The 62,203-nt window shown below is 44.7% G+C and overlaps 1 protein-coding gene across 1 annotated transcript; it reads right to left on the bottom strand.

The window, feature by feature from the left end:
* Positions 1-34,131: 34,131 nt before the first annotated feature.
* On the bottom strand, positions 34,132-61,903 carry dnajb6b (DnaJ heat shock protein family (Hsp40) member B6b; the record flags this gene model as incomplete). Its single annotated transcript, XM_080549124.1, is given in 11 exon segments — positions 34,132-34,232; positions 35,233-35,385; positions 46,933-47,003; positions 47,127-47,183; positions 47,185-47,284; positions 48,131-48,289; positions 51,183-51,290; positions 51,690-51,761; positions 52,518-52,627; positions 55,242-55,371; positions 61,674-61,903. Coding segments are annotated over 10 exon segments (996 nt in total). The 5' UTR covers positions 55,307-55,371; positions 61,674-61,903.
* Positions 61,904-62,203: the final 300 nt, after the last annotated feature.

Here is a 62,203-nt window from a genome sequence, read left to right as displayed (position 1 = left end):
TCAGCTTAGAAATGACTGTATGGAAACCATAATTACACATGTTTAATTGCTTATCATCTGAAGGATACAAGTTTATTAGAAAATGTATTTATGGTAATTACTTCCTGATGTACCTAGTGTGTTACAAGACCATTTGATATCCTGTCATCTCCCATTTGGGAGGATTAATATATTCTGAAATAACTTAATGTTACAGAATTAAATATTGCCTTTTATGATGATGATTGGTTTAACTCCAATAAGTGATTTTTTATATTACCGTTTCAAAATTACTGTGTGGGTTTCTTCTAGTATGAGATATCTGATTCAACTATGCTTAAAGGCTGTTAGAAATCCGCCACCTTTTGAAAAAAATGGACTAGCAGTGTCAGACATTAGCTGCTGTGTTTCTGCATGTGCGCCTGATTTGAAGAGGCAGCCACCAGAGACAGAGAGATGGAAATAGGTGAGTCCACTCCCCTAGAACACCCCTAGCCAATTGTAAACAAACCAAGTGTTGCACCGACACTCCATTTTAGACATCTCTTTTAAGGATCTTATTCCGTGATTGCTACCAATTACACATTGTCAACATAAGTCAGGACAGGAAGTAAAGACAGCACAACCAGCACACTAATGCACATACCACGTTGCAAGGTTCCTGGTTCGATTCCAACCCTCAACATATTTTGCATGTTATCGCTCCTCTCTCTCTCACCCATCCTTCCTCTCAATCTCTATTGTCTCTATCCCAATAAAGCAGAAATGCCCTAAGCATATATTTAAAAAGATAGCATAACCATTTACAGAAAAATCCAGGGAAAAATGGAAAAAGCTATATTAAATGAGAAAATCTTTATAGAAATTAGACGAGATTAACATTGTCCTCAAATGCAAGAGTGGCCAAACCAGCTGCTTTAAAACCAAATAATCTAGTGATAATACTTACGGCGCCCTCAGATGATCCGAGGATCTGCAGCCCTGAACATTGAGTGGACCTTTTCAGTCTCAGACATTTTCATTTGCACTTTCAGAAGGTTGTTCTAACCCACGCTTTTAGGATCTCACACACTCCTCCATCTCTCAGCAGCATTGAGTCTACTACTTTTTTGTAATCACTTCTAGCTCTCAATCCCTTGGTATGTTTGTTTATTCATGAACTCATTTGTGGCCAGTCTTAGCAAATGCAATACATGGCCAATCAATAGATCCTCTGTGTATATCCAAGCCCAGCTACAGTATTGCTCTTGACTTCATTCGATCTTAGTTTGGTTCAGTGAGTGTTTGGAGTTGGTGAGAAATGTTATAAATAATTTCGGTTGTGGGGCCCAAGGGTAAAATACCCCTTCAGATATGATCAAGAAGTCCAGAAAAATAATTGATTCTATGTATTAAACCAGGTTCTGTTGAATTATGAGGCGGAACATTGAATTCCCAAATAGTTGGTGGAATCAGATTGGTGTAGAAGTTAGCTGTAATAATTGCTGTGAGAGCCTGCCCACCTACTTACCCAGCAGCTCAAGCCACTTTCTTATGAGGCTATGAATCACAGAGATGGTTGGTTGCTCTGAGACACCGACACCTGCTAATCAATAGACGTGGGATAATAGCACTACAGACCCACTAACATGCTATTATCCTATGGAGAGTGCTGGGAAATCCCTAGTGTTAGTAATTCTCTGGGATGCTTTCCAGGATTCTCCAAAGAGAAGTGGCTGTTTTTCTTAGCTGGTGTTGTTAAGGGTGAATGGGGACCAGATTGCTGAGGCATCCTCTCATGTCTGTCCAAAGCCTTGATACCTTTGATGTCCTCACCAAACACCCAAGCTTTTAAACTTGGAGCTGCTGGCCAGTATCGCCACCATCGTCTTTCTTCTTCTGTCTGCCTATAGAAATGCTGATCCTGAGTAAACTGCTCCAACTTAAATAGCGTACTATACTGTATACTGCAATCTGGGGTGGAATATGGATGATTCAGGAGTTTCAGCGACCTGAAGGTCAACGTAAAAACATAGGAAGTTAGGATAAAGCCTAGTTTAATCCTGGCCCTCAGTGCAACAAGTATAGACAAACATAGATGTCCAGGATGTAAAAGGTCCTAGGCATGTACTATCAGGGATTGTTGTTGTGATGAGTCCAACACAGAGCTTTAGGATTAAGGCATTAAATGTAAGGTCAGATGTTTGATTTTCCATAGAATGTTGTCTGAAGCAGTAAAATGACAGTTTGAGAGGTTTTTGGAAAGGTTATTGCACGTTTAGCAGTAACAAAAAAACAAAAACAAAAACAACAAAAAAGAGTGTGATTAGTTTGTGAGCAGTCCCACATCTAGTGGAGTAAAACATGGTAGGCCTTCAATCAGAAAGGAGATCTCTGCTCATTATCACCTCCCTCCTCGCAGGTTGTTAACGGGCAAACAGCCACGACACTGACATTTTACACCGCTTCATCCCAGTCCCATCATGCATCTGGGGACACTCCTGGCATTTTGCTTCAGTGTTTTCATCAGCGTCGGCCGCGTGAGTGACCAGCACGACCCCAATATTGCTCACTGTCACTCATCATAAGTGAGTTTATCAACACACATCTAATCGCTGCACTCCGCGGGGACCTTAACCATTTGCATACTAAGATTGCTTTCTTCTACTTGACGGAGAAGGCACCTCCTTTGCATAATTATTAATGATAAGGAGACTGCTAACAAATGTGTCACAGGATATTGGCATTGGGTAAAAAACTTGATTAAAAAAAATCCATTTGGAGAGACATAGGGTGGGAAAGAGAAAGCTAATGGTAAGGTATGAGCCAAGGGAGGATGGGTCAAACATGCAGTTTCTGCTTTAGGAGGGATTGAGGAATATGTCGTGGCTAGGGATCGACAGACATAGAATTTAAAAGAACAGGACTGTTCTTTTTTTTTTTTGGGGGGGGGGGGGGGGGGGTGTAGAATGCAAAGGGATACAGTAAATGTACAAGTGTTGATGAAATCTCTATGTCAGACTGTGACATTTTCCAACATGAGACACTAAAATATGAGGCCCATATTGCCTGTCATCTGTTAAAGGTACGGTAATTAAGACTTTTATACTTTCTCACCATTAGTGGCTGGTATTAACAGTATATGAGAGAACTGTTCCATATGAACAGTTTAAGTATTTACCATTTTATATGGAACAGCTGTAGACTTTTCATAAAAAAAAAAAAATGAAAAAAAAAGATTATTCAATCAGAACGTCATTCATTTGAAGGACGAGATATGTTCCTCCTTGCTTAAATACAGGCCTGTATTTAACATGCACAATCCAATAACATCATATTAAAAATGCCTACAGCCATTGTTAAGTCACACTGCACATTTTCACCAAGATGGATGACCTTTTGTACATTTTAATGAGAGTTTTCAAAAACAAACCACACTGTACCATGAGGAACAATAACTGCTGCAAGCAAATCTCAGTGGTTAAATGTTTTGTTTTGCAGCACCCATGTTTTTTGTATTTGTTATGATCACATTAAATATTCATGGTCAGTATTGTTCATATCAAAATATCAACCTAAAACGAACTACCATTAACACTGTGTTGACAGTATGGATATTGATTATGTATCAGTATTGATATGTAATCAGGGGTTTTGGCATGAGGCAGTATGCCATAATGTGTACCAAAGGTTACTCTGGAAGAGTGAACTTAAAAAAGTGAACATCCTGGCACAACACTGTATGGATGAAGTCTGAAATCAAATCAGGGTTGAATCCCTTCCTTCATTGAAGCATTCTACTCCAGGAGTACTCTTCCAGGAGTCAAGACCATACAGCAGGGTGCAAAATTGTGGGCAACCCCAGTCAAAATGCCTTTTACAATTAATATCTAAATAATTAATATCTAAAAAGAAGCAAACCTAACCTCTAAATGGTACAAAGTTAAACACAACACATTAAGTAAGATTCATTTTAATTAGTTTCAAAATAATAAAACAGGGGAAAAGGCCATGTGCAAAAGTTTGGGAACCCTGTCAGCTACTACTTTGTAACTCCTCCTCGGGCAACTATAACAGCTTGCAAACGCTTCCAGTAGCCAGCTAAGAGTCTTTCAATTTTTGTTTTGGGAATTTTTCCCCATTATTCCTGGCAGAACACCTCTAGCTCAGAAATATTCTTCAGCCTTCTTGTAAGCACAGCATGTTTGAGATATCTGCACAGATTTTCAATAAAATGTAAGTCTGGGGAATGTGATGGCCATTCCCAAACCTTCATCTGTCTTTTCTGGAGGTACTTCATGGTTGGTTTGGAGGTATTCTTCAGGTCATCGTCTTGCTGGAATATCCAACCTCTCTTCAACTTACATTTCTGGACTGACCTTCAAATATTAGCCTCTAGAATGTCTTGATATTTGGTGGAATCCATTCTTCCCTCCACTCGCACAATATTGCCTGTGCCCCCAGCTGCTACACAACCCCAAAACATAATAGATCCACCTCCACGTGTAACAGTTGGCAAGGTGTTCTTCTCTACAAATGCTTCACCCTTTTTTCTCCAAACATACCTTCTTTGGTTGTGGCCATCAGTCCAAAGCACATTCCAATAGGTTTAAGGTTTCTCAGGGTTTTCTTTTCATACTTCAGACTCTTAATTGTATGTTGAGGTCATAGGAAAGGCTTCTTTCTGGCAACTCTGCCATGTAGGTCTTTGTTGTTTAAGGTACGCTGTATTGCTGTCCTGTGAACAACTAGACCGGTGTCTGCTACTCTTTTTTTGCATCTTTTTTGCAGTGATGCAGAGCATTTCTCACCAGATCTACCATTCTATCTACCATTCTATCTGAACCATTCTATCTGAACATTTTCTTGCCTTGACTTCAATTGTGTTATATATTTTCCATGTTCTGATGATGTTTCTGACAGTGGAATGGGTAGTTAAACGTGAAACGTTGCAATAGTTTTTTGTAGCCTTCTCCTTGATGTTGAAAGTGAACTATCTTGATTCTAACATCATTGGACAACTGTTTAGAGGAACCTATGGTTTTTAACACCAGACACAACAGCCACCGCAGTCGGAGACTTTAGAAGGCATGGAGTTACTTCAGAATATATAGTTCAACCCTGGAATTATATTCACCTGACTCATTGAAGCCCTAACGAGTAAATCACCTTGGTCTGGGCCTTAGTAATCATCTTCTCAAAAGGTAACAAAGAATAATCCAAAAGGGTTCCCAAACTTTTGCACAGGGCCCTTTTCCTTTTTTATCATTTAAAAACTCAGAAAAATGTAAATGAAAACAAACCTTGCTTTGAAATTGCTTTGCAGAAATGTGTCTTGTTTAACTTTGTAGCATTTAGTGTTTGCTTTCAATTACTTGGAGATTAATTTAAACAGACATTTAAACCAGGGGTGCCCACATTTTTGCACCCCACTGTATATCTCTGGCTTGTCTGCGCATGTCACTTAACTAAGAATAATCCCAGAGGTTAGTTGGGGTCACAGTGAGTCCCCCATGCCTCTCCTGAACAAATAACTGATCATGACCTTTGACACCCCCTTTTGCATTAGAATTGACATCAGTATTCCGCAGTCACCGCCATGGCAACTCCAGGACTATGCGGAATGCCAGCCTCCCATTCCAAACTTGGATTTTTTAATGAACCCCACTGGAGGAGGGGGGATGATGCAGTGGCAGCGGGGAGGAGGGGGAGGGGGGGAGGGGGGGAGGGGGGAGGAGGAGGAGGGGGGGTGGAGGCAGGCTTTGGGCTCATCTGCATCACAGATTAGGGTGCTCAGAGAAAAATCAACCATCCATGATTCATTACATGTTTCCTGCTGAGCCTCAGAGATGGCAACGATCCTAGCAACAGGATCATAGCAACAGCAACAACGCTCTGCTGCTGCAGCCTATGGGAACTTTGATGACTGATCAAAATGTAGCCAATGGGGAGAGGGGGACATAAGGAAAAGACATGATACATTTCCTCTTGTAACGACTGGCAAGATGGCCATAGACTGTGTCTTAAACCTGTCTGCTGACTAATGTGAAGGACAGCAGATTATGGAACAGTAACATTAGATTATAGGCATGTCCTCATTCTCCTCAAAGAACCAGGTCAATCCATTCAGCCAATAACATGTAATACAGTGCTTCAATATGAATATCATATAGGCTACCATTATCTCAATCTCAAATACCTGTTCTGACACTCTGTTAATACCGTATTTCCATTCAAAAGTCAATTTGTTTAAGATACAGTATTCACATGGTTTAATTCAGTCAGACACTCCTATCACCAATGACTGCGTGAGCAATCTAATTGTAGATAACCTTCATCTCTTAATTTAGAATAGACTGTCTGCACTAGAGCCAAAGTCAGATGATGTCTGCTGACATGAATGCAATGTCATTATCTCCACTTTTGAGCAATTGTCCTGTGTCCACTCCAATGTTGACTAAAGTATGGGTCCCCAACCTTTCAATAGCATCTCTGTCCAACCAGAAAATAAAGAACCACAGAACCATGATAGGACCTGATAACCAGCTAAGACTCAGCTTTGTTACTGTTATTGTTGTTGTGTATAATTGCTGAGCTGACTGTAGAAGTGGCTGTGTAGAAAACCCAGATTGTCTTGGTTGATCCCTCTAGTACAGTGGTCTTCAACCGGGGGTCCGCGACCCCTAGGGGGTCCGCAGAGGTACTGCAGGGGGTCCGCCAATTTCTGTCATAATAATTGATAATAAACTTTCACCAAAATAATCAGTGAGAATTAAAATATATAACAAAAATGATATTGAGTAAGGTACAAGCATTAATAGGCAATAATAAGCTACTTTTGACAAAAACAATTTACAAAATAAATGATGCCCATGATTCTAGAGTCTAACATAACGTCAGCTGGAGAAAAAAAAACACACCTGTCTAGCAAGCTAGGTGTTGGCTAAAACGCTGCAGTTCGGTCTTCATTGCGAAATTAACGTTAATTAATAACTAGCATAACGTTACTAATTTAGTTACTAGTTTGATAATAACAAACCCGCCTCTTTGCTTCTCTATGCGCCGCTATAGGAGAGGAACACAACGCGCTCCTTTACCATTCCGAGGTCAGATGGCTTTCCCGTGGATCAGTATTGGCGCGTGTCTTTGAATTACGCACAGCTATCCACGAGATTCTGGTTGGCCAAAACCGCGCGGAGCTGGCTGCGCATTTCAATGCGCCCTCGCCTGATGTGAAATGTGCAATTGTTGATCACTTGGAGGCACTCGAAAGTCAATTTGAGAAGTACTTTTCTGAGACTGAGTCTTGGAGAAAGCACAAGACTGTCAAGACATGGATACGGTTATCATTCAAAGACAATGCATCCGACGGCTCAAACCTGACAGCCGCTGAGGAAGATCAGCTGATCGACCTAACCACAGACAGTACACACAAGAATGTGTACGAGTCACAGCCTCTCACCCAGTTCTGGATCCATTGCCAGAAATACTTCCCCCAACTGACAGCAAAGGCCATGGTGAGCCTCTTGCCTTTTTTAACAACTTATCTTTGTGAAAGAGGATTCTCCTCCCTCACCTACCTGAAGAGCAAGTACCGTTCAAGACTGCAGCCTGAGGATGACATGATGCTCTGCCTGACAACCTCCACCCAGGAGGTAGGCATACCTTGCTTCCTGAAGCTAAAAGTTTCATTGTTGAAAAATAATAATAATAATAATAGAAAATATAAGCCTCATCAAGAACAACAACAACAACAACAAAAACAATAATAATAATAATAATAATAATAATAACCAATCATAATTATGCATGAACGTTTTATCAATCATAAACACATATAGGCTAATAACCCAGTATATAAATAGGTTAATATGGTGAAATAAAAGGTGAATGAAGTAAATATAAAAGTTATTATAGGCGTATATATATATAACATGTGGGGGTCCCTGTTCTGTTTGTCTCTCATCCAAGGGGTCCTTGGGTTGAAAAAGGTTGAAGACCCCTGCTCTAGTGGACAGAGACAGAACTGCAGGCTTTCCCTCAGACTCAGAGAAATCCCCTTCAACTCCCCCCACTGAGCATTATTAAACACTGCTAATGCAATTACACACATCACTGCATACACAGTCAGGAATCAGAGGTCTGAGGGAAGTAGATGCACACACAGTCAGGAATCACAGGTCTGAGGGAAGTAGATGCATACACAGTTAGGAATCAGAGGTCTGAGGGAAGTAGATGCATACACAGTCAGGAATCAGAGGTCTGAGGGAAGTAGATGCATACACAGTCAGGAATCAGAGGTCTGAGGGAAGTAGATGCATACACAGTCAGGAATCAGAGGTCTGAGGGAAGTAGATGCACACAGTCAGGAATCAGAGGTCTGAGGAAGTAGATGCACACAGTCAGGAATCAGAGGTCTGAGGAAGTAGATGCATACACAGTCAGGAATCAGAGGTCTGAGGGAAGTAGATGCATACACAGTCAGGAATCAGAGGTCTGAGGGAAGTAGATGCATACACAGTCAGGAATCAGAGGTCTGAGGAAGTAGATGCATACACAGTCAGGAATCAGACGTCTGAGGAAGTAGATGCACACACAGTCAGGAATCAGAGGTCTGAGGGAAGTAGATGCATACACAGTCAGGAATCAGAGGTCTGAGGAAAGTAGATGCATACACAGTCAGGAATCAGAGGTCTGAGGAAGTAGATGCACACAGTCAGGAATCAGAGGTCTGAGGAAGTAGATGCATATGTAACGGAGTAGAAAGGGCAAGTTCAATTATAACTAAAATAGGTATAAACTGCGCCTTCTAAGGGTTTAATGACGTGGTATATCCGGGGTGTGTCCGTGACCCGGATGCTGTGTCCGTGACCCGGATGCTGTGTAAATATAGCTGGACAGTGCATTTGCACGGGACGTAACGTGATCTCCCTCAGTGCATTCTTAACCACTGAGACGGTAAGGTCATGTTTTCTGCAGGGTCTGAGATCGCATATAATTTAAGAGATTATTAATGTACCTATGTTTTATTTGAATGTTTGATGATTAAGATAGCTGTTTTGAGTTTCCCCATGTATTGTATTTTACTTGGAACATATCATAGCATTGGTAAAATGAGTTTTCTGCTGTTAGCATTGATGACGCTAATGTGACTGTTCGTGTGTAATATCATTTTAGAAATTAGACCAATGACCCTGCACGTTCCGTTGATGAAGCAGAAATTGATGCACTGTTGTTCTGCAGGTAATATTATTATTGTTGTGTTATTATATGTCTGTTGTTCTGTTAGTAGACTGTATTGTATGAGGTTGGGTTTTCCACCTCGCTAGTTTGCACCACGCTCGCGGCTTACCTAGCAGTCAGGTGGCGGCCATGTTTGCACGTGGTGCGCATGCGTATCCCAAGTGCGCTGTGTTTTTCCATGCATTTGGATGTTCATGATTTCTTGTTGTTATTGTCAAATGGAGACCACTATACGATCACACAAGTGAAGATGTATGTAGTTTACACATTTTGTATTTTTGTTTTATATTATTGTTATAATTTGTGTAGTGTGAGTGACTACTATTATGTCTGAGTGCATTCTTAACCACTGAGACGAAATTAGACCAATGACCCTGCACGTTCCGTTGATGAAGCAGAAATTGATGCACTGTTGTTCTGCAGAATAAATGAACGTGAACCATCCAGCTGAGAGTGATTCATTCAAAGATACACCCCGTCACATTGGTGCCGTGACCTGTGGACCTGAAGTCAACTCTTCACCTTGACCCGGGACCACTCTACTGGATCACTCTGCTGGACCGCCCCTGCGTGCTGTCTGGTGGGCGGCGTATGGTTTCACTCAGTTCATTCGGTGATGTTATGCACAAATGGATTGTTGAATTAATGAATGTGATCAGTGATTTATTTTAGTTTTATTGCTGTTTTGGTGACATTTTTCTTTACTGGTCTTTTATCTGATTAGTCTGTATAGTACTGTTTTCTTGAATTGTAATTCAACATGAGCCACAGACCAGGATGTTTCAGTACGCCACTAAGCAGTAGCATTGGGAGGGGTAGAGCGATCCTCCTCAGTGGAGGTAGGGGGATTCCAGTGTTGAGTTATGATAGTCCTGTTCAGGGGGGTGATGTTCATGTTGTGGGTAGTCAGGATGCTGCTGGGGCCCTTTCAGTTAGTGGGGACACAGTTCCTTCTCAGAGCCACGACATTGATCATGCACTGAGCACACGGGTCAGTGATGCCCCATCCCCAATCTCAATCTCTGCTTTCCAGTTACCTAATGTAGTGAGCCAGATGAGTGACATAATTAGAGATGTTGGTCTACAGCTGGCAGATAGCATACTTGCACGCCTTGACTCAACGCTACCTCCTCTTAGCACTGCGCATGCACAGACCACGCCCACTGATACATACACCCAGAGTCTAGACCTGTCCCAAGTCCAGTTGGTACCTCACAGGAGGGTGAAGGAGCCTCCAACGTTCAGAGGGGATGATAAGGACGCAGTGAATGTGCGTGAGTGGGAAGACATAATGAGGAGTTATGTGAAGAAGGCGAACATCAGAGCAGATCAGCAGGCGGAAGAAATATTCACCCATCTCAGGGGCAGGGCTAAGGATGTAGTGAAGTATGGGACGAGGAGCAGTGGCATTAATGTCGCTGAAAACCCAGAGGCCATCTATGGTCTTCTACGTAAGCATTTTGCTGCTGTTCCCTGTTCACCTATCCCCCTAGCCGACTTCTACACCACGCTGCCGAAGAGTGGTGAGGAAGCGTATGACTACTGGCTACGCCTCAATCAAGCTGCAGATGTTGCCACTGATCGCCTCAAAGAACAAGGTAAAACACTTGAGTGCCCTCTCCTGGAGGTGACACGTATGTTCATCAGGAACTGTCCATCCAAAGAGCTTGCCATGACTTTCAGATCAAAGACGATCGATAAGTGGACTGCTGTAGAGGTCCAAGATGTACTTGACGAGTTCCACACTCAGGTGTGCTCGAACGGTGTTGCCGCAGCCGTGAGTAAAAGGCCCAGTGAGGGTGTGCTAGTGAACAGAGTTGAGATGTCAGGCACTGATATGTGTTCACCTGAAAAGCAGGATACTTGCCCAGACAAGGGGGCAGAGGCCTTTGAACGTATCATCTCAATGCTAGAGAAAGTCCTAGTGGAGAAGTCTGCTCCTGCTAAGGACATGTCAAACAAGCAGTATAGACCCAGCCCCCCCAGGATTGAGGGTCTGAATAACCTGCCGTGTGCTGTGTGTGGCGACGCTAGACACTCTGCTTGGACTCACTGCCGTGACCAGAGGCTCTGCTTCCAGTGCCATTCGCCTGGACACCCCAGATCGAAGTGTCCGATGCAGGGACGTGCCCAGTCGGCGCAGCAGGGAAACTTATAGATCTGCATTCAAGGGAGGACTGTGCAGATCCTGTTGATATCTCCCCAAATGATGAAATGGCTGATTGTGAGTCAACGTACAAGTCATTCATCTCCAGAGCGCCTTCGAACAAGACAGTAGTATTTCAAGGTCTACACAGAGTCCAAAGGTCTGATAGTTTATTCTACACCACTGTCTCCGCTGCAGATGTCTCTCTTAGAGCGATGATAGACAGTGGTTCTATGGCATGCACGCTTAGCGAGGCTGCGGAGGCGCGTCTCTTGCAGCGTAACCCTGATCTGAGAGGATGCCCCGCTGATGATGTCATTATCATAGGATGTGGTGGTCACCGAGTTGTACCTAAGGCAATATACAATGTCGATGTGGTGGTGTATGACTGCAAGATGGTCATCCCAATGCTTGTGGTGCCTGGACAGACCGATGACATGATACTAGGCAGTAATGCCATCAAGAAAATCCTAGAGTTGATGAGGAAGACTGACAGCTATTGGCGGCTGATATCTGAACATGGTGGTGGCAGTGATGGGGACTGTCATCACTTCTTCTCTCTCCTTTCCAATACAGAGAGATGGAGGGGTGAGACAGTGCCTGAGAAGGTTGGCACACTGAAGCTACAACAGTGTGTGGTGCTACAGCCAAATAGTGAGCATCTTGTATGGGGCAGACTCCCTGTGTCGGCACCTATATCAGAGGGCAGTACGGTGGTTGTGGAACCAACTCAGTCCAGATGCAGACCGAATAAAGTTCTGGTTGGCAGAGTTGTTACGCCGATGTGGGGCGACCGATGGCTGCCTATGAAGGTTGTGAATCCCACCGGTGAGCCGGTAGTGCTGAAGCGAAACACCAAATTGGCGGACGTGTTCCCCTGCATTGCCGCTGAAGATCTGTCCCCGCCCGACCACATTCAGTCTTCCCCACAATCCGTGACTGGTGAGTCTGTAGCAAGGCCCAAAGAAGACATCAGAAAGGCACTGGAGGAACTTGGTCTACGCGACCTAGACTTGGACGCGTGTGAAGTCTCTGACCTGTGGAGAGAGAAGCTTTGTCAGCTTGTTGTGAAATACGAGTCAATCTTTTCACGCCACAAGTTGGACTGTGGTGAGGCGTCTGACTTCGTGCACAAGATACATCTGGTGGACGAGAGGCCATTTCGCCTGCCCTACCGCAGAGTGCCACCGAACCACTACGAGAAGCTGAGGTCTGCCATCAACGACATGGAGGAGAAGGGCATAATTCGTAAGTCCAACAGCGAATATGCCTCGCCCTTGGTTCTTGTGTGGAAGAAGGATGGAGGATTGCGCATCTGTACGGACTTCAGATGGCTTAATGCGAGGACAACGAAAGACGCACATCCGCTGCCTCATCAGGCTGACGCGCTGGCTGCACTAGGTGGTAATGCCTACTTCTCCACAATGGACCTTACCTCTGGTTTCTACAACGTGCCTTTACATGAGGACCACAAGAAATACACTGCGTTCTCCTCTCCCTTTGGCCTGCATGAATATAACCGGATGCCTCAAGGGTTGTCCAACAGCCCGGCTACATTCATGCGGATGATGCTCTCGATCTTTGGGGATCAGAATTTCACCAGTCTATTGTGCTACCTAGACGATGTTATGGTCTTCGCCACTACAGAACAGCTGGCACTCGAGCGTCTAGAGATGGTTTTCTCTCGTTTGAAGTACAACAATCTCAAATTGGCTCCAAAGAAGTGCTATCTTCTGCGGAAATCAGTACGGTTTCTCGGCCATATCATCAATGAGTCAGGAGTGCAGACGGACCCTGGAAAGGTTGAAGCCATTAGCCAAGTACAGGTATCCGATCTGATGGACAGTGATGGGGTGTCTCCTTCACAGAAGAAGATTAGGTCCTTCTTGGGCATGATGCTTTACTATCAGCACTTCATTGAAGATTGTTCCTCTAAGGCCAGACCCCTATTCAAGCTTCTCTCTGGACAGAACGCTGGAGAAAAGGCACGCAGAGGGAGAAAACCAGTGAAGAAATGTCACAATCTTGTAAAGCTCAAACCAGCTGACTGGACGCCCGAGTGTAGGGATGCTTTCGAGACATTGAAGCGCGATCTCCTGCATTCTGTAACCCTGGCCCATCCTGATTTCGCAAAGCCATTTATCCTAGCAGTGGATGCTTCATTCGATGGGATTGGCGCCGTCATCTCTCAGCTCCAGCCTGGTGATAAAGTTGCAAGACCAGTTGCCTTCGCTAGTAGGACGCTGTCACATGCTCAGTTGAACTATCCAGCTCACCGACTTGAGTTCCTGGCATTGAAGTGGGCTGTATGCGAGAAGTTTTCCCACTGGCTGAAGGGAGTGCATTTCACAGCGTGGTCGGATAACAACCCCTTGACCTACATCCTAACGAAGCCCAAGTTAGATGCATGCGAACAGAGGTGGGTGGCCAAACTTGCTGCATATGATTTCGATCTGAATTATATCCCAGGGCCTAGGAACATAGTCGCTGATGCGCTGAGCCGTGAGCCATTTGTTAAGTCCTGTGTGAGCCATCGCCTGGTGAGGGAGCCTTACCTGTCCTTGCTGGATCAGGTGAATGGAGTAGTGGCTGGTACGGTGCAGGACGCTTTCCGGCTGACTACCAACTGTCAAGGTGTTCAGCACACTGATGTCGACACAGATGAGGTCCTGAGTCCTGAGTCTTCTGGAGGTGCCATTAGTGCTGAGGAGGTGTCTGCTGTCATGGACGTCCATCGTACTGGGGGTGTTTCTCAGCTGCCCTACATTAATCCGGAGTATTTGCAATTGCCCGAGGAAGACCCTTCCATCGCCATCCCACAGAGTCAATTACACAATCTCCAGCAACAAGATGCTGTAGTGAGCAGGGTTCTCTTTTATATGCAGCGACATAGGAAACCAAATGCACACGAGAGAACAGCTGAGTCTAGCTGTGTGCTCAGGCTGTTGAAACACTGGAAGAAGTTGAGAGTGCGTAGTGGACTCCTCTACCGTGTGAAGAGAGACCGCATCAGGGACAAGAGGATCTTTCAGTTCGTCACTCCAGAAGCTCTGAAGCGACAAGTCTTGCATGGAGTCCACGATGCTGCTGGCCACCAGGGTCGCTCAAGATCATCCTCTCTGGCCAGTGAACGATTCTTCTGGACAGGCATGCAGAGGGATGTTGAGAATCACGTGAAGCACTGTCAGAGATGTATTTTGGGGAAGACTCCTGAACCACACGCCCGAGCACCTCTTGAGAGCATCCGCACTTCAGCTCCTATGGACTTAGTGTGCATCGATTTTTGGACCGCAGAGCAGAGCGACAAGAAGACCATTGATGTTCTTGTTGTTACGGACCATTTTTCTAAAGTAGCTCTTGCCTTCCCCTGTCGGAACCAGACTGCGAAACAAGTTGCCCGCTGTCTATGGGACAAGTTTTTTTGCATATATGGGTTCCCCAAAAGAATCCATTCGGATCAGGGAGCTAACTTTGAGAGTCGGCTTCTAAAAGATCTACTAGAGATGGCAGGTGTGCATAAGTCCCATACGACTCCATACCACCCCATGGGCAACGGCGTCACAGAGAGGTTCAACAGGACCCTCGGGGGCATGATAAGGGCCCTCCCTCCACTGAGCAAGTCCAGGTGGCCACAGATGCTCCAGACACTGACCTTCTGCTACAACTCCACTGTGCATGAGACCACGGGCTTCGCGCCATTCTACCTGATGTTCGGACGGGTCCCACGGCTGCCCGTGGATGTCATGTTTCATCATGTGCTGGAGGATGATGCCGTTGTCAGTCGTCATGAGTTTGTGCAACATCTGAGGAGAGATCTTTCTGAAGCAGCACAGATCGCTCAAAGGAATGCCATCAGGGAACAAGATCGTCACGCCAAACTGTACAACCGGAAGGTCAGAGGACTGCCGTTGGGTGTTGGTGACAAAGTGCTACTTGCCAATCGAGGTGAGAGAGGGAAGAGGAAGATCGCAGACCGGTGGGAATCAACTCCTTTCGATGTGGTGTCTGTGAGATCGGACATCAACGTGTACAGGATCAGAGATGTTGTCACGAATAGAGAGAAGGTTGTACACAGGAACATGCTGCTTCCGGTTGACTTCTTGACAGTTCCGGAACAAGATGGGAACCCGGCATCCCTAGAGGAGTCGCAGTCTATAGCTTCCTGTGCCAGTGTTCAGGGCTCTGTCACCTCTGATGTTGAAGAGGCCTCTCGGTTGCGCACCAGGGACTGGGTCTTGGAGTCGCCTGAGCACGCGGGGGCAGAGAGCATCCATGAGGAAGAAGTCAACGGAGGGACTATGCCCGTGCCGAGTGCCTCGAAGGAAGACCGACCAGATGAGTTGCTGGATAGTGTTCCTGATGACTCTGTACCTGACTGCCACACTGATTATCCCCCTGACACAGTATGTGACACAGTACACTCACCTGAAGCTAGATGTGATGCCCATGGTGACCTTCCAATTCTAGTTGAGGTTGAGCCGGAGCAGGTAGTTTGCACACGTTCACAGAGTGCTCAAGTTCCATCAGTTGTCACGAGATGTGGGAGGAGTGTTAGGAACCCAAATAGGCTTATTTGTGAGATGTCAGGGCAGATGCTTAAAGGGAGTACTGAGCCTTTCATAAGTTCTGCATTTAGTTTCATTGCGGCGTCTATGTAGGGGCGTAGTGCATCCTGTTTTTTTTTCTTTATTTATTTTGCTTCCGGTCTGAGTCGTGACCTAGAGTCATGAGTTCCTCTTGTAAGGGCAAAGTTATGTACAACTGTGGGATGTAGATGGCATCTCTTTCTCCTCTGTGATAAGTACGGGTTTTGGTACCAATCTGTCCTTACACACTTCTTATGGAAGAATTTATAATGTTGAGTTTTGGTACATCAGTGCTCGAGATCCACGTTGTTTTTTTGTTTTGTCATTTGTTTGTTTTTTCGCTCCTGTTTTTTTTTTACTGTCCTCCGGTTTTCATGCTGTTGCCCCATTTTAGTATAATTTAAGGGGGGTGTATGTAACGGAGTAGAAAGGTCAAGTTCAATTATAACTAAAATAGGTATAAACTGCGCCTTCTAAGGGTTTAATGACGTGGTATATCCGGGGTGTGTCCGTGACCCGGATGCTGTGTCCGTGACCCGGATGCTGTGTAAATATAGCTGGACAGTGCATTTGCACGGGACGTAACGTGATCTCCCTCAGTGCATTCTTAACCACTGAGACGGTAAGGTCATGTTTTCTGCAGGGTCTGAGATCGCATATAATTTAAGAGATTATTAATGTACCTATGTTTTATTTGAATGTTTGATGATTAAGATAGCTGTTTTGAGTTTCCCCATGTATTGTATTTTACTTGGAACATATCATAGCATTGGTAAAATGAGTTTTCTGCTGTTAGCATTGATGACGCTAATGTGACTGTTCGTGTGTAATATCATTTTAGAAATTAGACCAATGACCTGCACGTTCCGTTGATGAAGCAGAAATTGATGCACTGTTGTTCTGCAGGTAATATTATTATTGTTGTGTTATTATATGTCTGTTGTTCTGTTAGTAGACTGTATTGTATGAGGTTGGGTTTTCCACCTCGCTAGTTTGCACCACGCTCGCGGCTTACCTAGCAGTCAGGTGGCGGCCATGTTTGCACGTGGTGCGCATGCGTATCCCAAGTGCGCTGTGTTTTTCCATGCATTTGGATGTTCATGATTTCTTGTTGTTATTGTCAAATGGAGACCACTATACGATCACACAAGTGAAGATGTATGTAGTTTACACATTTTGTATTTTTGTTTTATATTATTGTTATAATTTGTGTAGTGTGAGTGACTACTATATGTCTGAGTGCATTCTTAACCACTGAGACGAAATTAGACCAATGACCCTGCACGTTCCGTTGATGAAGCAGAAATTGATGCACTGTTGTTCTGCAGAATAAATGAACGTGAACCATCCAGCTGAGAGTGATTCATTCAAAGATACACCCCGTCACACATACACAGTCAGGAATCAGAGGTCTGAGGAAGTAGATGCACACACAGTCAGGAATCAGAGGTCTGAGGAATCCCAAGGGCATCAAAGTTTTAAGAGGAAGGAGATGACATCAGTTGATAAGAAATAGTGTTCCTAGTTAATAGTTAGTGAGTTAAATGTCAAATGTGAGACCGTTTTTCATGATAACCATGAGCACCACCTCTTCCAGCACTATTTGTATTCTTATTTCTCATGCACATTTCCAAAAAAGATGAGTTCACTTTAAGTTGGGTGTGCCCATGTCTTCTTATTTACACATATCTATTACACAGTGAGAATGAATGTGAACTAGCTGTGTTTTCATACACATGTGTCTGATACCATTCCTCATTCCAGTCAAGGCATTAGATGAGCCAATCCACCAAGTTCTACTTTACCTCTACCTCCACCAGCCTTCACTGGTGTGACCATGTCCTCCTATTTACACATATCTATTAGCAGGTGAGAATGAATGTGAGCCCATGTCCCTTCACACCAGTAAGAGGAGCCCATGTCCCTTCACACCAGTAAGAGGAGCCCATGTCCCTTCACACCAGTAAGAGGAGCCCATGTCCCTTCACACCAGTAAGAGGAGCCCATGTCCCTTCACACCAGTAAGAGGGGTCACGGTCCTTCTGCTGACTGATTATCTTCTCCTGCTACTGAGAATCTGCTGAGTTCAGTCTCCCACCCACATTCATCCCCAGTCCCCACACAACAAAGCTATCAACAGCCATTTACAAGAGTGCAGAGGCAGGTAGCTGTTGGTTAACTGTAAGTCTGGTCATTAGTGTATCTCCTCACTGGAGACGTGTGTAGCCTGATTACTCCATTAAGTTGTTTCATAAATCATGTCTCTTCGTATTGAGCCAACTCAGAGCAACAGAGAGTGCTGAGTCACGCTGACGCTCTTAACCCAAAAGCAAAGCATTCAACTGCATAGGTTGCATGAGCAACCCCCTCACAAGGTGCCTTTTTTAGATTTTATTATTGGAAAATGAAAAAAAGGACGTTAGATTTAGATGTTCGTAACACTTTACATCATTCATTTACATTTGACATTTCAGACATTTAGCAGACGCTTTTATCCAAAGCGACTTACAACCAGTCATCATCTATACATCAGTCATCATAAGAAAAAACTAATATATCCTAGGACCAGGGGCCATTGGCAGTCACAATGCTAGAAGGAAGAAACAAATAAGTAACTTTTTTTTATATTCACCATATTATAACTATTGGGCTACACTTCACAAAGTCACTTTACACTGTTGTCAAGACCTTTCAAGAATTTAACATGATTCTCCAGAAAAAGATGCTAATTTGTGATATGTCTAGTCAGTCCTACAGTATAACCATCAAAAGAGTGAGACCCTGTTGTTCTCAATTAATGACAATTAAGCCTTTTTGACATACCGGTATACAAAGTAGTTCTGTAAAGTGATTTAAGTGTTTAGGAAAAAAGACAGCTGACTTATGCAATATTTCAATGGTTCTTCTTTTCATGTTGAATTAATCCAGTCTGTTAATTACACAATTAAAAATCCAATTACATTACTCAATTAAAAAACAATGTGCTTTGGTTTCGGCCATGACCCAATAATCTAGTGGCTGAAACACTTTGGGTAATTATAACAACAACATATATATATATATATATAAGATCTGTTGTGTAGGACTAGATGTTGAGAGATCTTAGATACACCACAACACAGAGAAAGGAAAATCCATATATTTATTGAATGGATACCATACCATACAATAGTACTTACTGTACTCTAGGTGTTTCCCTAGGATCTAATGTACAGTTACATTAGCATAGCATAGCATGTACACTGCGCGCTCCTGGCTCACAGCTGAGCTGCCATGCAGCACGCACTGGATATCATGTCTTCTGTATACCGCTCAGTAGGTCTACATGGCAGCTCGGCTGTGAGCCAGGAGCGCGCAGTGTACATGCTATGCTATGCTAATGTATCCTATCGGCGTGATATCAGACACCTTGATGCCTTTAACACCAGATGCCTCCAACGCATCCTCTGCATCACCTGGCAGGACCGTGTTCCTACTGACATCCTCCAGCGCACTGAGTCCACTAGCACTGAGTCCACTGAGTCCACTAGCACTGAGTCCACTAGCACTGAGTCCACTAGCACTGAGTCCACTAACACTGAGTCCACTAACACAGAGTCCACTAACACTGAGTCCACTAACACTGAGTCCACTAACACTGAGTCCACTAGCACTGAGTCCACTAACACTGAGTCCACTAGCACTGAGTCCACTAACACTGAGTCCACTAGCACTGAGTCCACTAACACTGAGTCCACTAACACTGAGTCCACTAGCACTGAGTCCACTAGCACTGAGTCCACTAACACTGAGTCCACTAACACTGAGTCCACTAGCACAGAGTCCACTAACACTGAGTCCACTAGCACTGAGTCCACTAACACTGAGTCCACTAGCACTGAGTCCACTAACACTGAGTCCACTAGCACTGAGTCCACTAACACTGAGTCCACTAGCACTGAGTCCACTAGCACTGAGTCCACTGAGTCCACTAGCACTGAGTCCACTAGAACTGAGTCCACTAGCACTGAGTCCACTAACACAGAGTCCACTAACACTGAGTCCACTAGCACTGAGTCCACTAGAACTGAGTCCACTAGCACTGAGTCCACTAGCACTGAGTCCACTAACACTGAGTCCACTAGCACTGAGTCCACTGAGTCCACTAGCACTGAGTCCACTAACACTGAGTCCACTAGCACTGAGTCCACTGAGTCCACTAGCACTGAGTCCACTAGCACTGAGTCCACTAACACTGAGTCCACTAGCACTGAGTCCACTAACACTGAGTCCACTAGCACTGAGTCCACTGAGTCCACTAGAACTGAGTCCACTAGCACTGAGTCCACTAACACTGAGTCCACTAGAACTGAGTCCACTAACACTGAGTCCACTAGCACTGAGTCCACTAGCACAGAGTCCACCTGAGTCCACTAGCACTGAGTCCACTAGCACTGAGTCCACTGAGTCCACTAGCACTGAGTCCACTGAGTCCACTAGCACTGAGTCCACTGAGTCCACTAACACTGAGTCCACTAGCACTGAGTCCACTAGAACTGAGTCCACTAACACTGAGTCCACTAACACTGAGTCCACTAGAACTGAGTCCACTAACACTGAGTCCACTAGCACTGAGTCCACTAGCACAGAGTCCACCTGAGTCCACTAGCACTGAGTCCACTAACACTGAGTCCACTAGCACTGAGTCCACACTAGCACTGAGTCCACTAGCACTGAGTCCACTAGCACTGAGTCCACTAGCACAGAGTCCACCTGAGTCCACTAGCACTGAGTCCACTAACACTGAGTCCACTAGCACAGAGTCCACTAGCACTGAGTCCACTAGCACTGAGTCCACCTGAGTCCACTAGCACTGAGTCCACTAACACTGAGTCCACTAGCACAGAGTCCACTAGCACAGAGTCCACCTGAGTCCACTAGCACTGAGTCCACTAGCACTGAGTCCACTAGCACTGAGTCCACTAGCACTGAGTCCACTAGCACTGAGTCCACTAGCACTGAGTCCACTAGCACAGAGTCCACTAACACTGAGTCCACTAGCACTGAGTCCACTAGCACTGAGTCCACTAGCACTGAGTCCACTAACACAGAGTCCACTAGCACAGAGTCCACTAGCACTGAGTCCACTAGCACTGAGTCCACTAGCACTGAGTCCACTAGCACTGAGTCCACTAGCACTGAGTCCACTAGCACAGAGTCCACTAACACTGAGTCCACTAGCACTGAGTCCACTAGCACTGAGTCCACTAGCACTGAGTCCACTAACACAGAGTCCACTAGCACAGAGTCCACTAGCACTGAGTCCACTAGCACTGAGTCCACTAGCACTGAGTCCACTAGCACTGAGTCCACTAACACAGAGTCCACTAGCACAGAGTCCGCTAGCACTGAGTCCACTAGCACTGAGTCCACTAACACTGAGTCCACCTGAGTCCACTAGCACTGAGTCCACTAACACTGAGTCCACTAACACAGAGTCCACTAGCACAGAGTCCACTAGCACTGAGTCCACTAGCACTGAGTCCACTAGCACTGAGTCCACTAGCACTGAGTCCACTAGCACTGAGTCCACTAACACAGAGTCCACTAGCACAGAGTCCACTAGCACTGAGTCCACTAGCACTGAGTCCACTAGCACTGAGTCCACTAGCACTGAGTCCACTAACACAGAGTCCACTAGCACTGAGTCCACTAGCACTGAGTCCACTAGCACTGAGTCCACTAACACTGAGTCCACCTGAGTCCACTAGCACTGAGTCCACTAACACTGAGTCCACTAGCACAGAGTCCACTAGCACAGAGTCCACTAGCACTGAGTCCACTAGCACTGAGTCCACTAGCACTGAGTCCACTAGCACTGAGTCCACTAGCACTGAGTCCACTAACACAGAGTCCACTAGCACAGAGTCCACTAGCACTGAGTCCACTAGCACTGAGTCCACTAACACAGAGTCCACTCCAGTGGGTCGGCCATATCATCTGGATGCCTGGCTGCCGTTTGCCCCATCAGGTGCTTTATGGGACAGCTCCTGACAGCCAGCAGAAAGAAGGGTGGTCAGAAGCTGCGATATGAAGGTCAGCTGAAAGGGACACTAAAGAGGTGCAACATCCACCCCAATGACCTTGAGTCAGCTGCAGCAAATCGTCCACTCTGGTGCTCCTTGTGCCAGGCTGGGGTCACTCACCTTGAGGAGCATCCCACCCAACAACAGATGGTACGGTACCAGCGAAGACCATCATGCTAATCCAGCACCACCTCAGCCTCCTGACCCAGGTCTCACATGTCCCAACTGTGGCAGGATATGTGGTTCTAGAATCAGGATATGTGCTTCTAGAATCAGGATATGTGGTTCTAGAATCAGGATATGTGCTTCTAGAATCAGGATATGTGTTTCTAGAATCAGGATATGTGCTTCTAGAATCAGGATATGTGGTTCTAGAATCAGGATATGCGGTTCTAGAATCAGGATATGTGCTTCTAGAATCAGGATATGTGGTTCTAGAATCAGGATATGTGTTTCTAGAATCAGGATATGTGTTTCTAGAATCAGGATATGTGGTTCTAGAATCAGGATATGTGGTTCTAGAATCAGGATATGTGCTTCTAGAATCAGGATATGTGCTTCTAGAATCAACGATAGTCACTGACAAACGTATTCATCACAACACAAGGAAGCTGCATCATCTTCTAAGCTGTGGTTTTCTTTGTCTTTTTCTTTTGTCTTACATTGCAGATACTGACGTTTGTTATTTATTTATTTTGTGTTGTTTCAATATTAAGAATGTAAAATGATTAGTACTGTGGATACTGTAATGTATGTATTATGTAATAGATTATATCATTTAGTATTATTGCTCTCACTTGGAAGTGACGGATAGGGGTAGGACATGATAAGCAATATGCTTCATCCTACTCCCTTTCGAACAGTGATACTTGTATTTCCCGTCATGCGGACCAAATGATTAGAGCGTGTCAGATATTATATGAGGTATGAGGACATTTATAAGTGACTGCTTCACCATTTTATTAATCAGGACAGTGCAACATAATGACTCAGGGATGGTTGTGTAAAGGAAAGGCAATGGAGGGAGTTGGGCCACTGCCTCGACACTGTTTAATGAAACCCTCAGAGACATGGTGCCTGCATGGGAACCCTCAGAGACATGGTGCTGCATGGACCCTCAGAGACATGGTGCTGCATGGACCCTCAGAGACATGGTGCTGCATGGGAACTAGAGCCATGAAACCCTCAGAGACATGGTGCTGCATGGACCCTCAGAGACATGGTGCCTGCATGGGAACCCTCAGAGACATGGTGCTGCATGGACCCTCAGAGACATGGTGCTGCATGGACCCTCAGAGACATGGTGCTGCATGGACCCTCAGAGACATGGTGCTGCATGGACCCTCAGAGACATGGTGCTGCATGGACCCTCAGAGACATGGTGCTGCATGGACCCTCAGAGACATGGTGCTGCATGGACCCTCAGAGACATGGTGCCTGCATGGGAACTACCCTCAGAGACATGGTGCTGCATGGACCCTCAGAGACATGGTGCTGCATGGACCCTCAGAGACATGGTCCTGCATGGACCCTCAGAGACATGGTCCTGCATGGACCCTCAGAGACATGGTGCTGCATGGACCCTCAGAGACATGGTCCTGCATGGACCCTCAGAGACATGGTGCTGCATGGACCCTCAGAGACATGGTGCTGCATGGACCCTCAGAGACATGGTGCTGCATGGGAACCCTCAGAGACATGGTGCTGCATGAACCCTCAGAGACATGGTGCTGCATGGACCCTCAGAGACATGGTGCTGCATGGACCCTCAGAGACATGGTGCTGCATGGGAACCCTCAGAGACATGGTGCTGCATGGGAACCCTCAGAGACATGGTGCCTGCATGGGAACCCTCAGAGACATGGTGCTGCATGGACCCTCAGAGACATGGTGCCTGCATGGGAACTACCCTCAGAGACATGGTGCTGCATGGACCCTCAGAGACATGGTGCTGCATGGACCCTCAGAGACATGGTCCTGCATGGACCCTCAGAGACATGGTCCTGCATGGACCCTCAGAGACATGGTGCTGCATGGACCCTCAGAGACATGGTCCTGCATGGACCCTCAGAGACATGGTGCTGCATGGACCCTCAGAGACATGGTGCTGCATGGACCCTCAGAGACATGGTGCTGCATGGACCCTCAGAGACATGGTGCTGCATGGACCCTCAGAGACATGGTCCTGCATGGACCCTCAGAGACATGGTCCTGCATGGACCCTCAGAGACATGGTGCTGCATGGACCCTCAGAGACATGGTCCTGCATGGACCCTCAGAGACATGGTGCTGCATGGACCCTCAGAGACATGGTGCTGCATGGACCCTCAGAGACATGGTGCTGCATGGGAACCCTCAGAGACATGGTGCTGCATGGGAACCCTCAGAGACATGGTGCTGCATGGACCCTCAGAGACATGGTGCCTGCATGGGAACCCTCAGAGACATGGTGCTGCATGGGAACTACCTCAGAGACATGGTGCCTGCATGGGAACTACCTCAGAGACATGGTGCTGCATGGACCCTCAGAGACATGGTGCTGCATGGACCCTCAGAGACATGGTGCCTGCATGGACCCTCAGAGACATGGTCCTGCATGGGAACTACCTCAGAGACATGGTGCCTGCATGGGAACTAGAGCCAAACTGCTCTGTACTGTAGGTCATGTGCATGCTTTCTGCTCATGAATAATACAACACACTGTAGGCACTCTGAAAATCCATGCTGCCTTACTGCCCTGTCCATGGCAGCCTCATCCATGCTGCCTTACTGCCCTGTCCATGGCAGCCTCATCCATGCTGCCTTCACTGCCCTGTCCATGGCAGCCTCATCCATGCTGCCTTCACTGCCCTGTCCATGGCAGCCTGATCCATGCTGCCTTCACTGCCCTGTCCATGGCAGCCTCATCCATGCTGCCTTCACTGCCCTGTCCATGCTGCCTCATCCATGCTGCCTTCACTGCCCTGTCCATGGCAGCCTGATCCATGCTGCCTTCACTGCCCTGTCCATGGCAGCCTCATCCATGCTGCCTTCACTGCCCTGTCCATGGCAGCCTCATCCATGCTGCCTTCACTGCCCTGTCCATGGCAGCCTCATCCATGCTGCCTTCACTGCCCTGTCCATGGCAGCCTGATCCATGCTGCCTTCACTGCCCTGTCCATGGCAGCCTCATCCATGCTGCCTTCACTGCCCTGTCCATGGCAGCCTCATCCATGCTGCCTTCACTGCCCTGTCCATGGGTGTTCTCATTTTTCAATTAAGAGGGAGTGGAGTTGGAAAAAGAAGGAGTTAACAAGACTATTCTGGTCTGTCTATGCCCTCCATACCTCCCAATTCAGTAGGAGAATGTTAGATGACTAAGCTTCTGTAACAAGCTCCAAGTGTCAAATGTACGCCTCTTGTTGAGACATTCTTCTCAAGGAAAGTGAAGCAACATGGGTTGACTGTTTTCTTCAGATTGATAAAAAAGACAGTGAGGGAATGTTGTTTTTCCATTTAAACATCAATGGTTGGGAAAGAAAAATGTGTAAAAAAGGTGAATACTGTATCAGCTATTACTGTATGAATTAATACACCACTTTTGGAGCAGCCTGTGATATACAGCATGATGTACTTGTCGTGTATTTCATGCTCTCTGACACACAATGGATAGATTGTAAACATGCCCATGAGGGGTTGGGCACACACAGACCTGGCCTTTTGACCAGCATCTGCGGTGGCTGTAATAGGATCACGGGTAGATATAATTGCATTAGGGCCCGAGCCAGCAAGACGCCCATAGGGTGAATTGCATTAGAATTGTATTAGACCATAGGGTGAATTGCATTAGACCATGGGGTTATGGCAGACAACACACAGAAGGAACCCAAAGAGTCCTTAGGATAGCCCCTGATAATAAGATCAGAAGATAATAAGATAATAAGATCCTACTTACAGGACAGAAACTACTATGTCTCCACTGGCAACTTTGTATCTGACCAAATTAAAATGACGTGGATAGCCTGGAAGATACAGACACATAGAAGGGGACATCATTGGTTAGAAGACCATATCTCTGGTTTGATTGGCTCAGGGATGAAGGGATTTGCATAACGCCAAAGGGATATAGTCCCTTGGACACACACCCTCTGTCTCTTTGTCCTCGGAAAACCCCATCGTGATGCCTGCTGCCGATGACCTGATCCTATGATAACCTGATTGCTGACTTTTTTTGAATAAACATTCTTAATCTTTGCTCAGACCTTTTCCTCATTTTTTACCATCATCTAAAGACGAAAATATACTGCATACTTATGTAACAGAGTTGGGAATGTATGTTTAGTTGTGGTGAATGTAGATGAGTTTCGCCGTGCTTGAGCAGCCCTGGTTGTTGTTGGAGCCCCCCTTTGGAGTTTGGGTGTACTGCAAGTCTGCGCGTTCTTTTGTCCATCTGTTGTTGCCGTACTTACGGTGGCACCAGAACATGGCTGCCATCTTAATGGGTATGTGCGCATGTAAAATGCTCCTCGTGTTTTGTTGTTTGTATGGAGAATCTTGTAATGTAGGGTGAAAATGTTGGTGTAGTACTGTGCTGTTTGTTTTTACATGTATTGTGATGTATTGTGATGATGTGAAACAGAACATTTATTGTATGTTATTTTGAACGCGCAGATTCACAAGAGTTGCAGACCAGAGAAGAATTGTGTTTCTATATGTCTTCTCTGCAGGTATGTTGCTCCACATGTTGTTTGTAATTGTTATTTGTAATGTTTGAGGGAAATTTGTGTTCTTTCTGTAAACAAATTATCCTGATGTGAAATATACATAGACGGTGGCACCAGAACATGGCTGCCATCTTAATGGATTCACAAGAGTTGCAGACCAGAGAAGAATTGTGTTTCTATATGTCTTCTCTGCAGGTCAATAAAAAGAATTGATTGAAAGACGGTTGCCTGTTTGACCATCGTTACACTTATTCAGCTAGATCATCAACTAAATAATGCTACACTATCATTATCTATCATTATCAATTGTCATACAGTAGCTATGCTTGTGTCACAATCAATACAACTCCATGGGCCTCATTTATTTAAAAAAAAGTACTTGAACGTCATCTTTGACTTGCACATGACTTCCACATTTTTCTAAACGGACCTAAGCATTATTTATAAAACGGGCTGCGCTTGTTTAAAATTGCGTACGTACTAAAGTCTATAAATACCAAATATACTTGAAATTGAACGCAGGTGAATGAGCGTTGTATTTACGCCCTGTGATAGCGGCTCAATTATAGCGGCTAAATTAAGCCAAGTGAGCGGGAGAGGGCAGAGAAGAGTGGCTTCTCGGTAAGTTGCATTTGTAACGTTTGATCATGACAACCAGTACTCAAGTTGTAAAAGAAAATCAGGGGGGATGGTGGATTTTATCATATTATGGGGACAATTTTAGCATCCTCACAGCGTCAGTGACTTCAGTGTCAGTGACTCGGTGGTAAAAATGTCATTGCATGTGTGCGTGCCCTCGCCCACAGTATTTTACTCAATATGCGCAATACTTTTTTTTTTTTTTAAAGCAGTAATACTATGTTCATTGATAAAATGACATAAGGGATGGAAAGGGGGGATGGCAGTTTTAGAAGGGGGATGATTTTGACCGTTTTTATTTCAGGGGGGATGCCATCCCCATGACACCGGAGGAAAATCCAGTATAATTTAGCGCATGGCCGGGCAAGGTCCGTTGTGGAACGCACTAGGCATGTTGACGGGGAGATGGCGTTGCCTTGACAGCTCCGGGGCCTCATTCATAACGGGTGCTTAGATCAAATGTTGATCTTACCCGTGTCGTACGTAGAAAACCACGTCAACGTAGTGATTTATACAATTTCAACGTGAGTCAATTTGATCGTGGAAACGATCGTAGCTCGACGTCGAGTATTCAACTTGCTTACGCACATTACCTACTGGTTATGCGGAGTTATTACAGGCATGTGAGCCGCACTGCCTAGTGTAATTCATGCAAGTGGCTCGTAATAAAATTGACGATGTTGTTATCAGCCGAGATGAGTTTAATTCAAGATTTAAAAGGAACTGATGTTTCTGATTGTATTTCAGTCTTCCTTTATATCCCTCCGGAGCTGTCTATCTCCCCTTCAACATGCCTAGTGCGTTCCACAACGGACCTTCGCCGGCCGCGTCCTAACTATTCCCACCGTAGTTGGGTCAGACCACGCCAACTTCTTGAATATGTAGGGGTGTTTTTTTTTCTTTTTTTTCTCAAACACAAACACAATCACTGACACTAAGAATAGGCGTGCGTTCCAGCGGCGAACATTGACCGTTGGCCCGCGGCACACTCAGCGCCGCCGAGTTGCATACATAGATGGGTAACCTATATCTAATCGTGCACCCCGTGTTACGTGAAGAACAAGATACAGAGAACACCCCTACATATTCCAGAAGTTGGCGTGGCGTGGGCGTGGTGTGGGCGTGGTGTGGGCGTGGTCTGACCCAACTACGGTGGGAATCGTTAGGACGCTGCCCGGCCAAGCTCTAAATTATACTGGATTTTCTCCGGTGTCAGGGAGTGAGCAGCCATATAAGAATAAGCAGTGGTGTGCCGTCAGGGCCAGCAAGGCCTTCTCTGCTGGCCTAAACATCATCAGAATATAAATTTTATTTTAATATATTTTTTCCACAAATATGTATTAATGATTCCCCATAGTCTATTCTCTTCATTTCATAGCTTTCCTCTTGGTTGCGCTGCTTCCAGTCTCCGATTGAGATTTGGAGGGCTGGCCTTTATGTTAGAGCTTTTATCCAATCAAAATGTGTTGCTAGGGGGCTCCAAAAATCTGCCCGCCTGCACGATAAACGGTGCCGCGGATACGACCTGTAACTTAACGTTGGAACGAGAAAACCTGTGGCGTACCTAGTAAACCTACGTAGATGCGAGCAAAAGCAACAACGGCGCCTGCTGTAAGGCTCAATGATGTCAGCACCCAGCACGTCTTTTGATTGGATACGCACTATTGATACGCACTATTGATATTCACTATTGAGATGCGTAACTATGCCGGTAGATGTGAAACTTTTGAAAGTGCGCAGGGAAACGGAGCTTCACAACGAAAGCTTTCGTTGACTGATCGATAATACTGATCGATTGTGTCCTGTTTTTGGGTAAACAATAACTTTCATTTAGGGGACACGATAAAAGCGCCGAGTCCACAAACAGAGGAAACTACGTTGAGCTTCTTTCTTTTCTGGCTGAAAACAACCCAGATTTACATTACCACCTGTCCACAAACAAAGTGTTTACTGGGACGTCAGGCAAAATACAAAACGACCAGATTTGTGCTATTGCTGAAGTGATGGGAGAAGAGATCAAAATGGAGATTAAAAAGGCACCCTTTGTCGCTATTATGGTGGACGAGACGACAGACGTGGGTAATGTAGCGATCTTAAAGATGTTAGTTTAACACTCTTCATTGTAAATGCGGATTTATTGATTAAAAATGCTTCGGAAATATTAATATAACTCTGTTGTACTTGTCTGACTATGTTAAGGTGATGCAACGCCCGGTTATACTGTGTTTCTGTCTAGTTTCTAGAGCCATGGCGTCATAACGATGGTATTAAGAGGTAGAATAATTCAGGTAGGAATGTGTCGGACATCACTGAAGGCCTAGGTGTGAAATGCACCGCCCGCCACTGAGAATAAGACCACCTGATAAGAATAAGACCATTATATTATTACAGTATAAGCAGCACTCGAGTTGAGGGGGGCATCCCCCCTGAAATAAAAACAGTCAAAATCACCCCCCTCTTTCCATACTTAATGTCATTTTATCAATGAACGTGGTATTACTGCTATTTCAAGGTGCGAGGGGGCACGCACACATGCAATGACAGTTACTGACACTGAAGTCACTGGCGAGGAGATGCTAAAATTGTCCTCTTATAAAATCCACCACCTCCCCTGATTTTCTTTTACAACTTGAGTAGAGTATAAGCATGTGCCTGTGTGCCTGGTTAGTTGTCATGATCAAACGTTACAAATGCAACTTACAGAGAAGCCACCCTTCTCTGCCCTCTCCCACTTCCAGACGAACGCCTACCCTATATTATAGCACTTGTCTTAATTCAGCCGCTATAATTCAGCCTCTATCACAGGGTGTTAATACAAACCTCATTCACCTGCGTTCATTTTTACCTGCGTTGGTATTTATAGAAGGAAGCACGTACGCAACTTTAAACCATCTCAGCCCGTTTTATAAATAATGCTTACGTCCGTTTAGAAAACTGTGCTTACGTGAAAGTCAAAGATGACGTTCAAGTACTTCTTTATGAATGAGGCCCCCGGAGGGATATAAAGGAAGAAATACAATAAACATCAGTTGAAATACAATCATAAACATCAGTTCCCTTTAAATCTTGAATTAAACGTATTTTGTCGGCTGATAACAACATAGTTAATTTTTTTACGAGCCACGTTCACTTCGCATGAATTACAGTAGGCAGTGCGGCTCACATGCCTGTAATAACTCCGCATAAACAGTAGGTAATGTGCGTACGCAAGGTCAATACCTGACGTAGAGCTACGATCGTTTCCACTGTCAAATCGACTCACGTTGAAATTGTATAAATCACTACGTTGACGTGGTTTTCAACATACGACACGGGTAAGATCACACATTTGATCCAGAGTACTTTCTACATCTCAGATGGTCCAGATAGGGTTAGGGTCAGATAGGGTTAGGGTCAGATAGGGTTAGGGTCAGATATTGAGAGAGAATTTTAGAAGATCCAAATATTCACCACAGATACAATATTTTCCATTATTACAGTACCTTGGTAATAAAAAAACCTCTTTAATGAAATCAGAAGTAAAAGCAGATTATATCAAAAAACGTATGTGCAATATTTCCCTTAGCAAACACACCACAAAGACATCAACACTCATGTGAATAAATAGACCTTACCATACCGTTTCTGTTTCACTTGAAGATTTAATGGTGGATGTTTATAGAAAATGAAACACATCAATCCCGTAGCCCTTTACATGGGCATGAATAAAAGCAATTCACAATAAAACTGATGAAATCAAAATATGGCCAAATAAAAGATGATAAACAGTTATAAACATGTTTAACTCAGGCACTGGAGTCAACAGGCTGCCGTCTAAAACTGAAGCAGTGAAGCAGCCAAACACATGGTTGTGTGAGAAGAGATGGTGTGATGGTAGTCACATGCTAGTCATGCAGTTATTTGGACATAATTCAGTTATAAAAGAGATAATTACAGCAAGATTATCATGAGGGAGAAAGAAGCAGAGTTCAGAAATTCCCCCTAAACAACAGTCTTTTTACATTGTAGTTACCTACAATATTACACTCAGTGCAAATAAAAGCTATACAGTATTCTTGTATGTTTTCCACATGGAAACTACTGACCTGTGATGTTATATCATCTGTATTTGTTTTCTCTGATTATGTTATCATGAGGACCCTAGCACAACTCTACTGCACAAGTATGAGTGTGTAAATGAGTGTGTAATTTTTTTAAGGCAAAAATACTTTTATTCTTAATTGACTTTTGATTCTTAATGACTTTCACTGTTTGATGTTGGTATAGTATTCAAGAGGGGGGAAAGAAATACACCTGGGACGCAACTTCCTCTCATACATACATTCCTGTCTTGCTTTCTTGCCTTTTAGTTAGGTCTAACAAAGTTCTCTGATACCTCTGGACACTCCCCTATCTGACATTGCCTTAGTCTTCAAGGTTAAAAGACCCACCTACAGTATAGCTAAATGCTCTTCAAGGTCACTTCCTTTATCGCCTACTGTATAATATTGTATAATATACAGTACTGTATAATATTGTTACAGACATTTACACCCAGCAGTGCATTAACTCTGCCATCCCTAAACCCTTTTAGAACAAACTACAAACATTTCTGAAAGTATAGTATTGAACGACGGGGTGGAGTAGCTTGCCCTAAGCGAGTATCAAACTCGCTACCTTCTGCTTACAAACCGTCCTCGCTAGCTACAACACCAAGAGTGTTCAATCCCTTGGTGGAGCTGCTAACGGGCCTTAAACAGGGTCGTTACACTATCCCCTCTGTTTGGGAGAGCGTGCCCTCATGCTTCACTGGATACTAAGTACCTCACGTCTCTCACACGCCTCTTTGATGGCCCTCGTGTTGGGGCTCCGTCGCAGTAGCTTGTAATGAACGGCAGGGGTAGAGTAGGGTAGAGTAGAGTAGGGTAGAGTAGGGTAGGGTAGAGTAGAATAGAGTAGAGTAGAGTAGAGTAGAGTAGAGTAGAGTAGGGTAGAGTAGAGTAGGGTAGAGTAGAGTAGGGTAGAGTAGAGTAGGGTAGAGTAGAGTAGAGTAGAGTAGAGTAGAGTAGAGTAGAGTAGAGTAGAGTAGAGGAGAGTAGAGGAGAGTAGAGTAGAGTAGAGTAGAGTAGAGTAGGGTAGAGTAGAGTAGAGTAGAGTAGAGTAGAGTAGGGTAGAGTAGAGTAGGGTAGAGTAGAGTAGGGTAGGGTAGAGTAGGTTAGAGTAGAGTAGATTAGAGTAGAGTAGAGTAGAGTAGAGTAGAGTAGAGGAGAGTAGAGTAGAGTAGAGTAGAGTAGAGTAGAGTAGAGTAGGGTAGAGTAGGGTAGAGTAGAGTAGAGTAGAGTAGGGTAGAGTAGAGGAGAGTAGAGTAGAGTAGAGTAGAGTAGAGTAGAGTAGGGTAGAGTAGGGTAGAGTAGAGTAGAGTAGAGTAGAGTAGGGTAGAGTAGAGTAGAGTAGAGTAGAGGAGAGTAGAGTAGAGTAGGGTAGAGGAGAATAGAGTAGAGTAGAGTAGAGTAGAGTAGAGTAGGGTAGAGGAGAATAGAGTAGAGTAGAGTAGAGTAGGGTAGAGTAGGGTAGAGTAGAGTAGGGTAGAGTAGAGTAGAGTAGAGTAGAGGAGAGGAGAGGAGAGGAGAGTAGAGTAGGGTAGAGTAGAGTAGAGTAGAGTAGAGTAGGGTAGAGTAGGGTAGAGTAGAGTAGAGTAGAGTAGGGTAGAGTAGAGTAGAGTAGAGTAGGGTAGAGTAGAGTAGAGTAGAGTAGAGGAGAGGAGAGGAGAGGAGAGTAGGGTAGAGTAGAGTAGAGTAGAGTAGAGTAGAGTAGGGTAGAGTAGAGGAGAGTAGAGTAGGGTAGAGTAGGGTAGAGTAGAGTAAAGTAGAGTAGAGTAGAGTAGAGTAGAGTAGAGGAGAGGAGAGTAGAGTAGGGTAGAGTAGGGTAGAGGAGAGTAGAGTAGGGTAGAGGAGAGGAGAGGAGAGGAGAGTAGGGTAGAGTAGAGTAGAGTAGAGTAGAGTAGAGTAGAGTAGAGTAGAGTAGGGTAGAGTAGAGTAGAGTAGAGTAGGGTAGAGTAGGATAGAGTAGGGTAGAGTAGAGTAGAGTAGAGTAGAGTAGGGTAGAGTAGAGTAGAGTAGAGTAGGGTAGAGTAGGGTAGAGTAGAGTAGAGTAGAGTAGGGTAGAGTAGAGTAGAGTAGGGTAGAGTAGGGTAGAGTAGGGTAGAGTAGCTTGTAATGAATGGCAGGGGTAGCTTTCCATAAGCGGGTATCGAACTCACTACCTTCCGCTGACAAATCATCAAGAGAGTTAACGTCCTTGGCGGAACTGCCAACGGGCCTCATAGGGTCTTACAGGGTCATTACAGTATGTTTTATAAAAATGTGAAAGATCCATTCATAGGAGACTAATTAGACCAAACACAGAGGATTTGTGTGTTTGTGTGAACGTGTGCTAAGATCCTCAGAGTCTGTCATCTATTTGTGATGAATATCACAATAAGAAAAACAGAGAACCGCTCCTCTCCACTGACAACTGAATAATACAACGATATGAATGAAGTGCGGTCTCTAATGACAGCTACATGAGACGGTAATGAGAGTTGATCTGCCAAAGGTGGACACAAAGGATCCATGAGTAGTGAAAGGCCTTGACATTGAGAATTCTAATTTCTTGCATATAATATGAGTAATGAGGTTTTCTGTCACTGAGGAGTTAGACAAGGGGAGACAAGGCACAGCGGTGGGGAAGCTACATGTCTTAGTCGTGGTAATGCCGTATCTAAAGATCCTTCTTCCAGGTGACACGGTGAGGGGCGGAACTAAGACGGTTCCTTAAAACCAGGTGCCAATCCGCGGAGGCAATCGAGGCGTTCTCTTCTTTTTGGACTCTGTCTCCTTTAACCATAGTTTCTTCCGCTTGGTGTCCATGTGTCCTACATAGAAATGGTCAACAAACAACAGCATTCAACTTCACTTCCTGTGTTTCTAGAAGCTCTTAAACCACTCTTTGACTGGATAATATGTATAAATGAATATTTGTAAATGAATGTACATAATGATTGTCATGTGCACATAATGATAGTCATGTGCACAGAAAGAAAGGGACACTTGCTACTTACCTTAGCACAGCATGTATTATACCTACACTATATTTTCCTCAACCCTGAATCATAAGGACATACTGTATAATACATAACAGGTAAGCGTACATCATTAACTCCTAGAGAAAACAAGTAAACTTGTGTATTTATATCAGTGTGACACAGAACAGTGAATGTGTGGAGTCCACCCCCAAACTAATCAAGCCCTCATTACAAGCAGGAGACCCCTCTGAGTCTGTGTGTATGAGATAATTGCATGGCTTACATGTTGAACACCATGACTTCTGGAGGAAAACAGACGATGACCTCTGACCTTCGCCCATTATGGTAGAGAACAACAGAACGTTCTAATGACCATGTCAGTCCTCTCTCCTTAATGTTTACCTCAGCGAGTCAAACATGGCTCCCTCTGTCACTGGCTTTTGCTTACGGCAGCCAATTAGCTGACATTATTAAGGTATTAGCTCTTTTCTATATGCAAAGCCATTGATTGATCCATTCATCTCATCAAACACATAATATGTATATAACATAACAAACAATACATATCAAACCTTAAATTATACATCCCTATACTGTATGTGTGGTCTACAATCAACAGACTACAAACTTCATCAACAAAGTATCAAAATAAACAATCGATTGAATCAGCAGAAGAAAGAAAATCACTAAGACCAGAACATCCTCTCTGTTGGAAAATGTCAACTCTAGAAAGACTAGCCCTCTCTCTTTAATATCTACTGTTGGTAGCTCGCCTGTTCTTGGAGCTCTCTGTGTAGCCACACTACAGACCTGTTCTCCCCAGACATGAACACTAGGTTAGGGGGCACACCTCTGGCATGTCCCAGGCTCTGTGTACCGTGTTCCTCCTCTTCCTCTGGGGGGTTCTGCTGGGTGTTCCTCAGGCAGCGTTGATGAGAGGGGAGGCCCGGGAGAGCGTTCTGTCTACGGCAGCGGTCCTCCAGGGTAACATCATCTTCCAAACCTGTGGGCAGTGGGCACGGTCAGAGCAGTGAGGCTGGACACAGACGGGCACAGGTTGGCACACGCCTACATCCCTAACCAAGAGACGGTGGCACAAAGTCTGAGACTATGGCACAAAGTCCTTTCAAAGGTGATCAAGGGGTACCTTGACTATACTCATGAAGAGGCGGGTAAATCTGGGATCAGTTAACCTAATATTACCGTAGCTTACTTCTATTACCTTGGCTTTGGAGCATGATATGTGAGTGTGTGGGGGTGTATTTATGTTACAAAATGGAGGCTACGGTAGGGGTAGATCAGTGCACCATTCCAGACATCTGATGTGCTTATTGAATAGGGAGTGCTCAGAATGTGATGTTTCCCCTTGTGATGTTCTTGACGCGAAGAATACAATGAGAGAGAAAATGAGAGGCTTGGCTTGTTACAAGTTGCCTATAGAGAACACAAATGTGAGTCACATCGATGTACCCTTGCAAAACAACAAAGATGACAAATGTGGAGAAGTTTCAAAATCCCCTCCAGTAGGGGCGGAGGCCCCCTTCTCTTTCATACACCCACCATATATTTCATTCATATTTCATGTGGCTGGCTTTATTGTGATTAGTCATGTAAATAAAATGAGATTTCGTTATTCTTTTCTCTTGGTAATTTACATTTATATTGAATTAGTGGCAGGGTATAGGGGGAGAGGGGAGCCTTATTATGCTGTGAGATTACAGGCAGATCTCATGGCCATTGTGTTGTGTAATTAAGGGAGTGGAGAAGAGAAGAAAGGGGCCAGATGCTCGCATGCTGAACCTGTTCTCATTTAGAAGAGATCTGCACCAGCTTTCACAGCCCCTTTATGATGTCTAATAACCAAGGCTTTAACCAATCACAAGTCATTAGAGTGACACATCAAGCTAGTATTTGTGCACAGGGACACACACTATCTGTGTAGAGTAACTTGCATATAATGTGCATTATAAAGGCTCTGTTGCCTTGGAAGCCATTGTATTTCCATCTTATCTTCTGTAGTAGAAAAATAATGAATAGTAAATATATATATAATGATGAAGGTTTTGTTCACATCTTGTAATTATTTCAAAGTAAATATGTATATCTCTCAAGTGTCATATTCACCTTCTCCGACAAATACGTAACTCATTCATATTACATACATAGAGAATAGAACAATGTTCTTTCTTCATGGAGACACTGACTGTGTGTCAAGAGCTGAACAATATAGAACATCCTGAGGTGTATGTGATGTCCTCATGTGTATGTGATGTCCTCATGTGTATGTGATGTCCTCATGTGTATGTGATGTCCTGATGTGTATGTGATGTCCTCATGTGTATGTGATGTCCTCGTGTGTATGTGATGTCCTCATGTGTATGTGATGTCCTGATGTGTATGTGATGTCCTCATGTGTATGTGATGTCCTGATGTGTATGTGATGTCCTCATGTGTATGTGATGTCCTGATGTGTATGTGATGTCCTCATGTGTATGTGATGTCCTGATGTGTATGTGATGTCCTCATGTGTATGTGATGTCCTCATGTGTCTGTGATGTCCTGATGTGTATGTGATGTCCTCATGTGTATGTGATGTCCTCATGTGTATGTGATGTCCTCATGTGTATGTGATGTCCTCATGTGTATGTGATGTCCTGATGTGTATGTGATGTCCTCATGTGTATGTGATGTCCTCATGTGTATGTGATGTCCTGATGTGTATGTGATGTCCTCATGTGTATGTGATGTCCTGATGTGTATGTGATGTCATCATGTGTCTGTGATGTCATCATGTGTATGTGATGTCCTCATGTGTATGTGACGTTCTCATGTGTATGTGACGTCCTCAGGTCTCAGCAGGGCCATAGCTGCATGCAAGGCATGCTAAATCAAGCACACCTCAAGTTTTTCAAATATTTAAAAGAATTTCAAATATACATTTGCTTTGCTTTGCCTTGACAGCTCTGCCAAGGTAACAGACCTGTCCCTCTATGTCCCAGACCTGTCCCTCTATGTCCCTCCTGTCCCTCTATGTCCCTCTATGTCCCTCTATGTCCCAGACCTGTCCCTCTATGTCCCTCTATGTCCCTCTATGTCCCTCTATGTCCCTCCTGTCCCTCCTGTCCCTCTATGTCCCTCCTGTCCCTCCTGTCCCTCTATGTCCCTCTATGTCCCTCCTGTCCCTCTATGTCCCTCTATGTCCCTCTATGTCCCTATATGTCCCTCCTGTCCCTCTATGTCCCTCTATGTCCCTCTATGTCCCTCCTGTCCCTCTATGTCCCTCTATGTCCCTCTATGTCCCAGACCTGTCCCTCTATGTCTCTCTATGTCCCTCTATGTCCCTCTAAGTCCCAGACCTGTCCTTCTATGTCCCTCTATGTCCCAGACCTGTCCTTCTATGTCCCTCTATGTCCCTCCTGTCCCTCTATGTCCCTCTATGTCCCTCTATGTCCCTCCTGTCCCTCTATGTCCCTATATGTCCCTCTATGTCCCTCTGTGTCCCTCTATGTCCCTCTATGTCCCTCTATGTTCCCAGACCTGTCCCTCTATGTCCCTCTATGTCCCTCTATGTCCCAGACCTGTCCCTCTATGTCCCTCTATGTTCCAGACCTGTCCCTCTATGTCCCAGACCTGTCCCTCTATGTCCCTCTATGTTCCAGACCTGTCCCTCTAGAGTCCACAGCCCTCTTTTTTGGCTTCAACCATTTCATCTCCATAGCTGCTAAAGGTCTATTTCACCATTTACCACTGAACTCCTCACCAGTCTGCCAATGTGACAGAGATGATCAGGGGGAAGGAGGGGATGTTGAAAGGAAGGAGACAACTTGAGAATACAGAACTGGCCTGGGGCGTAACAACAAGCCTGGTCAGAGACAAAGAAATGAAAGACGTCAACAGCGGCTGAATGGACATCTCATTACCACGGGGCCACATGGCGACCCCAGTAAGTTGCAGTCTAGATTACGAGAGGCTTGACGACACATTTAGTCAAATGACACAGTTCACCAGCATCCACATCCCAGATGGAGGATTGACACCACAGAGTAAGACTAACCCAAGACTAAAAATAAAACAAATTGTGGTTTCTATCAGGTAGACCTCATTCCAGCTTAGAAAAGCCACTAATCCTAGTACTTATTAGCTTCTGGAAAGCGCCTGGAGATGGTATCAGTTTTGCATTAGAGAAATGGTGAGTTAGTTTAAGCCACATGTTATGTGAATCCCAGGCTGTGTGCACATTGTTAATGCATCCCCGTTTCTGCAGATCAATATTTGTTTCTATTATGAGGTGGTTACCTGGGTGATAAGATACTCTCCCCGCCGAGCCATATAATCCATTATCATTTAATTAATTTCAACAGCACAATATCAAAGAGCAATGATGATAATGAGATCTTTTAATACTCATAAAAGAGGCCTTTTAATTTCCTGGATCAAAGACTTAATTTCAACAACAGAAAATACTATATAACACCCGTGCTTCTCCATGCGTTCATTTAGAGCTGTTGTCTTCACACTGCCGATCCTTTGTTTTCTTCAGTCCTACAGTAGGCGTAAGTGGGTGGTGTCTATATTTAGGCGGTCTGACACACATCGTCCAGACACACCTCTCTTTCTCTCCCTCTCTCTCACACGCACACACACACACACACTGACACTCACACGCACACACACACTCACACTCACACGCACACACACACTCACACTCACAAACACACTCACATGCACACACACACTCACACTCACACTGACACTCACACTGACACTCACACGCACACACACACACACTCACACTCACACGCACACGCACACACACACTCACACTCACACTGACACTCACACGCACACGCACACTCACACTCACACTCACACTCACACTCACACGCACACGCACACGCACACTCACACTCACACTCACACTCACACTCACACGCACACGCACACTCACACTCACATTCACACTCATACTCACACTCACATGCACACACACACTCACACTCACACTGACACTCACATGCACACTCGCACTCACACTCACACTCACATTCACACGCACACACACACTCACACTCACACTCACACTGACACTGACACTCACACTGACACTCACACGCACACACACACTCACACTCACACGCACACACACACATACACACACACGCACACACACCTTTGAAATTGTACGGTTGCTACACATCATCCATACAAATTCGACAGCATGCTCAGCAACTCACTGACCATTTAGAGCAGCCATGCTATTCTGAGAGAGAGACAGTTTTGCACTTGAAAGCCAACCTCATGTGTTAGACAAACCCCACATAGGCCTACTGAGTTTGACCGCTCAGTAGAAGGCAACACGCGATTTGAATGTCAATACAAACCCCTATCAGCAGACAGTGACCAGCCATTATCTATGCAGAAGGTGTCCTCACATCTCCCCCTCCCCCCTCCCCCCTCCCCCTCCTCTGTCTTTTAATAAAACAAACCCGGCCGGCAGAGGCCCACTGAGGTGACGCCACTGCTCTTCACAGAGAGATAGTGTCTGTGTGTGTCTGTGTGTGTCTGTGTGTGTCTGTGTGTGTCTGTGTGTGTCTGTGACTGTGTCTGTGTGTGTCTGTGTGTGTCTGTGTGTGTCTGTGACTGTGTCTGTGTGTGTCTGTGCCCTTGTTCAAACACGGTCAGGCAACAGCCCAGTTAGTTCTGGAGCCTCATCTCTCCCATCTTTCATAAAGCAGCCAAGGGCTCCTGGCTGGATGCTGGCCTGAGATGGGGCAGCTGCAGACAGCGCTCCTGTGGAACACAATTTAAACAGGACGCTGACAGCTGGAGCTATCTTGTGGTCTTGGGACAGGAAATAAAAACATGATCTGTCATTTCTGAAGGACAGGGTATGAAGATGATTGCTGTAAAGTCAATCCATACCTTTTGTTTTCATACTAGAAGCGTATTTGTTTTTCACATTGATGTGAAGACATCCCAGAGTCCCCCCTGCACAGGGCTGCTAGCACATCTTCTCAGGGTACTTATTCCATCTGTATTCAGTTATAAATAATAGATTGTCTTATCTATCTATTATTGTGTTTAAAAGGATCATCATAAGCTAATTAAGTGGGGTTTATCACCAAAAGACTGGACTTATGATAGACTTATGACTACACTAGATGTGTGCCAGACATTACGAGTGTGGTAGCCACTCCAGAAGGTGCGCTAGAGGCAACGACTGACACTCAGCAAAGAGCTTAACTACAGCTTCATTATATTATGTGGCTGATAAAACCACAGGCAGGGGAAGACAGCGTGACTATACTACCTTACACTTTATCATCAATAATGCATACACATCCTCTTTAAATGAGCTGGGGACATGTAGAATACTGGACTGTCAGACATGGGAGAAGCAGAGTGTATGTAGGTGTATGTGATCTTTTTGCAGTCTATGCTGACATTTTGGGCACTTGACTTTGGTCCTGGAAATTCATTGACATTCCAACTCAATACAAGCTGCTTGTAATCAATGCAACATTAGTCTACATAAGAATGTATTTCAGAAAATAAATACATTTCATTATCTAAAAGGTGAAAACATGTATCAACCTTTTAAATAAATGAGTATCAATTGCTTTAATGACAACATACCAGAGGTATCACTGCATCAGAGACATTCAATATCCAAAGGTCATCATTAGATAATGCTGTCAGCTATACAAATTAATGACCAGGTCTTGGGATCTCCTGTTCATGTAGAAACAGTGCCACTTAGTGGGGAGAACGTTGCATCTGTGAACCCTGTCTAGCTTGAACTTTGTCTACATGTCCTAACTGTGTGGCTAAATGTGTTGATTTGTTTAATGGCCATTTACAGAAATATATTTTTTAGAAATAATTTAAAAAAAAAGATATAAATATGTATATATATATATATAGATATATGTAGAAATATTATCAAATTATCAGAAAGAATCAATAGCGGTTTTTAACCAGCAGGGGGACCTATTGTACCATGAGAAAGAAGCAACCTGCTCCTACAATGTCCATTACACTGTTAGAGAACTATACAATCTAAATTAAAGTATCTATCTGGCCTGTGGCAACATGTTTATTAAAAATTCCATAAGGAGGATAATCCAAAATGCTGGATTATGGAGATGGAAATACTGAATATAATCTCCCATGCAAATAAGAAACTGTGTAGTAATTCAACTGAATGTGAGGCAAGAACAAGAACTGCTTGTATGTTCAACAGCCATTATGTGAGAATGCCTATAAAGCTGAGGACCTGACTCTTGTTCTTCTCTGACAGCACAGTAGAAGATACACTAATCTCCTCCTCTCATCAGCACATCTCCTAACACACACACACACACACACACACACACACAGCCTCAAGGACAGGACCAAAGTGTCACCTAGCAAGGGGCTTGCACAGCTTCAAGATTCCCTCTACCACTCTAGAATTTGTCACCTATTATCAGCTCTTTCACTCAACCTAGTAGATTTGGCTGTGGTTCATCATCCCTTTCCCCTCTATCCCAGGATGATGTCCTAAAACGTGTCTCATCCAACTTCACAACCACTTGCCCTCCCGATCCCAACCCTCAGCTCCCCTGTTGGATTGGATAGCTGTGCCCGTAGTTCAGCTCACTTTGCTAAACTCACACAGTAGCTGTGGGCAGAGTATGTTGCTTTAATTGGTGCAATGTGACACTAGATTTGTGTGATGTTCTGTATGAAAAAATAGTTGACCCCCTTCACCTTCCCCAAAGGTAGGGTGTAACTGAGACACTGCCTGTCCTCATTGAGACACTGCCTGTCCTCATTGAGACACTGCCTGTCCTCATTGAGACACTGCCTGTCCTCATTGAGACACTGCCTGTCCTCATTGCTAAACAGCACAGATCTTCACCACTCCTACTCCTCTCCTCTACTCCTCTCCTCTCCTCTACTCCTCTCCTCTACTCCTCTCCTCTCCTCTCCTCTCCTCCTCTCCTCTCCTCTCCTCCTCTCCTCTCCTCTACTCCTCTCCTCTACTCCTCTCTTCTACTCCTCTACTTTACTCCTCTCCTCTCCTCTCCTCTCCTCTCCTCTCCTCTACTCCTCTCCTCTCCTCTACTCCTCTACTCCTCTCTTCTACTCCTCTCCTCTACTCCTCTCCTCTCCTCTCCTCTCCTCTCCTCTACTCCCTCCTCTCCACTCCACTCCACCCACACCTCCCTCTACACCACTCCTCTCCTCACCACCCTCAACTACTCCTCTCCTCTCCTCTCCTCACCACTCCTCTCCTCACCTCTACTCCTCTCCTCTCCTCTCCTCACTCCTCTCCACTCCACCTCTACCTCTCCTCTCCACTCCTCACTCCTCACCCTCCTCCTCTCCTCTCCTCTCCTCTCCTCTCCTCTACTCCTCTCCTCTCCTCTCCTCTCCTCTCCTCTCCTCTACTCCTCTCCTCTCCTCTACTCCTCTCCTCTCCTCTACTCCTCTCCTCTCCTCTCCTCTCCTCTACTCCTCTCCTCTTCTCTCCTCTACTCTCCTCTCCTCTCCTCTACTCCTCTCCTCTCCTCTCCTCTCCTCTACTCCTCTCCTCTCCTCTACTCCTCTCCTCTCCTCTCCTCTCCTCTCCTCTCCTCTACTCCTCTCCTCTCCTCTCCTCTACTCCTCTCCTCTCCTCTCCTCTACTCCTCTCCTCTACTCCTCTCCACTCCTCTCCTCTACTCCTCTCCTCTACTCCTCTCCTCTCCTCTCCTCTACTCCTCTCCTCTCCTCTCCTCTCCTCTCCTCTCCTCTACTCCTCTCCTCTACTCCTCTCCTCTCCTCTCCTCTACTCCTCTCCTCTCCTCTACTCCTCTCCTCTACTCCTCCCCTCTCCTCTCCTCTCCTCTACTCCTCTCCTCCTCTCCTCTCCTCTCCTCTACTCCTCCTCCTCTCCTCTCCTCTCCTCTCCTCTACTCCTCTCCTCTCCTCTCCTCTACTCCTCTCCTCTCCTCTCCTCTACTCCTCTCCTCTACTCCTCTCCTCTACTCCTCTCCTCTCCTCTCCTCTACTCCTCTCCTCTCCTCTACTCCTCTCCTCTACTCCTCTCCTCTCCTCTCCTCTCCTCTCCTCTACTCCTCTCCTCTCCTCTACTCCTACTCCTCTCCTCTCCTCCTCTCCTCTATTCCTCTCCTCCTCTCCTCTCCTCTCCTCTACTCCTACTCCTCTCCTCTCCTCTCTTCTACTCCTCTCCTCTCTTCTCCTCTCCTCTCCTCTCCTCTCCTCTCCTCTACTCCTCTCCTCTACTCCTCTCCTCCTCTCCTCTCCTCTACTCCTCTCCTCTCCTCTCCTCTACTCCTCTCCTCTCCTCTCCTCTACTCCTCTCCTCTCCTCTCCTCTCCTCTACTCCTCTCCTCTCCTCTCCTCTACTCCTCTCCTCTCCTCTCCTCTCCTCTACTCCTCTCCTCTCCTCTCCTCTCCTCTCCTCTACTCCTCTCCTCTCCTCTACTCCTCTCCTCCTCTACTCCTCTCCTCTCCTCTCCTCTACTCCTCTCCTCTACTCCTCTCCTCTCCTCTCCTCTCCTCTCCTCTCCTCTACTCCTCTCCTCTCCTCTCCTCTACTCCTCTCCTCTCCTCTCCTCTACTCCTCTCCTCTCCTCTCCTCTACTCCTCTCCTTTCCTCTCCTCTCCTCTACTCCTCTCCTCTCCTCTACTCCTCTCCTCTCCTCTCCTCTACTCCTCTCCTCTCCTCTACTCCTCTCCTCTACTCCTCTCCTCTCCTCTCCTCTACTCCTCTCCTCTCCTCTACTCCTCTCCTCTCCTCTCCTCTACTCCTCTCCTCTCCTCCTCTCCTCTCCTCTACTCCTCTCCTCTCCTCTACTCTACTCCTCTCCTCTACTCCTCTCCTCTCCTCTACTCCTCTCCTCTACTCCTCTCCTCTCCTCTCCTCTCCTCTACTCCTCTCCTCCTCTACTCCTCTCCTCCTCTCCTCTCCTCTACTCTCCTCTCCTCTACTCCTCTCCTCTACTCCTCTCCTCTCCTCTACTCCTCTCCTCTCCTCTCCTCCTCTCCTCTCCTCTCCTCTCCTCTCCTCTCCTCTCCTCTCCTCTCCTCTACTCCTCTCCTCTCCTCTCCTCTTCTCCTCTCCTCTCCTCTCCTCCTCTCCTCTCCTCTACTCCTCTCCTCTACTCCTCTCCTGTCCTCTCCTCTCCTCTCCTCTTCTCTACTCCTACTCCTCTCCTCTCCTCCTCTCCTCCTACTTCTCTCCTCTCCTCTCCTCTACTCCTCTCCTCTCCTCTCCTCCTCTCCTCTCCGCTCCTCTCCTCTACTCCTCTCCTCTCCTCTCCTCTCCTCTCCTCTACTCCTCTCCTCTACTCTACTCTACTCTCCTCTCCTCTCCTCTACTCCTCTCCTCTCCTCTCCTCTACTCCTCTCCTCTCCTCTTCTCTCCTCTACTCTCCTCTCCTCTCCTCTACTCCTCTCCTCTCCTCTCCTCTACTCCTCTCCTCTCCTCTACTCCTCTCCTCTCCTCTCCTCTACTCCTCTCCTCTCCTCTACTCCTCTCCTCTCCTCTCCTCTCCTCTACTCCTCTCCTCTCCTCTCCTCTACTCCTCTCCTCTACTCTACTCCTCTACTCCTCTCCTCTCCTCTCCTCTCCTCCTCTCCTCTACTCCTCTCCTCTCCTCTCCTCTCCTCCTCTCCTCTACTCCTCTCCTCTCCTCTCCTCTCCTCTACTCCTCTCCTCTCCTCTCCTCTTCTCTACTCTACTCCTCTTCTCTACTCTACTCCTCTCCTCTCCTCTACAAAAATGCACTCAGCCTTGTGTCAATAAACTAAACCCCTTTAAGCACATTCTTTAGAAATGGTGTGCCAAAGATATGCTATGCACACACACACACGCACGCGCACGCACACGCAAACACACACAGACATGCACTTCCTTTCGACTGCCGTAATTTAAAGGAACAGTTGTTATGCCACTACCCTGCCACTTCTCAACACTGTTTATCAGTGACATGGCACCTTAAGCTGACACTGCTGAAAGGGGTAAAACAACCAAGCTTATAGAATACTAGTGGACCTGATTTATTGTTGCGTACAATACACACCAAAAATAATGTCTGCAAAGTAGAGAAAAGTAGAATTGTAAATACAGTACTATCGCTAGTTGGCATCCAAAATGCGCACTCTAAGTGCCTTGTCAGCACATGCCAGGGAGTGGCCAGGGAGGACTGAGGAAACCTGGGGCCAGGGAGGACTGAGGAAACCTGGGGCCAGGGAGGACTGAGGAAACCTGGGGCCTGGCTTGTTCCATTCTGCAGCAGGCGTTCACCTGATCATTACAAAGATAGTTTTGTTTGTGTGCATGTTTAGTAGTGAGTCCACTTACCTTTTGCTGATATTCACTCCATTCTCAACCAAGGGGATATATTAAACATAATCATTTTGTAGCACCTACTACTTGATATCACATTAGACAAACATTATATGTACCATTATGAAAACAATTATGTCAATAATCAGTTTAGTAATGAATTCTACTATTAGTAAAGGCAAATGCACTGTGACTGAGGTGATCTTGAGTGAGTTCAATATACAAGCAGTGAATGTGAATTACTTTGACTTTTTGTGTGAAGCAGTTGTAAGGTGTGAACTAGCAAGCACGCACATTTCAGGGGTGAGGGTGTCACTCAAGCCAACAGAATCATCACACAGACTCAATGTGACTGCAACAGCCCTTCAAAAGGGTCCAATTAAGATTTATTAACCAATTCTGAAACTTTTCTTTTTTTTCTTTTCTTAAAAAGTACACAAAGTCCCCTGTATATCCATGTATGTGTTTGTCTGTGGTCTCAGGTCATGGTTTGAGGTGATGAAACAGTTACAGTAAGAACACAACAGCCTTGTCATCGGCAATCATGCAGAGATGAAAAAACACTCTCATATTCAAAACAACATACAAACAAATAGAAAAGCAAAACATATGCATATTAATATTATACATTTATTAATAAGCTAAATAGTTGGTCTAAGGGCATGAACATGAGATAACCGGTTAGATGTGTGGTTTGAGTTCAAAACATCAAGGAAAATGTAAGATAAGATGAGATAACTCAACAGTCCAATACAGTAGTTGAAATGAAAAACCTAAATGTTGTCATTCTTTGTTTAGATCTTTTTGTGCCCCTGCTAGATCTAAAAGGCTGAAGCCCATCAATGGAAAAAAACTGCAATACAGCAAAAAGTGCATACAGGGAAGAAAGAAAGAAACTGGTACGAATCAGTAATGAACAGAAAATGTCCTGGTCCTAGTTTGATGATGGTTCCAAAAAACAAAGGTCAACCGGAATAAATACAACCATCTTCAACGTGGCTCCGTAGCTAAACTACGGTAAGATGAGAACACTTTTCTCTCAATGAGATGTGTGAACTACCAATGTCAACAGGGGAGAGAGAGGAGACCAACTGCTGGTGCCAAACCTGCACCACTGAGTTAGTTGACTTTGTTTCCAGGTGTGAGTAGTATTTCAAACATTGTGCAGAGGTTATCAGTTGTTATCCAGTCTTAGCAGCTGCTCCTTACCGTTGACGGTCAGAGACTTTAACTGTCCATCCTCCTCCACCTCCACTCTCTCCTGTCCGTTCTCCACAATCCTAAAGGACAAAACAACTGTTGTTTTTCTGTACATGCTGTATATCCTGCTCTCCTAAAACCAGTTAAGCACACAACACAGAGAAGGTCAGTGAGCCACTCTGCAGTGGTGACAGGTGAAGTACCGTTTTGTGGTGATTTTTCGGCCGTTGATAAACTTGGTAGAGCTTGACACAGAGCGAAAGTTGCCCATCCCCCTCCCCCTCCCCTCCCCCGCCACCGAAGGATGAGGAGGAGAACGAGGCGAAGCCCCCTCCACCCATCGGTCCAAAAGAGGTGAAACCTACAGGTGGGACACACACAACGCACACGCTTAAACACTCTTCGCCTCATAGCATAAGTATGTCTTTTTAACATGATACTTTAGGTTGGACAATATGGGGGCATACTAGTCTGATGCCTTAGCAAATGGATACAGTTACTGCTATAAAAGCTGATATAAAAACATCCTAGAAGGGGTGCCCAATCTTATCCGAAGAGTGAAGCGAGTTAGAAGGAAAAGTCTAAATGTCTGCCTAAATATATTGTAATTATCCGTATTGCTATTCAGACTACTTTATTAAATCATTAAGTAAATCATCTTTAAATAATAGTAGTATGTCAAATAACATCAGTTTCTTTAGTTCTCATTCTTGGTGAATACAGACTTTAGGGGCCAGGTTCACAGGTGCCAGCACAATAGCATAACACAGTGCATTCAGCATCCTGGCATCAACACTTCCTGGAGCAGAGGGGTTCACTTTCTGCAGCCATACCTCAATCTCTGCAAGCTTCGGCAGCCTCTGAAAAGACTGTCCAAAAGATGACCAGGTGTCATCAGGTGTAGGGTTATAGGGTTATAGGGTTGTAGGGTTATAGGGTTATAGGGTTATATATTTTTCATGGTGAAACATTTCTTGGAAAATAGATCCTTCCTTTAATCATTGACAGTGTTGAGGTGGTCTTGTCATACAGAACACAGGTATGTCTCTAGCAATGCAACATTCCTAAGGGGTTGAAAAGGTTGATCTTCCGTGTCAATGAAGTCACACTGACTTCCATACAGCCCAAGCAGGTGTTTTTAACTTCACCAGCCTGTGAATGAGGACTCCTGATAGAGACGGACTCTTTTGCCTCCCAAGGTTTTCACCAAATGGTATTGACACTCCTGATATACCTGAATCAAACCCTGAGAAGCCTGCTCCAAATGGAGGGAAGCCCCCAAAGCCATTGAAGAACGGCCCCCCAGTCCTGCTCCTGCTCATGCCCGTCTGGCGATTCCGCCCCCCACCAAAGAAGTCGTCATCAGCTGATAAAAGGGGACAGACAGTAACAAACATAAATGGATGGTAAACGGACTGCACTTATGTAGCGCCTTTATCCAAAGCGCTTTACAACGGCCTCTCGTTCACCCATTCACACACCAATGGCGGCAAGCTGCCATGCAAGGCACCGGCCCGCTCACTGGGAGCAATTTGGGGTTCAGTGTCTTGCCCAAGGACACTTCGACATGTAGCCAGCCAGGGCTCTAACCGCCGATCTGGCAACCTTGCGATCATTAGATGGCGGCTCTACCTCCTGCACCACAGCCGGCCCAAACATCAATCACTTTCATTCCAATGCAGGTGAAATATTTCATTTATCTATAAAAGGAATTAAAAGATGCATAATTTCACGACATAAAAGGAGACATAGCTCAATCAACCACACATATTCTTTGGGGTTTCTGTTAACGATCACTTTGTGTATAATGTTGAACCTGTTATGAAAGACATGAACACTGTAAATCAGTACTTGTATAACTTGAATAATGAAAACTAAAACAAAAAATGACGCTGGAGTTGGAAAGCACCGAAACCGCCAATGGCGACGTCTATGCTGTCTTATTCCTGGAACCGTCTTCACCTTTTCCTTCTCATGTGTATCGCTGATTCTCATTCTAAAGCCCTGTGGACATGCTGCTAATTACGCACCAATCTGGGTCAGCCTTGCTGGATAAGACTTGCCTGTGTGTTCTGCCAGCCTGTGAAAAGCCTCTGTACAGAGAGAGCTTTACTCAACTGGTTAGAATGAAAGATAAACCCAGGTAAGGTGAGCCTGACTACAAGAGAAGGAGTAAACATATAAATACATAAATACAGAACATCTAATGTGCTTGATATCAAAGTAGTTTGACAGTAAAAAAAAAAAAATAGGCAGGATTCACCATATGCTTTTGAAAAACATACAGATTTGGGGGGTTTTAATAAGGTCTAGGCAAGCCTATAGTCTCTGACTGGTACCCTGTGGCCTCCCCTGGACTACATGTGACCAATGAAGCAGTCTGGGGTGGGGGGCTGTTCCTCTGAAGACACGTGAGCCCTCCTCTATGAGTGCCTGTGTGTGTGTTTGTCTCAATGGGATCCCAGACTGCTGTGCCCTGTTTGGCAGACAGACCCACAGTGCAAGCTGTTGCAGTGGAAGCCATACAATAGCAGTGCCTCTGGCTAGCTAGAGGGGGCTGTAGGGTAGGACTGGGTTTACCAACAGGAGTGGCTCCCTAACACTCATCACTTACTGAATATCTTCAAGGGCCTTGTTGCAATACTTATGCAATGCACCCCTTTACAATTCTCTGGTCATGTTTCTTGAGGTAATCATGACAAACTTGAATGGATGGAAGCAATAGGGTAATAGATATGATTTCATACATCCAATCAAACTAAGATCTCTGGATTGGAACAGCACTGGAACAGGGTCTGGGTCTAACCCTAACCCTGAAGTTCAAGTTTAACAGACTGGAGGACCAGACAACAACTAAGCCATAAACGTAATGGTGCTGACCCCAACCTAGCAGGTACTATCCTCTTACCAACAGCTTTGTGGCTATGCGGTCTGTTACTGTTAGACACTGTTTAGACACTGCCATGTAAACAGCAACAGCTGTCCTTAGCACTCAATTTGTATTTAAAGAAACTCTGGCATATAATAAAGGGCAATGTTAGAAGCAGAGCCCTAATATTAATACGCACCGGATCTGTATCTCAGATATCTACTTAGATACAACAAATGATAGGGCTTTTTTCTATCTATCTCTGCTTTGCAGGATTTGCTGGGATACCACATCTTCTATCTTCTATTGTCATTTGTCTATGTCTTCTTTAGTGTGTTCACTAGCTAGGCAGGGTTCACTTCAAGAAGCCTGTTAATAAAACACAAAGGGGAGGCACAAGGCTTCCTATGGTACATGCTCTCATGGCACACACATTTAGCATTATTGTACACGCCCAACTACCACGTGTTACATGTGCTCGAACACACACAGACACATACGCTTGGCGTCATTACAACTGCTCTTGTTTTAATACAGAAGCTATTTTTGAAAGCATTCCAGTTGAATGATGTAGGCTCTCATATCCGTCCTCTGTCTGCGTCTGGCCTCCATATTTAGAGCTCTGTGGGTGAACCACAGATGCCTTGCTGTCATTCGCCGAGCACATACAGGCTTTTCTACACCACTGGCCAATGTTATGGGCTACTTATGACAATGTTTAGCATTTGCATAGACAACATAGCCCTTACTACAAGTAACCCACAATTGGCTGGTAATTACAGTAGCATCCAATTGTTTTTCAAAGGGCTTAAAATCCTGTCAGGAAAAGTCCCATATCCCATGAGACAAAAAGAAACACTATCCTGAGGGTTAAAGGGTTGTCCATGTTGAGTTCAGCAGCAGTCAGAGGACCTCCTGCTGTGTAAGGGTCAGCGTATTTGAGATGCAAAATACAACAGAAGATTAGCAAGTGGCTTTCTGTGTCTGAATCTCTCTCTCTCTCTCTCTCTCTCTCTCTCTCTCTCTCTCTCTCTCTCTCTCTCTCTCTCTCTCTCTCTCTCTCTCTCTGTCTCTCTCTCTCGCTCTCTCTCTCTCTCTCTGTCTCTCTCTCTCTCTCTCTCTCTCTCTCTCTCTCTCTCTCTCTCTCTCTCTCTCTCTCTCTCTCTCTCCCTCCCTCCCTCCCTCCCTCCCTGGTATCTCCCAGTTCAACATTGCATCAAATATACAACAAACTTTGATGAATTGTTACTATAGTAGCCAAAGAGAGTGTACTGCAGTGTGACATCAGCACTCTCCCTCTCTCCTCTCCATGTCTGTCTGTCTAATCGACTAGAGGCCATTCCCATTGGTGGCACTGGCAGGGGGAAATCAGTAGGTGAAAAATGCTTACCGAAGAAATCTGCAAATGGATCTCGACCACCAAAGAATTCCCTGAAGACATCCTCTGGATTACGGAATGTGAAGCCGCCGCCGAAGTCACCATTATGATAATGTCCTCCTGTAAGACAGACACAACTGTCAACTAACAACACACTGCACTACCTATGGCTGAGGCCCGTCCAGTAACCCTGGTCAACCACATGGTATCTGAACATCAGTCTGAATTATTCAATTCACTATGGTAGTAGCATGGCAACATGAGGCCTTGTTGATAGTTAATGGGTTTGAGAGCTTTAAGAGAGAGGTTTGTATTGGTACAGTTGTTATTATAACATACTGGGGTTGACCCGAGAGGAGTGCATAGGTTTTTTAAAAAGGGTAGAAATGACTCTTCTCATATCTTTGTTTTATGCAATATCCCATTGGAATGTACATCATATGTATTCTACTCTACAGCCTCCTGAAGGCTGCACTTCAATCAATACATCAAGTCAAGTCAGGTAAGGTGAAGTAGTACCTCCTCCTCTGCCGCCTCCATGTCCAGCTAGGCCTTCTTTACCAAATTGGTCGTACAGGTTCCTCTTATTTTCTGAGGAGGAAATAAAGAGTGAGGATTTACAGTATGGATTTAGTCAGACATCTCAACATGTTCCTGTTCTCCCTCTGGTTTAAACATGGAGAAAGGTCTCTCTTAGGCTTCTGGATAACAATAGCTTGGTGAAAGCTGAAGCTATTTAAGGCAATTAATGCCTTGTTATTTGCTTCTGTTGCTGGGATAGCGAGTTCATAACTACGCCAAATAAATTAAGACATTACAACCCTCTGGTGTTCTCTCCAGCCCACGCGTCAGCTCTCAAGTGCATTCGTTTAGTCCTGTTACAGCCACACAAAGGTTCCTTTCTCCATGAACACAGAGAATAGTCCAAATAATGATGGCCTCTCACCAGCAGTAATGACACATGACTTATCATATGTTTGGGGGGAAAAAACAAAAGAGGGGTGACAATAAAAGACTTATAATAAGATAATAAGTCAGATTCAGATTAAATGTCATTGGCATAGTACAAGTACAATGACAACCAAATGCATTGGGCACCTAGCCAGTGCAATAGTGCCATAGAGATATGTACAGATCGTACACTGAGTTATGTACAGACAAGGAGAGATATGTACAGTAAGACATAATAAGTCAACTTGTCAGGTGAAGGTAAACCTGCTTTTTAGGTTTACTGTCAGCATGACATCCAATTTGTATGACAACCGACCCAGATTGCAAGCAGCCAACTCACCCACTTTAACATAGTTAGTGAGGACTAAAGCCGGTTTTTATGAGAGGGGTTCTTACCATCTGACAGAACTTCATAGGCCTCTGACAGCTCTTTGAACTTCCTCTCTGCTTCTTCCTTGTTGTCTGGGTTCTTGTCTGGGTGCCACTTGAGTGCTAGCTTTCTGTATCTGAGTCACAAATACAAACAAACAACATCAGAATCTTCGTTTAGGTGAGATATTATTCATAGATAAAACAGGTGATTTGATGGTTAATCAGGTATGAGAGCACAAATATAAGTCCTTCAATTAATTGTGACACCTCATAAAAACCTGTAGTTCCTTAATCTAAACCCTTCATCTATCCTAAAGCAATACACCATCCTTAAGCTTAAAGCTATGCACGCACGCACAAACACACATACACACATAAACACATAAACACATCATCACATACAAACACACATACACACATAAATACATAAACACATAAACACATCATCACATACAAACACACACACATACAAACACACACACACACACACACACACACACACACACACACACACAACAGGAGTAACAAAGAGAAGGCTAAACTCCACTGCTCGGCAGTCCAGGCTGACACAGGGGGTTGTGCTGAATCAGCAGGTTCCATAAAGCCCTGCAGCAGACACAGATGACATGTGGAGGGGACTCAGGGACATCCAGAGGTCTGTATGGAGCCTAGGGATTGGCTTTCTTATGCATCTATTAGGGCTGTAACGGTACACGTATTCTAACAAATGCCGTGATCAAATGGGGTAGTGGTGGTGATAGGGGTGATAGGGGTAGTGGTGGTCTAGTGGATAGTGAGTTGGACTTGTGATCGGAAGGTTGTGAGTTCAAATCTCGCCTGAAACCACACCACTACTAGTGTGCCCTTGAGTAAGGCACTTAGCCCTCAGTTACTCCAGGGGGAATGTCCCTGTAATTCGTAATTGTAAGTCGCTTTGGATTAAAAGCGTCTGCTAAATGGCAAAATTAAAATTAAATTACAATTAAATGGGATCTACAGATCTACCAACTGTACTTTTTTGTGTGTTGAAATCACCTCAGCCAGTACGCATGCACACACACGCCACAGAGAGATTAGTATTCATTTAGCGGTTGTTATGGCAAACGCAAATAAACTAGAGCTTGAAGTTCCTCCAGCATCCCTTAAATCTATCTATATATATTTTGTGAATTTTTACCCTGCTGTACCAAAAGCTGTACGGAAAACCGAACCGTGACTTAAAAACCGTGGTACCTACCGAACTGCTTTTGTGTACCGTTACACCCCTAGCATCTATAGTCGGTTGTTTCTGTTGAATGGTGAAGTCTATAGTCTGTAGTCAATAGTCTCTGCAGTCAACAGAGCCTGGTCAATAGTCTCTGTTGAATCTATACACAATAGTCTCTGTTGAATCGTTGTTTGGTACCTGTACTGTAGCAATGACAATAAAGTCCATTCATTCATTCATTCATTCATTCATTCATTCATTCATACTCAATAGTCTCTGTTGAATCTATACTCATTAGTCTCTGTTGAATCTATACTCAATAGTCTCTGTTGAATCTAGTCGATAGCCCACTGCAAATCAGTTGAATAAAGAACTTAGTAAAGTCCCTTTAGACTTCCTGTCACTGTCATTATTTCTCTGTCCTTCACTCTTCCAGTATGAAAGCCTGTAAAATGTACATGATATTATCTGAAAAAAAGGGTTTCTTAAAATCACACATGATCACTTTAACAGCTCTGAGTGTAGCTTTTAAAGTCCCCATGGATCAAGCAAATGTTAAGCAAACCCCCGTCTCATCTTAGGAGTTGAGAGGCTGGGTTTGCCTAACCTGAGGTGGGTGCTACAATAGGCCTACTGTTTTTCTAACTGTCAGTCCCACTGGTGATGAGATTTCTCACAGCAGCTACAGTCTTGTGTGTTAGCCCCTTCACTGTGTATTATCCCCTTCACTTTCAGACTTCCAGAGCTGGGGACAGACAGTGGTTTTCCTGTGAATTGAAGACAGTCACGAGTTGAAGTGATTTAAATGATGTTGAATAAGAGCCCATTGTATACTTGATGTGTAGAAGAATGTGAATAACAATAAACACCCTGATGAATGTTTACAGAAAAGTTGGTATCTTTCCACATAAATGTGTAATAGCAAGAAAGCCAATTTGCTCATGTTTCTTTTCCTTTTCTAAGTGTATCTATTCATTCTGCACAAGGTGTGCGAACTTTTCTCAAACAGATAAGAACCTGTTAAAAATAAATCAGTCTAGATCGGCCTAGGGTGGTATTTGGTAAAAGGTCAAAAGTAGGAGAGTCAGCGCTGAAACTGAAAGTGAAAAACACAAGTAGAGTGGAAAAAACGCCATCTTCACAGCTGAGTTCCTTTGAAGTTCAGTGACATTTTTTAAATGGCATACCTTAGATTCCAACAAAGAAGCCCAAAAGAGCAGTGCCATTTTAAAAAGGAATAGGTGTCCCTTCCACTCAAGCATATGACTGCAAACACATGGTGTGACACTGACAATTTTGTAGAATTGTTTTTGGGTCACAGGACTTGAGCAGGGCTGTGTAGTGAGTGTAGGGAAGGTATGCCACAGAGAGTACCCAGCAAGGTTACGGGAAGAAGAGTGGAAACTTTCTGTATCACAGTCTCTCTGTCCGTTTACGCATGCAAGGTGGTTATAATTAGTGTATTACATCCTTCAGAGTGTCAGCCGTTTCCAACGACAACACATGTAAAAATAGAGGCCGTGCCAGACGTGGGTACTCACGATTTTTTTATGTCCTCCTGTGGTGCATTTCTGTGGACCCCTAAGATGAGGTAATATTCTGTCATGGTTCTGTGTTTCTGGACCTTCTTCTTTCTTTATGAGAAGTTCCTCCGTCCAGCCTTCCGTGGCTCTGCCGAGAGAAGGGTTAAAAAGACATGCTTACTCATGAAGTACAAGCACAACAAAGTGGAGCTGTAGCAGAGGAAGCAGCCATGTGTGACAGTTGAGAAATCCCCCCCAGGCCAGAGTGGTTAGGATGGGGGAAGGGAGGAGTTCAGAGGGGGGCAATGCTAAACAACGTTATCAACTGCACTGAAATAGAGGCCCCTTAAACGTGAGTGTGTGTGTGTGTGTGTGTGTGTGTGTGTGTGTGTGTGTGTGTGTGTGTGCGTGTATGTGCGTGCGTGCGTGCGTGCGTGTGTGTGTAGATGGGGGTTAAAAACATGTAATTGATCCTTCAATCATGAAGCCTATATGCAGCCTCTTTGATAAACATGACAACCAGGCGAATCATTCGCAGGTACACTTCAATTTCATACAGTCTTGGTATAACCTTCCATGTCAGCTCTTGTTAGTGTGACATGTACAGTAAGGTAACAGTGGACATCAGCACTGAAGAAACAACAGCGTCACAGTAAGTGGACGTCTGGGATGTCCTCCCCGATCAGCTTACAGGCCTGCAGAGGCCGTGTCTCCATCTCCCATCACTGATCCTGACTACCCCCACTGACACCTGACACTACCTGGAAACTCCTCATTAACTTGAAAAAATTAACATTAATGGCCCAGTTATAACAGTTAAGAGCTCAATACAATATTATTTTCTAAACTAGACTGTGGACAATTCCTGTGGAAATTGTGAAGTGTGGGTGAGCTAGAGGAACGCGGTCTTCGCAGGGGGGTGCCGTGGGGTGCAGGGGAGTTAGCTTACTCTAGTTAGCTAGTGCTAGTTAGCTCGGCCCCTGGGTGAGCTAGAGAAACGCGTTCTTCACCGGGGGGTGCAGGGGAGTTAACTAGCTAACTCCTCTGCACCCCACGGCACCGCCCGGCGAAGACCGCGTTCCTCTAGCTCACCCAGGGGCCGAGCTAACTAAACAAGAGTCATCAAAATCACCCTATTGAGCAAGACAGGAAAAAGCCTACAGATCACAAGGTGTGTAACAATGTCTTTTCAACAGTCACAATAACTGACTGACTGAGGTATGTTTTCAAATGGGTGTCTTTTGTTCACAAGGTGTGCAACAATGTGTCTTTTCAACAGTCACAATAACTGAGTGACTGAGGTATGTTTTCAAACGGGTGTCTTTTGTTACTTTTTGTATGCAGTCCAATGGAACTGTGAAGGTCCCTAAGGCACCAGGACTCACTACTGGATACAGAGCAAAAACCTTTACTGGCTCAATTAGGCCGTTTTTCTCTGGACAAAGGTATCCACATATACTGTATATAAATATATATATACACATTTGAACATACACATATTCATTCACAGTCACTGTCACACTGATCAATACTCAAACATCAAATGTTATTATACCAAAGGCTATATACCTGCTGAGCACTAAGTCCTAGTTCAGTATGAGGGACAGCACACAGTATGAAAGAGAGAGAGACACACACACACACACACACACACACACACACACACACATATCTGTTAGATCTGTTTACAGATCAATCCACACAGGCAGCAGCTCACTCTGTTTACCATGGCCTGCACATGACCTTAAAACATCAACTGCTCAGTCTTTATATATAGTTGGCATTGATATATAAACCAAGTCAAAGTAGAACATGTTGATTCCACTCCACACTGTCCTGAATATTGCAATGCAATGGATTCTGTGAATAATTCCCACTACTACCTAGTTAGTGAGTAGTGGGGATTACTCACCGAATCCATTGCATTGCAATGTTTTGGCTCGACTAGCGTGTGTTTCATTGATTTTCAACAATGTTGACATTTATTTACTGAAGAAAAGTCAGAACATTTTGATTGGTTGCCGACTTGTTCCCAGTTTCACCAGCTGCTGTCCCTGTCAACAATGTTTTCTTTTTTTACTGTTTATACATACATAAATTAGCTGATCTGTAAACAAATAAATACAATTCATAGAGCGACCAGTTACCAGTTCCACTGGGAGTCCAGTTGTATCCTGTTTGTTTATTAATAACCCCTGTGCCCTTTTCTGTGTGTATGAGAGCGTGTGGCAACAGATGCCATGTGGCCACTCCTGGTTGGCACGGTAACCCCTGGCAGCCCAGTATACTGTAACCACTCCTGGTTGGCACGGTAACCCCTGGCAGCCCAGTATACTGTAAGTCCCAGGGCAGTGGAGAATCTCCTCTATCTGAATCCCTTTCTCAATCTCTCACTTTCCTCTAACTTACTTGTGTACTCATTTTCTTCATGTTCTCTCTCTATGTCTCCCTCTGTTCCCCCTCTCTTTCTTATGCCCCATGCCACTGCTCAGTCAGCACATACAGATGTGAGCAGACGTTGCCCAGCCACTGACCCGTCTCATGATTGTTTTCCTCTTTTTTTCTGTCTCAGTGCCGTGACTGAACAACTGGGCAGTTTTACTCCCTACGGCAGGTTAGCAAGTCCACTAATGGACGAGGCTACTGACTGTGTTTGCTGGTGGCCTGTGTGCATGGTCTTGCGGCATAAGAAGGCTGATCCAGTAATACTGAAATCGCAATCTGCTCAGTGTCTACGTGCTTGAGAAAGAGAAGTGAATGTGGGTCAATCAATTCCACATTGCCACAGTGCACCAAACACCACAGTTATTCCATAACTAACCCTATCCATCAACAGAATGTAAGTCAGTCAATGAGACCCATCTAGGTCTGTCATTCACTCTGCAGTCATTTGTCTTTATGTTGTCTCGGCATTCAGCGGACATACTGCATACGGACTGTTAGCATTCAGCGGACATACTGCATACGGACTGTTAGATCATTCAGCGGACATACTGCATACGGACTGTTAGATCATTCAGCGGACATACTGCATACGGACTGTTCATTCAGCGGACATACTGCATACGGACATTCAGCGGACATACTGCATACGGACTGTTAGCATTCAGCGGACATACTGCATACGGACTGTTAGATGCATTCAGCGGACATACTGCATACGGACTGTTAGATGCATTCAGCGGACATACAGCGGACATTCAGCGGACATACTGCATACGGACTGTTAGATGCATTCAGCGGACATACTGCATACGGACTGTTAGATGCATTCAGCGGACATACTGCATACGGACTGTTAGATGAGGGGAAAGTAACAACAGCATTGTCTTTCAAGGTCATAGCTTATTACAGTTTAGCATAAACAGATCAGATCAACACAAAGGTAGGGTTTTATGAACTAAAGACTACTGTTAGTAGTATTGTAGTATTGTCTAGTCCTTGGCAGAATGGTCCGATGCATGATTCTGATGCTATATTGACAAAATATATGCTATAGATCTGGAGGGCAATGTCATTGCTCATTGGTCAGTTCATCCTCTTTTTTGCAGGAAATAATAATAATAATATCCCAATAATTTGCAATAATAACAGGCTGGTAAAGACCTTAATACTTATATATTGGGTGATGATGACAAAAGGAATCATTATGGTGAGCCTGTACCATGTGACCTGCTGAAAAATTACCAAAGCAGGAAAAATAATCCTGACCCTGAGTATAACAGAGATGTAACATATTCTCTGACAGGAAGAGTTACCAGCATTAGTTACCAAGGTAGCTAATGGGGCTCTCTGAGTGACAGGTGAAGTAAGTGTACAGCAGCGTTTGGGAGGTCTGACGGAGGGGGGTTATCAGTGTGAAGAGACGCAGACAGAAAGGGCCTGCCCCTGGAGCTTACCCTGTTAGAGAAGCAGAGACTAGCCCACCAGGGAGCCTTACACAGCAGATGCTTGGTGTAACTGTATGAGACAAGCTGAGCAGCATGACACTAGACCAACACATGTTCACTTTTTAACAGCGTTAATACAATTTGGTGACACATGGTATTTCACTCATACATTATGATCTTATAAAAGTCACATCAAATCAAAGTGTATTCATCATATACGCAGAATACAGCTGTAGACGGTGCAATTAAATTCTTAGGGCAAGCTAGCTCCTCTACAGTGCAACAAAGTAGTCCAATGTAGTAAGCTAGCAGGAAGATAAGATAAATTACTATAACAAGGCATACAGTAGGCTTTCTCTCTTTCTCTTAAAAACACCCTTTAGTCAAAATCCAACATTGTAAGATGAGAATCCATGCTCTAAGTGTAAGTATATTCAATATACAACCATTTTGGTCTCTGCTGGCAAAGACAAGTCTGTGATCTCCACTGCTGCCCGCATGGATAATGTGAAAACATTTAGAAAACATAATATGCAGTATTATGCCAGGGCCTATAGGAAAACAGGAAATACAAGTGAGTATAGGGGGCAAAGAACTTGATTATTCCAAGTTGATTTATCACTGAACTGTGCTATGAGAACAAAATAGTCCAAGTTTGGATTGGGGCAGTACACTTTTTCCAGTTAGTTAATTTTGGTTTTATGCACTCATAACACCCATGTGACTGAATCCACCACAGGATACTTTCCAGGGTCCATAGTGGTCTCGTTGTGAGGACGTCAAACCTCCTCAGACAACAGATCCTAAAGAGGGTGTAGAACACAGAGGGTGTCTCTAAAACTGGGCTACTCACAGAGTCTCCCATTGCTTGGGGCAGGTATGAGAATGATGACACACCTAGACAGCTGATGAATACAGAGTTACGGAGAACTGGGTGAAAAGTGGCAACCATTGGAATTAGGGAGGAGTACCTATTGCTACATTTGCTCTTCCTCACAACTTTGTACTTACCTTTGTGTAAACTACAGAGAAACTGTCTACTGATGTCTTGTTTCAGTAGGACTGGATGCCCATTAGGCTGTTAGTATGTTTGCATTAGTCTAGTTAGTGTGTTTGGTATTGTTTGGGAGAACTGGAGTAGGCCACACTCAGAAACCCAGTAATGGAGCTGGCATAAGTCACAGTAATTATGGGCTAAATCACCTCTCAGCATAAATGTCACTGAGAAAAAAGGTTAAGCTTTCATGATCAACTAGCGTTCTGGAAGTTTCTGTCACCACTTTCTGAAGATGTTTCTCCTTTCATTATTCTGTTCATCTTTGATTTGAGAGGATGCAGGAGTTATTCCTGCATAACTCCAGTATGTAGACTAGGCTGCATGTGACTGAGATTCACCTAGAATAGTGAGGATGTGGTTTTTGCTACAATACAACACAACAGGTAATGTGGGTTTTAAATCCACAGATTAGTGCCACCATAATTGTAAAGTCATTGTAAGCCCAGAGGAATTCAGGCATATTCCTGTCCTGTGCTGGTCTGAGGTTGTGCCCTCCTCATGGTTCCTTTAAAACATTGTCTTGCTGCTATCTTTTACCTGGCGAATATTGCTTGTAAAAATGTTGACTCCTAGAGAGTTTTCTGTGACAATGGAAAGTAAAACTACAATGAGCTCAATGTTAACAGCCCAATTAAGTTCATAATTAGGAAAGACCTCAGAGGAGGACTTTATCATTGGTTTACAACCACCACATATTGGCACAGGCACAGTACATAAGGTCCTCCTAATGCTAGACTTTAACCTCATAAGCACCGTTATGAAACCATGCAACAATAACTGAAAACAGAAAATACATCATAAGCACCTACTGTATGTGAGTAAGCAGCACCTAGTTAGGACACCTTCAGCAATAAATGACACATAGTAAAGAAAGTTCCAGAAAGTTCCAAAATACCAAACTCCTTTGTTTGGAAATTGCTTAAAATGGCAATAATGAGATTGTTTAGGGTTAGATTGTTATTGACGGATAACAAGGTGAGTAGCCTATCACTTTAGTTGGTTACTATCACTTGTTTATTTTAAAAGTGGTAAGACCTGCCAAAGAATTTTTTACTAAGTAGCCTACTTATTATGAATAGCTTGAACTACTAATACAGTCAAGCGCACATATCCTGTCTGTGTCCGTCAGAACGGGCCGGTCACATTATGTTATCGTGCAATTCCATTTAGTCTACTTTGATCTTTAATATTCAATTTGGATTTAATCATAGCATTACAAAAATGATAAGTTGAAATAGCCTAGATAGCCTATGGCATGATATAGGCTATACTGTAAATAAGGGGACAAATATCAATTCAACATCTGAAGTTCCTAAATGTCCCATCAGAACAGTGTCCTCTGAAGGTGATGTGACGGAGATCAGAGATGACAGCAGCTTTATTAAACATGACTGCGCATCTGCCTCGCTAAACACATCATGGGACGCTGACGGATTTGACATCATCTACGCAAATGAATCAACCAAAGATCATTCGTATGTCATAAAATGAAAATACGCTCACCCTCTTCTCCGGCTGAGGAAATGTCCTCTTTCGGTACCTGCTGACCTCTGTGGATCTTTATCCCAATAGCTTGTGGGTCTTGTTTTTTTGTTTTTTTTACCAACCCCTCGGTGGTCGTAACTGTGCGTGTCCGGAGACACTGCTGCTCTTTCGGCCACTTCAGCAGCAGTTAAACCGGAGATCTGACACACTTATATTATATATTACACCAGCACGGATAGTCTCGTCAACTCCACACGTACCCGCGCTTCTGCGGTGAGCTGTGCTAGTGATGTATGGAAAGCCATCAATGCAATAAACGACTAGAAATATCGTGTCCACACGTCGATTTTTGACGTGTCTACGTAGACACGTCGATTTTCTATGGAAGGCCATAAGCGCAATAAACGTCTCAGAAATCTCGCGTTAACACGTCGTATTTTGATGCGTCCACACTATGGCAAGCCGTTTTAACATTTATTAGCTAAATTTGACTAGTCGTAATTCGATTTTTAATAGTCTAAATTTGTATTCAAGATATCTATACGTCA

This window comes from Nansenia antarctica (assembly GCF_963989245.1).
Source record: "Nansenia antarctica genome assembly, chromosome: 19".
In the NCBI taxonomy this organism is placed as follows: Eukaryota; Metazoa; Chordata; class Actinopteri; order Argentiniformes; family Microstomatidae; genus Nansenia; species Nansenia antarctica.
Note: the sequence above shows the minus strand (reverse complement) of the source record. Positions and strands in the feature narration are given on the sequence as shown.